General features: G+C 45.7%; 4 protein-coding genes across 6 annotated transcripts in view; 3 read left to right on the forward strand and 1 right to left on the reverse strand.

Annotated features, from left to right (window-relative positions):
- Positions 1-14,184, forward strand: part of polr3b (polymerase (RNA) III (DNA directed) polypeptide B) — a 31,574-nt gene extending 17,390 nt beyond the window's left edge. The window contains exons 20-28 of the mRNA XM_060061481.1: positions 3,041-3,250; positions 3,722-3,880; positions 5,107-5,224; positions 5,783-5,925; positions 7,747-7,850; positions 10,402-10,568; positions 10,701-10,814; positions 13,162-13,335; positions 13,583-14,184. Coding sequence (XP_059917464.1) covers positions 3,041-3,250; positions 3,722-3,880; positions 5,107-5,224; positions 5,783-5,925; positions 7,747-7,850; positions 10,402-10,568; positions 10,701-10,814; positions 13,162-13,335; positions 13,583-13,712 — 1,319 coding nt within the window. The 3' untranslated portion in view covers positions 13,713-14,184. The remainder of the gene's footprint in view (positions 1-3,040; positions 3,251-3,721; positions 3,881-5,106; positions 5,225-5,782; positions 5,926-7,746; positions 7,851-10,401; positions 10,569-10,700; positions 10,815-13,161; positions 13,336-13,582) is intronic.
- Positions 14,185-16,624: 2,440 nt separating this feature from the next.
- Positions 16,625-35,371, forward strand: rfx4 (regulatory factor X, 4). Its single transcript, XM_060061482.1, has 18 exons — positions 16,625-16,882; positions 19,568-19,654; positions 19,926-19,986; positions 20,680-20,803; positions 22,094-22,155; positions 22,478-22,691; positions 23,323-23,400; positions 23,561-23,724; positions 24,289-24,389; positions 24,687-24,745; positions 26,118-26,262; positions 27,494-27,588; positions 28,104-28,221; positions 29,171-29,290; positions 29,726-29,884; positions 30,275-30,446; positions 32,619-32,757; positions 33,963-35,371. The coding sequence occupies exons 1-18, from the start codon at positions 16,840-16,842 to the stop codon at positions 34,233-34,235; spliced, it is 2,214 nt and encodes a 737-aa protein (XP_059917465.1). The 5' UTR covers positions 16,625-16,839; the 3' UTR covers positions 34,236-35,371.
- A 1,579-nt stretch (positions 35,372-36,950) lies between these two features.
- ric8b (RIC8 guanine nucleotide exchange factor B) lies at positions 36,951-47,900 on the forward strand. Of its 2 annotated transcripts, none has more exons than XM_060061483.1 (10): positions 36,951-37,171; positions 37,586-37,633; positions 37,727-38,353; positions 40,671-40,765; positions 41,223-41,373; positions 42,892-42,990; positions 43,572-43,716; positions 44,524-44,668; positions 44,781-44,900; positions 46,604-47,900. In XM_060061483.1, exons 1-10 carry the CDS (start codon positions 37,088-37,090, stop codon positions 46,710-46,712), a joined length of 1,623 nt encoding a protein of 540 aa, XP_059917466.1. In that variant the 5' UTR covers positions 36,951-37,087; the 3' UTR covers positions 46,713-47,900. The 2 variants fall into 2 exon arrangements, with proteins under 2 accessions (XP_059917466.1, XP_059917467.1); XM_060061484.1 differs by having other exon boundaries at positions 42,895-42,990.
- Positions 47,901-48,046: 146 nt separating this feature from the next.
- Positions 48,047-56,936, reverse strand: si:dkey-103i16.6 (uncharacterized protein LOC557125 homolog). Of its 2 annotated transcripts, none has more exons than XM_060061486.1 (7): positions 56,813-56,936; positions 51,053-51,278; positions 50,667-50,894; positions 50,329-50,561; positions 49,354-49,454; positions 49,117-49,278; positions 48,047-48,767 (listed from the first exon to the last, which is right to left on the reverse strand). In XM_060061486.1, exons 2-7 carry the CDS (start codon positions 51,265-51,267, stop codon positions 48,507-48,509), a joined length of 1,200 nt encoding a protein of 399 aa, XP_059917469.1. In that variant the 5' UTR covers positions 51,268-51,278; positions 56,813-56,936; the 3' UTR covers positions 48,047-48,506. The 2 variants fall into 2 exon arrangements, with proteins under 2 accessions (XP_059917469.1, XP_059917468.1); XM_060061485.1 differs by lacking the exon at positions 56,813-56,936 and adding an exon at positions 56,269-56,686.
- Positions 56,937-70,554: the final 13,618 nt, after the last annotated feature.

Genomic DNA, 70,554 nt, shown 5'->3' on the forward strand with positions numbered 1-70,554 from the left:
ACTGCGCGCTTGGTTGCCATTGGCCTGCTTGCACTGTTAATGGTGTATGGTGGCATAACTATGTGAGACTCAAGTTGTTTCAGGGTGTTTTGGTGAACTACAAAATAGCAGGGAGGGATAATTATGTGAATTGATACAAATCCACTAATGGCAGCATTTTACTTTGAAAGCTGGTGGGCAGCATGTCTTGGAATACAAGGACGGAAGGAAAGGATGCAAAGCCAATTAGTCAAATCAGGCCTACTCTTGACTTGTAAAACTAAATAATAAAATCTGGGCTATCATTGGGCCTATTTTACCCCTCAATGACTGAAGCTATTGGTTGTAATTTGGCTATGGTTATTTTCAGATACAATTGTTTTAAGAAAAATGAAGACACAAGAGCAAAAGTGATGCCATGTAAAATGCATCATGCTTTCATTCACTGACATCCTTTCCACAATATCAAACAGAACGGTCAGAGTAACAATCAATTAAAAGAGCAACAAGAACATTATTTCACAACTATTTACATGGGTTGTAAGCCTAACATTGTTTGAGGCAAATGTGGCTGTTAATAGGTATTTCAGAATGTTGGTCATGGTGTTAAGAGCCAATTAAGATTGAGGGACTTCATTTAGAGATCAAGTCAATCCTCCTTGCAGGCAGCCCTGCCCGGCCGCGGCCTCCGCAGCCCGGCCGCAGGCAACCGAAACGTTGTTGCGTTCGTCAATATAAGCGAACAGAGTCGCACTGTACCGCAATGACCAGTAGCGCACCGCTCGGTGGAAACCCGCATCCTCTCACTCACTCAACAGACGCTGCACTCACTAACTGTCAACCCGACTGAGCGGGTTCGTTGGTTGTCGTAGCCTAGACTTGAGGGGATAACCCCTCCCTCCGGGCTGCTCCACAGCCAGGGCTCCTGCTTATTGGTTCATAGCGCAGCCAGGGTTCAAGCCTATTCGTGAACAGACGTAGGTGGGATCCAGATTCCTGAGCTAGTCACACCCACTCAGAGGAGGTCTTTCCTCCTCTATCCCATTGAGCCCCATGTTATTCACCGGCCGCCAACACTTTAGGGGAAATGAATGGGAGTCAATGGAGGCTGATGGAGGAACGTCCTCCCTGAAGTAATTGTCAATAGGCGATAGGTGCTAATGTCCCTCTACCCAGGGAAACGAACATTACATAAACAAAGGCATTAAAGTAGTCATATTTAAGGGCATTAATTCATAACAGTGGTCTGGACAATCTACATTTTTTATTCTCAACAATGTTAAGGAGGATCTTCCTCACTGGAGTATCTTCCACAGAGATATATTTAAGCAATAGATCATGCCAGGCTGTGGTATGTGCTCATTATACCACTGTTAAGGGGCGTTGTCCGGCCCCGACGCGCAGCGGAGGGCCGGCGACCCCCTTCACAGTGGTATAATGAGCACATGCCACTGACTGAAGTGATCTATTGCTTTTATACAACGGTTACTGTTATGGCGAAACGAAAGTCATAGACACACTACATTTAAAAAGAAACCAAGGAAGTCAAAGTAGCCGTTTTATTAAAGACTACCAAAAAGTAGTCCCTCCTGGCTGCCGCTATGCATCGACGGTCGCTATGCAACACACTTTAGCGTCCCTCCGAGAGAAGGCTCCGATAGAGCGGTTCGCCGGCAATTTATCCTATGGAGCAGTTCACTCGCCGATTTTCGACTTCAGTGAACTGTGCTATTGCTTTTATACAACTGTTAAAATTATGGCAAAATGACTTCACACACACACACTAGTAAAAATACGGTTGTATTCTTTGACACTTTCCACTTCAAGGCGCGGAGTGATACTTTCACAAAATGATTGGGCGTCATGGCAGTTATGTATACGCTCATTATACAACAGTTAGGAACCAATCAGATTGCTGGATTCAGGCCCCCCGTTGTATAAATATATATATATATATATATATATATATATATATATATATATATATATATATATATATATATATATATATATATATATATATATATATATATGTGTGTGTGTGTGTGTGTGTGTGTGTGTGTAGTTTTTTTTTTACAAACAATGGAATACACTGACGAATGCCAATTATACAAAGTCTTTACCCCTCGCCCCCCTATACACACACACACACACACACACACACACACACACACACACACACACACACACACACACACACACACACACACACACACACACACACACACACACACACACACACACACACAAACCTCTCCCCCCATGTCTATGTTTATACACAGACCAATACACACCAGTGTGTGTGTGTGGGCCCTTTGCCTGCCAGTCACCCAGAGTGTCATTAGTGATTCATTGGTGAGCCGTCCTCTGCATGCGGGGTCAGTATGCTCAGCTGCAAAAGACCCCAGAGTACGCACCCTCGGCGCCGTGGCAACCAGAACCCCCTTAAATGGCCCGGCTAACATTTGTAATAGTAACCCCCCCCTGCCCCGCTTTACAAACACGCAGACTGGAACTATATTTGGCCCAATATCCTCTGGCTCTGAGGTCTTGTGTGGACAGCCCTATACATGTGCAAATGGAGCTGTGTGGTCGGAGCCCATTACCACAAACTCTGTGCTTGTAGCCCGATTGTCGACTAATGGCGGCGGACAAAAGCTCCTCCTTCCAGAGGGGGGCGGCCGTGTTAATCTCTGACGGACGTTGATAACTCCCCCTGATCTCTCAGTAGCCCGACCCTGACCCGGACTGACCCCAGCTCATACCTGGGGTCCATATGGGAAGCCTTCATTAGCTGACCTTTGACCCTCCGGAGGGGAGAGGAAATGAGCATCCATCAGGGAATGTCTGACTCTATATGTGGAATGAAAGTCACTTTGATTCCCCTTTTCACTTTAAAGGCTTTAACACAACCGTGTCACTGGCTGGACTCTCCGCTTCGGGACACGTTTATAAAATCATTATATGCCTGCAATATCGTTGGCTGTTAAGAATATTTTCTGTTTAGAGTTAATTCTCCCTGAATGCACAACCTGTGGTTCATGTCACCGTCTCCCTCCAGGCACCATCGGCTACAACCAGCGGAACCGCATCGACACGCTGATGTATCTGCTGGCCTACCCCCAGAAGCCCATGGTGAAGACCAAGACCATCGAGCTCATCAACTTCGAGAAGCTCCCTGCTGGCCAGAACGCCACTGTGGCGGTGATGAGCTACAGCGGCTATGACATTGAGGACGCCCTGATCCTCAACAAGGCCTCGCTGGACAGAGGTAGAGCAGGCCCTGAGGAGAGAGTTACCATGGGAAAGCTATTCCTGCTTTATGACCCTTTATCGTGTGTGTGTGTGTGTGTGTGTGTGTGTGTGTGTGTGATGCAAATAATGAACTTTTCTAGCATCGAGAATAAAGGGCTAAAGGATTCAAGGTTTTATTAACGATTATTATATAAGAATAGAATAGAATAACCTTTCATACTAAATTTTTTTGTAGCAATGGCTATTTGTGCAGCCACTCACACAAATTGAATCATGTTTGTTGGCCAAGGTGATTAAGAAGAGACCCTCAAACCTACCGTCTTAACTAGTACAGAAACTGATGCTAATCAAAGACCGGGATTTATTGGGAAACATGTCAATGGCTAATGACATGGCGTGAAAAATGCATCCTGAGGATTAATCAAAGCTGTAGTTCCTTTGTTGTTGAGCAGACTGAAGCCTATGAACACGGTCCTGTCCCTCTTAGGGTTCGGAAGGTGCCTTGTGTATAAGAACGCTAAGTGCACCTTGAGGCGCTATACCAACCAGACGTTTGACAAGGTGATGGGCCCCATGCTGGATGCAGCCACGCGCAAGCCCATCTGGAGGCACAACATCTTGGACGCCGACGGCATCTGCTCCCCTGGTGAGGAACACCTCACTTCTCCCAGCATGCTCTCTGGGTTCAGCCATGTTGCGGATGTTAAAGGTCCCATGACATGCTATTTTATGTATTCTTTAATATAGGTATTAGTGGGCAACTAACACAGTATTCAAAGACGTTCCCTAAATTCAGCCGTGGTGCAGAGTTACAGCCACTCCGAGCCAGTCGCACATTGAGCTTCCCCCAAATGCGCTGTTTCGGTGGGCGTGTCAAGGAGGAGGGTGGGGGTGTGGCCCTGAGCAGCTTGCAGCCACCATGCGCTCTGTTTACAGTGGATGTATCGCAATGGCGAGCCGCACACAGCCTTTAGCCGTGTTCTGTAAATATTCTAGAACACACGGGAGTCCTGGAGCTCTATATCTAAATATTATCATATAGCCTACACATATCTATATCATATAATATATATTATCACGGCCAAAAGCTGTGTGAGCCGATATTATGAATCTCAAACGACCGCGTTGGGTTCTCCGACGTTCCTGGTTCTTCAACGTCCACATCAATGTGAATACACACACTGTAACGTGGCGCTCACACTGAGCGCCACTCGACCGTGCGAGCGCCACATGTGTGTATTCACACACACACATGTGGCGCTCGCACGGTCGAGTCTCATTGGCGGGCCAACGTCTCTGGGCGGGCCAGGCAGAGTAAGGGGAGGAGCTGAGATTCCTCATGACGTCATGAGCACAGATTTCCAAATCAGCGCGCTTGAGCCTCCGTTTTTTCAAAGGCGAGCAGAACAGCTAGTGCTCGTTTTACACCAAACGCAAGTTTTAGCCACTGGGGGACCATAGGCAGGCTAGGGGAACTCATATTTATGTTAGAAAACCTCATAAATTGAGATTTTCATGTCATGGGACCTTTAAGGCTGGCTTGTTGTTGGTTATTTCTAATGGAACCAAACAACTTTTAGGTTCACAGTGATCAAGTTAATCAAGTCGATTCAACTTTATTGTAAATGCAAAGTCAACAAGTATAGGCTTAGGGTTAGGCTTAACAATCTGTATTGATAATGATTGAGCAGATTTATAACGACATACAAACGATGATCTATCTTTTCATCTATGTATAAAAAATTCCTTTCCTCACCCCTACAGGTTCAAATCCAGCATAAGGCCGTTCTGATGCGTATTTCTTCAGGCGTGTTATGGCTTTAAACAGTATGTCATTCCCCCACTGTCTGTTCTCTGTGCCCGGTGGTGCAGGGGAGAAAGTGGAGAACAAGCAGGTGTTGGTGAACAAGGCCATGCCGACCGTGACCCAGACGCCACTGGAGGGCAGCACCCAGCCAGGCCAGCCCCAGTACAGGGACGTGCCCATCGGGTGAGCCCACCGCCAGAACACCGCCCACATCCACCTCACCTCCCAGAGCCCCGTCCACATCCACCTCACCTCCCAGAGCCCCGCCCACATCCACCTCACCTCCCAGAGTCCCGCCCACCCCACCTCCCAGAGCCCCGCCCACATCCACCTCACCACTCTGAGCCCCGCCCACATCCACCTCACCACCCAGAGCCCCGCCCACATCCACCTCACCACCCAGAGCCCCACCCACATCCACCTCACCACCCAGAGCCCCGCCCACATCCACCTCACCACTCAGAGCCCCGCCCACATCCACCTCACCACTCAGAGCCCCGCCCACCCCCCTTACCCCCACCATACCCCCACATCCACCTCACCCCCACATCCATCTCACCTCACCCCCACATCCACCTCACCCCACTTCCCCCTCACCGCCCAATCAGCCCCCCCAGTATGTCCTGGGAGGAGGGGGTTGTGTGGCAGTGCCCTCCCTCTCCCTCTGGGGGTGCAGTAGTTAGTATTAGAGACTGTTGAGTTGAAGAGTATAACGCGAGGGTTCTCCCGCTCCTTCTCCAGCTACAAGGGCTCCACCGACTCCTACATCGAAAAGGTGATGATCTCATCCAACGCCGAAGACGCCTTCCTCATCAAGATCCTCCTCAGGCAGACCAGGAGACCCGAGATCGGAGACAAGTTCAGCAGTCGGCACGGGCAGAAAGGTTCAGATCCCAAACATATCCTCTGTGTTCAGTCCCACAACTCAGTGGGCGGTCTGCAGCCCCACCGGGCTGGGGGAGAGGGTCTGCAGCCCCACCGGGCTGGGGGAGAGGGTCTGCAGCCCCACCGGGCTGGGGGAGAGGGTCTGCAGGGCAGTATCTGCAGCAGGGCCTCGTCTCTGCACATTTGTTGAGTCAATTCCCAGTGCCAGTCTTTTTCTCTCTCTCTCTCTCTCTCTCCCTCTCCCTCTCCCTCTCCCTCTCCCTCTCTCTCTGTGTGTGTGTGTCGGTGTCTCCCTTTTTTTCTCGAGGGGTTCCTTTGCCATTAATTGGCTCTTTGTCCCGCCCCAGACTATGTAAATGTATTACAGCCCAGCAGTATTCTGCCGCTCCTGGGAAAAGTGTTTACAACCTCCATTGTTTGGCTGCACCCCCCCTATAGTGGACCAGTATGATGTTTTAATCAGAAAGCTATCTGGCGCCACGCATAATTCACCCAGTTCATTAAGAGCGCCTGGGGACCGGTCAGCGCAGGACGCACTGCGCCAGGGGGGTCACTGGGGGGTCACCCGGCCCGGGGCCCGTCCGTCCACCACTGGTGGGGGGGGGGCCCAGCGGCTGTTATCAAGCAGATCACCAATCAATGCATGACGTATAAATATGTTTCGTTATATTAAATCGATAATATAAAGCGTAGCTAAATACGTTTAGTTGTTTTTGCATGTTGGCAGCACTAACGTGTTCTCGCCTTCAGCTCCCCAGTTAATTATTTACCGGACACGCACACACACACACACACACACACACACACACAGCTGGGGTGGCGGTGAGGGGGGGGGCGCTCATTGTGCGAGCCGCCAGCGTGGGGCTGTAAGGGGCGGGGTGGAGGGCCGGGCACCCTGGCTGTTGTCCTGCCTTTCTCTGCTGATTTCACGCCTCTTTTATCATTCACTTTCACACAAAACAAACAACACCAAGCATGTCTACGCTGGAACCTAGTCTCTCTCTCTGTCTCTGTCTCTGTCTCTCTCTGTCTCTCTGCACCTCACTCCCCTCTGCATCTCAAACCCTCTGCGTCCTGTGAGCGGCCAACCCTCTGACTGGTCTGCTCACTGCTAGTGCATTTTCCCCAGTTAGACGGGTTCAATTTCTCCTCTTGAGCTGACCCTCTCCCTCCCCCCTCCCCCCCTCCTCGTGCCACTTCCTGGGACTCACACTGAAAGTCATGGCTGTGTAATCCTGGTCTCACTGTCAAGCTAAGCACCTTTCTTTCTTTCTCTTTCTCTGCCTCTGTTCTCTCGCTCTCTGTTTCCTCTCTCTCTCTCTCTGTCTCTCTCTCTTGTTCTCTCTCTCTCTTGTTCTCTCTCTCTCTTGTTCTTTCTCTTTCTTTCTTTCGTTCCTTTTTCATTTGCAAATGGGCCTACGATGTGTTTACCCTGCCCCGGGGAAGAGTGCCTCGGCCTTTTAGCAAACATTTGCGCTCACACTTAAGACTCCTAGCGGCTGGGCCCCCGGCCCCCCACACCTCGTGTGAATCACAAGAGGCCCCTGTGTCCCCACTCTCCTGACTGCCCCGGTTTACTGCTGCTGGTCCCCATGTCGGCAGTACGAGGAGACGGTCCCGCCATGAGGAGGGCATTTAGCACATTTAGTACTAAATGCATCCATTCCAATTTGCCGCATCTATAACTAGTCAACTGTGTGTGTGTGTGTGTGTGTGTGTGTGTGTGTGTGTGTGTGTGTGTGTGTGTGTGTGTGTGTGTGTGTGTGTGTGTGTGTGTGTGTGTGTGTGTGTGTGTGTGTGTGTGTGTGTGTGTCTGTCAGGTGTGTGTGGCCTCATCGTTCAGCAGGAGGACATGCCGTTCTGTGACACGGGGATCTGTCCGGACATCATCATGAACCCCCACGGCTACCCGTCCAGAATGACGGTAGGTACGCTCCCAGAGCTGGTGTCTCCTCCCTGGTGTCTCCTCCCTGGTGTCTCCTCCCCCCTGGTGTCTCCTCCCCCCTGGTGTCTCCTCCCCCCTGGTGTCTCCTCCCCCCTGGTGTCTCCCCCCTGGTGTCTCCTCACCCCTGGTGTCTCCTCCTCCCTGGTGTCTCCTCCTCCCTGGTGTCTCCTCCCCCCTGGTGTCTCCTCCCCCCTGGTGTCTCCTCCCCCCTGGTGTCTCCCCCCTGGTGTCTCCCCCCTGGTGTCTCCTCCCTGGTGTCTCCTCCCTGGTGTCTCCTCCCTGGTGTCTCCCCCCTGGTGTCTCCTCCCCCCTGGTGTCTCCCCCCTGGTGTCTCCTCCTCCCTGGTGTCTCCTCCTCCCTGGTGTCTCTTCCTCCCTGGTGTCTCCTCCTCCCTGGTGTCTCCTCCCTGGTGTCTCCTCCCCCCTGGTGTCTTCTCCCTGGTGCCTCCTCCTCCCTGGTGTCTCCTCCCTGGTTCCTCCTCCCTGGTGTCCTCCCCCCTGGTATCTCCTCCCTGGTGTCCTCCCCCCTGGTATCTCCTCCCTGGTATCTCCTCCCTGGTGTCCTCCTCCCTGGTGTCCTCCTCCCTGGTGTCCTCCTCCCTGGTGTCCTCCCCCCTGGTGTCCTCCCCCCTGGTATCTCCCCCCTGGTATCTCCCCCCTGGTATCTCCCCCCTGGTATCTCCTCCCTGGTGTCTCCTCCCTGGTGTCTCCCCCATAGTGTCTCCTCCCTGGTGTCTCCCCCATAGTGTCTCCCCCCTGGTGTCTCCCCCCTGGTGTCTCCTCCCTGGTTCCTCCTCCCTGGTGTCCTCCCCCCTGGTGTCTCCTCCCTGTAGTCTCCCCCTGGTGGATGGTGATGCTTAGTGCAGGCCCTGAAGGAGTTAGCTTATAGGCGAGCTTATAGGTGACCTTCAAATGGTAAAGCTGTGTATTTGTGATCACTCCCCAATGGGATGATCAAAAGCAAACTTGTTTCCATCTTTCCATCTTCCATCAAGTATTGTTCGCCATTTCAAAATCAGTGAATGCTCTCCGAAGTTCCTGGGTCCAGAAAAGATTCAGAAATATAACGTCAGCATTCCATGGCTTCATCTTGAACGTCGGCGATAGGCACAACATACTAAAGCGCCTCATGCTAAATCCACTCTCTACTGGTCCTGGAGTCCTCCTGAGATGAAGCCCGAGGGACTGTTGAAGTTCTCGAGCTCAACTGGACCTTGACAAGAGGAGGACTGTACTCACCGGGATGTACTTCTGCAACCAAGCCTCCATTAGCTTCATCCATGGAGCACACAACCACCAACACTACTTCCTGAAACACAGGGTTGTTGCCGAGGCAACCGCTACAAGCTCTAGCAGACTGATACAGACTAAAGCTATATCACAATTGTTCATTAGATTCGAGCGAAGGTAAACAGCCCTTCCTGGTAGGACCCCCGACGCCCCCCTCCTACACTGTAAACTGGAGTGGTCTATAGTGGTAAAGCTGTTTGTCTCTGTCTTTACTCTGGACGGTTGTCGTGGACAACACCAAGATATGTTTGGTCTGGGAGGGACGGCTCTCTGCTCCTCGGAGTGAAATGAGAGTAGGTGTTTCCTTTTATGTGTTGGGGTTGGAGGTCACCTGGCTGTGACCTTTAGCGGTATTGTTTAGATTTGTCCTCTCCAGTCCGGCAGAGTCGGGGGATTAGTCAGTGTTTCAATTGTTCCAGTGCTTGTAACATATCTGTTTATAGAAATGTATAATATAATGTGTCTGTTGGAGCTTGGAGCTTTGCTCAGTAACAGGGAAATTCTGTGATTGGTTGAGAGTTCCAGTAGTGGGTCCATGCGGATTAAAGTGGTCCCAGCTCAAACTTGGGGGCCAGCAACTCCCAGCATAGCGTAGCAGCTGCATGTGTACTTCACCGGATGTCCCTGTTTTCATTCTATGTTAGGTTCAGTGGAGTCTGATCTAGTTGTTCTTCTATGTTAGGTTCAGTAGAGTCTGATCTAGTTGCACTTCTGGGTTAGGTTCAGTAGAGTCTGAACTAGTTGTTCGTCTATGTTAGGTTCAGTAGAGTCTGATCTAGTTGTTCTTCTATGTTAGGTTCAGTAGAGTCTGATCTAGTTGCACTTCTGGGTTAGGTTCAGTAGAGTCTGATCTAGTTGTTCTTCTATGTTAGGTTCAGTAGAGTCTGATCTAGTTGTTCTTCTATGTTAGGTTCAGTAGAGTCTGATCTAGTTGTTCTTCTATGTTAGGTTAAGTAGAGTCTGATCTAGTTGTTCTTCTATGTTAGGTTCAATAGAGTCTGATCTAGTTGTTCTTCTATGTTAGATTCAGTAGAGTCTGATCTAGTTGTTCTTCTATGTTAGGTTCAGTAGAGTCTGATCTAGTTTTACTTCTATGCTAGCTTCAGTAGAGTCTGATCTAGTTGTACTTCTATGCTAGGTTCAGTAGAGTCTGATCTAGGTGTACTTCTATGTTAGGTTCAGTAGAGTCTGATCTAGGTGTACTTCTATGTTAGGTTCAGTAGAGTCTGATGTGCTTCCAGGTTGGGAAGCTGATCGAGCTGCTGGCCGGTAAGGCTGGGGTTCTGGACGGCCGGTTCCACTACGGCACGGCATTCGGGGGAAGTAAGGTGAAAGACGTGTGTGAGGATCTGATCCGGTTCGGATACAACTACCAGGGCAAGGACTACGTGACCTCCGGCATCACCGGGTAACTGCTCCACCAACACCCTCATCACCTCATTATAATATATCAGACAGAACCATTTAAAAACGACAAATGTAAAAACAAGTTTGTGTGGTTTGGTTGGGTCTTTATTCCGGCTCCGCTCCTCGTCCCCAGAGAGTCCCTGGAGGCCTACATCTACTTTGGACCGGTCTACTACCAGAAGCTGAAGCACATGGTCCTGGATAAGATGCACGCCCGGGCGAGAGGGCCGCGCGCCGTCCTCACCAGGTACCGCCCTGCACACACACCGCTCTCTCTCCCTCCTGCTGCAGCAGGGGTGTTCGGTGGTCGCCCCGAGCCGGACTGAGTAGACCCTGGGGGGGACAGGGCGAGGCTGCACCCCCCGGTGCATCGGCCAATCAATGCACTCAGGTTAAACCGGACATCACCACACACACTCTGACAGGCCGTTACTGAACACCTGCTCTGTTACAATTCTATCAGTTCTACAATAAACGGGTTTAAAGAGTAGAAGGGAGCAATATTTTGAAACTAAACAACCAAAATAAGTCCTCTCGTCCTCCCTACACCCCAAACGCAATATTTCACAGAGCATTTCACTTAATTAGACGAATATCTCAAATAATAGCACTTTAACCTTACCTAGAGCCCCTTTAACATACAATGCTAGATCCCTCATTTGAGGTTCTTCCTAAAGCCCTCAACACACACATCCTATACCATAATACACAGTCAGTGCGTTTATATGGGACAGCTAGATCGGATTAAGCCTTATACCGATTTTGCTACTCGAACGGACCTTGTCAATTATCCGAACGTGCATGGCCTTTAAGAGATGCAGTAGGAAGGACGGTCCTGCAGTAGGAAGGACCAGTGTTAGGGTTACCCCCCCCAGAGGAGAGCTGCTGTCCCGCTCAGTGTCCTGCAGTAGGAAGGACCAGTGTTAGGGTTAACCCCCAGAGGAGACCTGCTGTCCCACTCAGTGTCCTGCAGTAGGAAGGACCAGTGTTAGGGTTAACCCCCAGAGGAGACCTGCTGTCCCACTCAGTGTCCTGCAGTAGGAAGGACCAGTGTTAGGGTTAACCCCCAGAGGAGACCTGCTGTCCCACTCAGTGTCCTGCAGTAGGAAGGACCAGTGTTAGGGTTAACCCCCAGAGGAGACATGCTGTCCCACTCAGTGTCCTGCAGTAGGAAGGACCAGTGTTAGGGTTAACCCCCAGAGGAGAGCTGCTGTCCCGCTCAGTGTCCTGCAGTAGGAAGGACCAGTGTTAGGGTTAACCCCCAGAGGAGACCTGCTGTCCCACTCAGTGTCCTGCAGTAGGAAGGACCAGTGTTAGGGTTAACCCCCAGAGGAGACCTGCTGTCCCACTCAGTGTCCTGCAGTAGGAAGGACCAGTGTTACGGTTAACCCCCAGAGGAGACCTGCTGTCCCGCTCAGTGTCCTGCAGTAGGAAGGACCAGTGTTAGGGTTAACCCCCAGAGGAGACCTGCTGTCCCACTCAGTGTCCTGCAGTAGGAAGGACCAGTGTTACGGTTACCCCACCAGCTTCGGGGGGTCAGCGGCGTCATTAGAAAGCCCTGCCTCTGTATTCATACCTACATCATTACACGGTGTGTAGCCTACATTCTAAATTCTTCTGAAATTTTATAAAATGCCTATGCCAGGTAGCTTATTCTGAAGAAAGACTTAATCAAGAAAGGATTATGGGAGCATTTTCGCGATTGCTCATTAACGTGACCTGCAGATTGGGGTGGCGGCGCGCTGAATGCGGGCAGCAGGCTAACTGATGTGACTGACAACAAGTGAACACTGAACCAACCCCACTGACATTACAATATCAATACATCATGGGCCTACTTCGGACCAACACCAACAGTGACCATCAAGGCTATATTACAGGGACGGACGATTGCAGAACATAGCGCTATGTTACACATGGTCATAATGCCCATCCTGACTTTGAAATCAATTTGCCTACTCCCCTAACTGAAATAAAGGACGTACATTATGTCACTTAATCTAATAACTATAAGGCAATATATTGTTTTCAACATCTTTTGGCATCGCTGCCGGTGTTTTATATCGGAGCAATAGTCGAGTGATGTCAAGTAAACAAAAGTCAAAAGATGCTGAAGGCTTAGAAATGGTACAGTCCATTGAAGGGGTGTTTGAAATCGTAAGACATTAGATTATTCCTTGCATGAGCACAGATTTAGAAATACTACATAACCAAACACTTGGAATTTTAATAATATCAAGTATTTCAGTACCCCCCAAACTGTCGTTTTAGTCCCTTTTTGGGGGGCTCCCAATCCCATTCGAGGGCGTCTGACCCCCGCAAACCCCTCCGTAATTCGAACCCTGGGAAGGACCCCCCCTGTAGGAGATCTGAGCTCTGGTTGTGTGTTGAATGGATGGGTGGTGCTGAGTGGCTACCGAGGGTGGAGTTGTGCTGGATGTCGTAGCGCTACGACCGAACCTGGTCCCTGGTCAACGAATGCTTCCGATGCCTCAAACATCGTGTGTTGGGGGATGGCACATCCAGTGTCGTCGTCGTCGTCCCCCCCCCTCTCAACCTTTCTCAACATCCGTCTGCCCACCCTCCTCCACCAGGCAGCCCACTGAGGGCCGATCCCGTGACGGCGGTCTGCGTCTGGGGGAGATGGAGCGGGACTGTCTGATTGGCTACGGCGCCAGCATGCTACTGCTGGAGCGGCTCATGATCTCCAGCGACGCCTTCGAGGTGGACGTCTGCGGCCAGTGTGGGCTGCTGGGCTACTCGGGCTGGTGAGTGGGCTCCTGGGCTAGCTGGCTAGATTCATCATGCGCTGAGGCTAGGCTGAGGCTAGGCTGAGGCTAGGCTAAAGCTAGGCTCAAAGGAGGCTGAAGCTGACCTTCTGGGAAGCCTTCTCCTAAGACCCTTCATGTTTCAACACTATGTCAACGTCCTTCATCTTTCCCATTTCGACATCCTTCGACATTGTATTCACACGCTAATCCTGCTGCCTCTTCTGTGCTGTTCTTTGGGTGACAGGTGCCATTACTGCAAGTCGTCGTGCTTCGTGTCCACCCTGAGGATCCCCTATGCCTGCAAGCTGCTGTTCCAGGAGCTGCAGTCAATGAACATCATCCCTCGCCTCAAGCTAGCCCGCTACAACGAGTGAGCGTCCTGTCCACTGCAGTGAGACGGTGTTCAGTACCTCACCACTGCAGTGAGACGGTGTTCAGTACCTCACCACTGCAGTGAGACGGTGTTCAGTACCTCACCACTGCAGTGAGACGGTGTTCAGTACCTCACCACTGCAGTGAGACGGTGTTCAGTACCTCACCACTGCAGTGAGACGGTGTTCAGTACCTCACCACTGCAGTGAGACGGTGTTCAGTACCTCACCACTGCAGTGAGACGGTGTTCAGTACCTCACCACTGCAGTGAGACGGTGTTCAGTACCTCACCACTGCAGTGAGATGGTGTTCAGTACCTCACCAGAGCAGTGAGGGGGCTTGGGGCTGGATTGTTACTCGGCCCGCTGTTAGGAGTCTCATTAATATGGGATGTATTGTGTCGTTTTTTGTTCTTCATGATACATTATTTTGTTTGTGTTTGCACATAATAAAGCCTTGTTTCACAATTTGCAATTTTGTTGTTTGAGCTATTCATTTAATTAGCCAATTTTAAGGTAGGGTGTTGAATTTGAGGCCAGTATACGAGACATTTCACACTGGGGTTCCAGTTCAATGAATCAGAGAATTAAACGCATACTTCCAAGGAAAAATAAATGATTGGTGGTTTCAGGTGATCTTTGAAGCTTGTCTATTATTGTTGGTTCTTTGTAGCTTACCGTAGATAACTACCTTTATTTACATATATACACTACCGTTCAAAAGTTTGGGGTCACTTAGAAATGTCCCTATATTTTTAAGAAAAGCACAGTTCTTTTTCAATGAAGATCACATTCAATTCATCTGAAATACAGTCCAGACATTTTTTATGTGGTAAAGGACTATTCTATCTGAAAAAGGCTGGTTTTTAATGGAACATCTACATAGGTGTACAGAGGCCCATTTCCAGAAACCATCACTCCTGTGATCTAATGGTACATTGTTTAGCTTATCGTGTTTAAAGGCTAATTGAGGATTAGGAAACCTTTGTGCAATTATGTTATCACAGCTGAAAACAGTTGAATAAAAGTGAGTTTTCATGGAAAACATGAAATTGACTGGGTGACCCCAAACTTTTGAAAGGTAGGGTCCACCAACCGTCCTCCTTGCTGTCCTGCAGTAACATCTAAAGGACATCTAGTAACATGCCCCTCACCTCAAGATGGGCCCTGCTACTGAAACCTTGAGCAGCTGGATGCTGGAGAAGCACCAGGCTTCAGTCGACCGCTGAGAGGCTTCCACAATATAAACAATCCTTAGAACGGTGACGTTTCCTCCTTAAAGAGGTACCTTTCTGTACCTTTCAGATATAACCCCTATGCAAGGGGCGCCTGTCCCACCTCAAACGTACACGGCTTTATTCAGAGCCATTTAAGGTGACAAAGGCGCCACGCATCTCGGCCCCATGAGGGGTCTTTGGGTGCGTGCACCTGTCGTCTTTAATGAGAGCCTAATGAGTGCTTAACGGGAACATCCCCAAGACATGTCTGAGAGGGAGATACAGGCCCCACCTTCTCTTTCACACACAAATGAATGAGTTCCTCATCTGGGGGCCCGGCGTTTAATGAGGGGCCGCTGTGTTTTATTTTTGTCTTTTAAAAGGTTTGTGCAGCGTAACTCTGAGCTACGAATAGTGCATCCTTTCTGATTTCCCCTCCAAAACATAAACACAATTGGAAGCTTCCCTCGTTCCACGAGATGGTTAACCCTTAAGGTTTCCAGGAGTCCCCAGAGGACTGGAGGACATGGGCTCCTCTCTAGGAGGAGTGGAGCCCGGTCTACCAGCAGCACGTCTGGGTTTTGATTTCGTCCACCCGGTTGTGTGTGTCCCTAGCAGTGTGCGCTGTGTGGTGGCGTGTTCTGGTGAGCAGACAGAGGGGCCGTGGTGGTGCCCACACTTGGTGTTCGGAGAAAAAAAAAACCTCTTTCTGCTGTTCATGGTGGTGGGTGAGTAATTCAGCCATAATCCGCCTTTCTCCTCTCCTCTCCCCTCCTCTCCTCTCCCCCCTGCTCTCCTCCCCCTCCCCCCCTCTCCTCTCTCCTGTGGTTCCATTCATATTCTAATCACAGCTTTCCCTTCTCCAGCTCCCAGGCACTCCATCAGAGCACCTCCCCCCCCCCCCCCCAGCTCCAGGCTTTGCACTTTTACTTCCCTCTCTTTGTGAGCGTTCCCTCCTCTCAGAGCCTCACCAAAACACGACGAGCTGCGACCAAACACTGGAGAGAGAGAGAGACGGGGGAAAAGTACAAGAGAAAGGGAAAAAGTTGATTTAGTCACCAATCAATTCGATTTGTCCAGCTTCTAAAATCTCCCAAATTTCAAAGAGGAACTTTTATACATGCGAGCGACCGGGGGTGGGATGAGAAAGAAGATGTAAAGTGTTGAAAGTGTCCGTCCAGTTTGAGAGCGTCATCTCACACTGGAGGGAACTGCTGAAGCTGAGGGTAGTGTCGGCATGTGTACGTATGTGTGTTTGGAGCAAGGGCGTGCATAAAAATGCATTAAATGCTTTAATGGAGGACGGGAGGCCGCAGTGGTAGGGTTGCGTAGATCTAAGCCTCTTTTTCTGGGGGGTGGGGGTGGGGGTGGGAGGGAGCTTTTCTTATTCAAAACAGCCCCACAAAAGACTTCCAGTGAGCCTTGCCACATCCCCATCTGACTTGGAGCCATTCATCAGCGTCCCGAGCCTATCAATGACATGTCCCCGTCGCTGCTCCTATAAACCAGCCCCTTTCCCATGAAACATCAGCAAACATTTTGACGGCTCTGGCTTCCCCCCGCTGCATTTCTGGAGACTGCGACTCCCCGCCTGCCCCCTGCCGACCCACCCACCACCACCAGCCCCACCACCACCAACCCCACTATCACCCCCAGCACCCCCACCCTCACACCAACCCCTCTCCTTTCCACCCTTGTACCACCTCCCCCTCTCCTCCACCACCACCTCCTCCTCCTCCTCCTCTTCCAACACCATCTCTCTGCTGGCGGACCGTCAGACCCTCAGCATCTACTGTGACGGTGGCAGTGGTCAGGGAGACGCAGAGCCAGGCGAGGGGATACCTATTGAGCAAGGGGGGAATCGTGCACTAAACCATTTTCTTGGAAGAGCCCGTGTCTTTGATGGGAAGAGGATGCATTGTGAGCCACTGGAGGAGCCTGATATGGATTCCACAGGTTAGTCCTTCTCTCTCTACCTCTCTCTCTCTGTGACTCTCCCTCTCTCTCTGTGACTCTCCCTCTCTCTCTGTGACTCTCTCACTCTCCTTCTATGACTCTCTCTTTCTAGGATTCTCTCTATCTCTGTGACTCATTCTCTTTGTGACTCTGTGACTCTCTCCCTCTCACTTTCTTTGACTCTCTCTCTCTGTGACTTTCTCTCTCTCTCTCTTTCTGTGACACTCTCTCTCTCTCTATGACTCTCTCTATCTCTCTCTTTCTGTGACTCTCGCTCACCACTTTGAGTTGCGTTGCCTGGATGGGAGGGAAAACTTCCGTAAAAGTGAATATTTAACTCAAATATCTGCTGCTGGACCCTTCAGGGGATGTCAAACTGTGTAGATATTGCCTAGGGTAATTATATTTAAATTTTATGCAAAATGGGTGTTAGTGGATTTTTTTGACTTGGCACGCTAAGCTCGCTGGAACTGAACTGTTTTCATTAAGTTAGTTTGTCACATATGCTGATCTGACGCCTGCTTAGGTCTCTCATTCTCATCTCTTAGATAATTCACAGACACAAAAAAACATATATCCTCCAAAGCGGATTCAAATGATGACAATCCTTAAACAGTAATACACCTGCTGTTTAACATGCTCTGGTAATCAGATGATCAGACAAACCACACAACCATTTATCAGATCAATGCAATCAAGCGTAAAGCTTTAAACAATGTGACAATGGTAGTTGTCTCATTGTATAGTAGTTTAACAATTAAATCTCCAAAATGGGATTAAGAGCAGGTTATTGTAGATGTAGCATTTATGTTTAGGAATGGTTAAAGGTATAATTTATTACATTAATAATGTGCAACTGGAGTCATCAGTTTTTTTTTTTTTTTTTATAACTTGACAAGCTTATGTGTTGGGCTAGTGCAGAGTGTAGACAGCTTGTCCTTTCACTGGTTGATTGGATTTCATCTAATTATTTAGATCCCTGGTGCCTCTGTGAGGCCAGATTAGGCCCAGGAGTAAAATCACAGGCTCTTCGGAGACGCATTGGTGGAATTAACTGATACACGTTTCTCAAAAACATTTCAGCACTAAATTATCTACTTTAATCATGAGATCTAGCACTGATCTTATAATAATATAAAGGAAACTAAAATGATAAAGAGTATATAGTAAAATATATCCACATATCTCGATAACCTAAAGTAGTTTTGCTGATAAAATAATTTCATACAAACATTTAAAACAAACCGGCTTGGCTTCGAAGTTACTATAAAAACAGATAATAAGCAGAAGAGATTATTTTGAAGAATAAGAATGCTTATTTATTTGCTTTTACCTCTTGGAAATTCTCTGAAGAAAATACATGGAGGCATGTAAAAACAATAACAGAAATACCTTTATTCCAAATGTCTGTTGATAAGAGGTCTGCCATAAGTTATTTTAATTACATTTCCTATTGACAAGCTTTTTAGAATTGTTCTAAATAAATTATGGAAATGTAATGCATCCGTAAAAGAAAAAAATGGCCAAGTCAACTGTAAAATGTGATGCTGATTCAGAGTAGAGCACGGGTGTTTCTGTGTTCGCCTAAAGTTACACGGAGCATCTTTAAGGCTTTTTCTACGCACACGTGCTTCAAATCAAGGTATATATTTTTTATCTTGAGTCAGGAGTCTCTTAAACGTTCCTATTTCTATGAGCTTCTCTGTAAATCCCACTCTGACCAGTCTAAACAGCTCACTCTGCCAGATCTCCTGGCAACGGCTTCCATGGCGATGTCGTCTGTTAGGTTGTAGAAAAGAAGGATTTACTTGACTTCTAAATATGATGAGATCTTTCCCCGTCTCTGGGCGTGGGGGTGACGCTGCTTAAGTGCTTTTAGCTACTGAGTCCTTCAATGCGATTACAGACATCATAGGCTTACCTGTCGCTTAGCTGTTCTTTAAAAGGAATTTGAGTGTCGATCCATATTCCCATCAGCATTTCATTTGAACTTTGACTCCAACAAAAAAGAAAATCTGAAACTTGAAATTCAAAGCCTCATCATCATCATTATGGAAATCATCCATGTTTTAAAACGTGTAGCTTTATTTTGACGTATTAAACCTAAGTATAAAGAACATAGGTTTAAGCTAAGGTAGAAACCAGTTAGATTTTCTTTAAATTGGCAGGGCACCTGTCTGATAATTGGACACCAGTTGAGCTTTCTGAGTAGATATTAAAACAGGACAATGGGTTCTATTCCGCCAGACTGGTCCAGCAATGCGTGCACTTTCTTTTGGACTCTATAAGTTTGTTCGGTTGTAGTCTCCCCCCCCCCCCTCCCCCCCCCGACTCCCTCCTCCCCCGAGCAACAATCCAGGATTCCTGTGGTTTTAGTGAAAACATGTTAAATAGACCCACAGCTGCTGTTGTCCCCATACAAGTGATTGTTGTCATGCAGGCCTGTCCAATCAGGGACTATTAAAGAATCCACAGTAATTTACACTGTGTGACCTTCTTTCTATTGAGAGTAATATATTAAACATTATTTTTAGAAGCAACCCCTGTTCTCTTTAGAGGAACCTGATGTATACACAGAACTATATGTAAAACAAGGTCATCATCGACTCGCCACCCTTCATTTTAAAGCCATGAATTGTTTACCTCTGCGTGTTACTTAAGCGGTAATTTTCCATGTGTTTGTAGAGAGTTGGATTGAAAGATGTCTCAATGAAAGTGAGAGTAAACGCTATTCCAGTCCCACGTCCCTGGGGAACATGTCCACAGATGAACGTAAGGATCTCCTCACAGCATGACTGGTTAATGATTTGGTGGCCTGGGGCCTTCAGGGAATTGATGCAAAATTGAATTCAGTTGATTTGAATTGAATGCATGTTCCTCTTTTTTTTTTTTTTCGTGTATATTTAAGAACCTCAGCTATTTCTGGTAGAGATAATATTTCTTAAAGCCACTTGTAAATCATGACTGAGCTGTCATTTTGTAATTCACTTTTCTGTGACAGATTGGCACCGATCAATAAAATATACATGCTTTTATTTTACAGATGAAGAAAAAGAAAATAACAGAGCTTCAAAACCCCATTCGACACCGGCTACACTGCAGTGGTTAGAATCTTTTTTCCTCAGAGATTTATCTAATAATAAATAAAGGGTTAGGGTTAGGGTAATGAATGTATTGAGATGTCATGTATCATCAGCGTATGTGGCACACATAGTTAGTAGTTATTCAAATGTATTTATTTATTAACATTTCTTAATTCTTGACTTATTGTCATCTTGTGTTTTTCAATGGGGACCCAGCAGAGGGTCACCAGAATAAGATTACACTAAGAAAACACTTGCTTGTAACTACAATTATATATATAATATCAATAATATAAATGACTTAGTAAAAATACTTGCACGCATTTATAATGCATTTATAATACAACACTAAAATTAGATATTTACTTATATATCACGTTCTACTATTGTTGTATTTTAAATATTATAATGAATAAAATAATGAATGAAATACAAACTTCATAAGATATAAATGAAGCCCAGCTCTGATCAACCACTGCAAAATAAGAGAACATTTAAATTATTCAATACTGTGATATCATATCATATGTTAATGCCTAGTCTGGCTTGCATGTTTTATTTGTTATATAGTTATTCAATATTTATACAATGTTTATGCAATTTTCAGTTGAACAATCATGCACATTTGTCTTAATTATTTGCAGTTTAAAAACTAAGAGAAGAGGGATCATTTTATATAGTGATAAAAAAAATGTATCCAATCTTTATTTGCAGGCTGGAGGAGAACTATGAGATAGCTGAAGGAGTGTGTATTCCCCGGAGCGCTCTGTATATGCACTACCTCGACTTCTCGGAGAAGCAGGACACGCAGCCGGTCAACGCCGCGAGCTTCGGAAAGGTAGAATTCCACGTTACCCTTTGCTGCATTGTGCTTTGAAAACATAAAGATGTTTTTAAAGTTGTGCTTTCACAATTCTTCACAAGAGGCCAAATTTTGTTTTTGGACGTCTGGGATTATTATTTTTTTTTAATTTAGTGTAAATTCAGAGACGGTCAAGGTTCTGTTCAAAAGCAAAATGGCGCCCGGAAATCTTTACAATCTTTACACAGAATTACAGCCAGCAAAGTATAATGTAATGAAACGTAACAACACAGTTTCAAACAGAAAAACAATAGTTTGGGAAATTTAAGTGGAATTTATTAAAGATGTTATGTTTTTATTTTTTTTACGTTTTTAACTCACATCAAGCTTCGCAAACTTCAGGAATATTCCACAATGACTTCCTCTTGGAACCACCGAATCTACGCTCTATAGCTAAAACCCTTTCCCACAACCCGGAGCAGTTTCTCAATCTACCTTCCCCCTGCCCCCAGCCCCCTGCCCTAACCCCCCGACTCAACCCACCCCCTTCACAGCTCCTGTCGGAAGATATTGAAAAAGAGAAGGGGCCTGGATTAATGTGTAATTAAAGGAAATTTGGAAGGGTGAGATGTTGCGGAATGTTAGATCAGTGGCGGGAGCAGTGTGGGGCGTCCTTTAGGAAGGCTTCATTGATTCAGGACAAAACAAGGCGAGAGGGCCGAGCTGCCTCCCTGTCTGCTCATTTATCAAGCGGGCCCTGACAGAAACTTCACAGCTTGGCCTCTTTTTTCATCCCACACAATGGAGAGCTACACTGTTTGCTAAAGTTTCTGCACCAGGAGTTGGACCAAGGAGCCAATCTCTTTAGACAAAAAAAGAGAGAATAATGGAAGAAGAAGGGAGTGGTAGAGAGAGAGAGAGAGAGAGAGAGATGAGAGAGAGAGAGAGAGAGAGAGAGAGAGAGAGAGAGAGAGAGAGAGAGAGAGAGAGAGAGAGAGAGAGAGAGAGAGAGAGAGAGAGAGAGAGTATTTTTCACAAAAAATATTTTTGTGAAATGGATAATAAAAATAAATGTCTCAACTACATTAAATATAAATGGTCTATAAATACACAAACGCACGCAAAACAATGTTTGCATTTATATGCATGTATGCATAGTTCGATACATCCACAAAGGACCAAAAATAACAAATGTTAAACAAACAACAAATATATATTCTAAAGACAAAATCAAATCAAGACGTTGTTTCGCCAGATAATTAATAAAATAATCGTGCCCATCTAATGTTTTCAAAACACTGAATATATCTCTCCTTCTTTGAACAGATTATAAGACAACAGTTTCCCCAACTGACTACCAGAAGACTGGGAACACGAGGCCAGTCAAAGTAAGATCCTACTCCTGTTCTCTGGTCACTGAGAGGTAGAAGGAAACACTAAGAATGCCCTTCATCAGTTAAATGACCCCAAACTTGGGGAAATTTGTCTTCATTTGAAATGAAGACATCCACATTCGTTGATGGAGTTTCCATGTAGTTAATTTCTTATAAAAGAAAATGGCATTGAGGGCTGCCATGTGAGTGTTGTTACTGGTCTTCTCCGTGAACACTTTCAGACCACAGATATATCCCAGTTTAAGAAAAGAAGTCAGAGGAACTCCCTGCTCAACTTTGGACAGTCTTAAATGTGTTTTCTGATTTCCATTATTAGGTATCATTATTACGGTATTGCGGTGAAGGAAAGCTCCCAGTACTATGACGTGATGTACTCTAAGAAGGGTGCGGCGTGGGTGAACGAAACAGGGAAGAAAGAGGTCACCAAGCAGACGGTGGCCTACTCCCCCCGCTCCAAGCTGGGGACCCTCCTTCCAGACTTTCCAAATGTCAAAGACTTAAATTTGCCAACTAGCCTGCCAGAGGACAAGGTAACTAGGACTTTTAAAAGTCCATCCTCATAGCCCTCCTCCTCATCCTTCTCCAGCTCCTCCTGCTCTTCCTCCTCCTCCTGCTCCTCCTCCTCCTCCTCCTGCTCCTCCTCCTCTTCCTCCTCCTCCTGCTCTTCCTCCTCCTCCTCCTCCTGCTCCTCCTCCCCCTCCTGCTCCTCCTCCTCTTCCTCCTCCTCCTGCTCCTCTTCCTCCTCTACCATCTCTCCACCCCCCCTAGCTCTTGTCTTTTATCTCTCCCAGAGTCCTCCTAGTTGGATTTAGAGAAGGCCTGTGAAGATTTATATGCTGGCTCCTCAGTAACTCTTAATCTTTGGGCCAGATAATAAGATCCAGCAGTGGACAAAGGGCATGAGCTAGCTGTCCAGCCTTAAAGCGGCGGGTGGGCGGGGGGGGGGGGGGGGGGGGGGGGGGGGGGGGTTAGTTTCTAAATGGTTTGTGTGTTGTTGATCCACAAAGTTTGCTTTATATACCCTAGACTTGCACCAGGTATTTATGAGTTCAATGCTTTTGTTGGAAGATTTATTACCTTGTTTTCGTATGGTGTTTTCGCATGTCCCAGATAGAGCGATGATGTAACGACGTTGCATTAAACTGGTGTTCACTCCCGAAGGTGTCCACCTTCATCATGATGTACAGAACGCATTGCCAGAGGATACTGGACACCGTCATCCGCGCCAATTTTGATGAGGCAAGGTTCACTGTGTTCAATGGCTTTTAACTCATGCCTCAACTCATCATGTTTATTAAAAAGAGGAATGCGCAGACAAAATGAATAGGTTTAATAAGCAGGTGAACCTGTGGTGGTTATAACCCAACTAGAGGACTGACTGCAGTGCTCCTTCCTTCAGGTCCAGAGCTTCCTGCTGCACTTCTGGCAGGGCATGCCCCCCCACATGCTGCCCGTCCTGGGGTCCGCCACCGTAGTCAACATCGTGGGGGTCTGCGACTCCATCCTCTACAAGGCCATCTCTGGGGTCCTCATGCCCACCGTCCTCCAGGCCCTGCCCGACAGGTGAGCAGACCTGCTGAATAAGCCTATACTTGTTAGTATAGAATCGTTAGCCTAGACTCGTTAGCCTAGACTCAGTGGTTGAGCCTATACCCATTAGCCTATACACATTAGCCTATATTCAGTAGTTGGGCCTATACACATTAGACTATTCTCATTACGCTCTTCTCATTAGCCTATACTCATAAGCCTATACTCATTAGCAAATACACAGTAGTTTAGCCTGTAATCATTAGCCTGTATCCAGTAGTTTAGCCTATACTCATTAGCCTATATGAATTAGCCTATACTCATTAGCCTATCCTCATTAGCCTATACTCAGTCATTTTTCTTTCTGAAATTATGAACATTTCCCTTATATTCTACATTTACCCTACATTTACTGACATATTTTATAAATATTGACAGTAGATCAGATTCATCTGTTTTAGACAAATATTGAGATTTTATTTAAAATCAGATCAAACTCTACTCTGTATTGGTGGGATCAAAGGTCTGGGACTTTAATCAGGCTTCTGCGGCCTTCCTTGGTCAATGCCTTAACACTATGTACCGTGATGTGCTCAGTTTGACTCAGGTCATTAGAAAATTTGCCAAACAGTTGGACGAGTGGCTGAAAGTAGCACTTCACAACCTCCCAGAGAACCTGAGGAACATCAAGTTTGACCGTAAGTCTCTCGCTGTCGGGAGACGCGGGTAATCTTTAATGAAAAGTATTATTCCATAGTACTGAAACATCGCTATTCTAATGAGGTACAATATTAATATTATCAGTATTCTAATGATGTACAATATTAACATTATCAATATTCTTATGATGTACAATATTAATATTATCATTATTCTAAGGTGTACAATATTTATATTATCATTATTTTCATGATGTACAATATAAATATAACCCCTATTCTAATGATGTACAATATTAATATTTTCACTATTCTATTGTGTACCTTTGTTTCCAGTATCTAGAAGATTCTCACAGATTCTCAAGCGACAAACGTCATTAAATCATCTCTGTCAGGTAATTACTATTATTATTATATTATTAATGTTACCCAAGTAATGTGTTGAATAATATATATAAGTTATATTCAAAAGTAGTGTATTGTAGTTCTATATAGAAGTAATGTATGGAAGTAATAGATAGAAGTAGTGCATTTAAAGGAGACTATGGTGTTATTATGATGGTGTTTTCCCAACAAGTAAACATAGTAGCCTATTTGAGTGCCAGAAAACATATTTTTGAAGCTGTTTTCTAAAATAATATAATAATAATAATAATATTATCTATGGGTATTTATATAATATAATATCTAATATCACGGCCAAAAGCAATGTGCGCCTGGGATGATATTATTAATCATAAAGACTGCGTTTGACGTCTATGGTACTTCCACAACAAGTAAAGACTCGTAGTGGGGGATATCTCAGCCATGGTTGAGAAGAATTGGGGGAAAGGAGCTTTGGCCTTGACTCTCTGAAGTCCATGAACCGCGACATGGAGGCGAAAGGGATTGTACTCCGGGAGCTGAGCTGTCGGACTGCCGCCTAGCTCCCCGCGTCTGAGCTGCCGGACTACCACCGCAGCAAAATCTTAGCTATGCTCTGATTGGAGGGGAGTAGGGTAGTGAGAGGTAATATTCAACTGTGCCCCCTTCCTACGTAGGAGGGGGCGCCGAAACTGACTCGCTCGTTTGGTAACTGTTGGCGGGGGACTTTCAAAAAATCTGGTACAGACTTTCTTCAAAGTTTGTATGCGTGTGGGAACACCAGAAACCCAAACAACACCCCAAATCCCAGGAAAAGTGTTGTTTTCATAATATGTCCCCTTTAATTTACAGAAAAATTATATAGAAGTAACCTATCATAGTATTATATATGAGTAACCTTCAGAAGTAATTTATAGGAGTAAGCGATAAAAGTAATTTATAGAGTAACCTATAGAGGTAATGTATAGGAGTAACCTATAGGAGTAACCTATATAAGTAATTTCTAGAGTAACCTATAGAGGGCATGTTTAGGAGTAACCTATAGAAATAACCTACAGAGGTAATGTATAGAGTAACCTATAGAGGTAATGTCTATTATTAACTTATAGGAGTAACCTATAGAGGTAATGTATAGAGTAACCTATAGAGGTAATGTACAGAGTAATCTTTAGAGGTAATGTATTGGAGTAACCAATAGTAGTAACCTATAGAGGTAATGTCTATTATTAACCTATAGGAGTAACCTTTAGAGGTTATGTATAGAGTAACCAATAGAGGTTATGTATAGAGTAACCTATAGAGGTAACATATAGGAGTAACCTATAGAATAAATGTATAGGAGTAACCTGTACTGTAGAGGTAATGTATAGTAGTAACCTATAGAGATCATGTTGATGTGCCCAGGCGTCGCGGACGGTGATCCACAGCGCTGACATCACCTTCCAGATGCTGGAGGACTGGAGGAACGTGGACCTTAACAGCATCACCAAGCAAACACTTTATACCATGGAGGACTCCAAAGAGGACCAGAGGCGGCTCATTATTCACTGTAAGCGTGTGTGTGTCTCTGCGTATGTATGTGTGTGTGTGTGTGTGTGTGTGTGTGTGTGTGTGTGTGTGTGTGTGTGTGTGTGTGTGTGTGTGTGTGTGTGTGTGTGTGTGTGTGTGTGTGTGTGTCTCTGTCTCTGCGTATGTATGTATGTATGTGTGTGTGTGTGTGTGTGTGTGTGTGTGTGTGTGTGTGTGTGTGTGTGTCTCTGTCTCTGCGTATGTATGAGTGTGTGTGTGTGTGTGTGTGTGTGTGTGTGTGTGTGTGTGTGTGTGTGTGTGTGTGTGTGTGTGTGTGTGTGTGTGTGTGTGTGTGTGTGTGTGTGTGTGTGTGTGTGTGTGTGTGTGCGTGTGTGTGTGTGTGTGTGTGTATGATGGTCAGTTTGGTTCAACACCAATGCAGTGGTCTTTACCTGCTCCACTGGGGCAGGTGGCCCCCACTGATACGAGGCCCCTTGTATCCAGAGTGATTCAAGGCCTGAGAGGAGGCGGGTTTATCTGTCGGTCCGCGGCGTGTCGTCTGAGTCTAACCCTAACCCTAAACCTGCGGACGGAAGAGGCATCATTCCCACGGCCGGCAGAGTCAACCATTAGTGATAGAGATCAAAGAGGTTAAATACGTTCACACTTCCCCCGACCCCCGGGGCTCCTCCCTTTCACTCCAGCCTCCCCCAGCATGCCAGGCCCATGGGGTTAGAAGTCAGCCATAAGTGAGAGTTGTTGCTGGCAAATGACACTAGAACATGTTTAGGTCAGTTCTAATAGCATAAATCACATGATCATTACCTTCTAAAGTGGTGATCGTCTCCCGGGGACCGAGAGGCCAGAAAGAGCTTAGGAGAACATGGATCTATGTTGATGATGTTAAGGAAGGCTCTCATCAACCTCCTCTCTCTCTCTCTCTCTCTCTCTCTCTCTCTCTCTCTCTCTCTCTCTCTCTCTCTTTCTTTCTCTGTCTCTGTCTCTGTCTCTGTCTGTCTCTGTCTCTGTCTCTGTCTCTCTCTCTCTCTCTCTCTCTCTCTCTCTCTCTCGCTCTCTTTCTCTCTCTCTCTCTCTTTCTCTCTTTCCCTCTTTCCCTCTCTGTCTCTGTCTGTCTCTCTCTCTCTCTCTCTCTCTCTCTCTCTCTCTCTCTCTCTGTCTCGCTGTCTCTGTCTCTCTCTCTCTCTTTCTCTCTTTCTCTCTTTCCCTCTCTCTCTCTCTCTCTCTCTCTCTCTCTCTCTGTCTCTCTGCAGTGTATCAGGAGTTTGACCGTCTGCTGGAGGAGCAGACTCCCATTGAGGCGTACATCGAGTGGCTGGACTCCATGGTGGACCGCTGCGTCGTACAGGTCAGGACTTACCTCTTACTGGTTTTACCTAACTCTGGAGGATGTGGGTGATGATGGGTGAGCATGCGTGTGTGTGTGTGTGTGTGTGAGTGTGTGTGTGTATGTGAAATTAACCTATAATTTTTTACCATACTCGCAGCCAGAAAGTTACCTTTCCATTTTTAAGGTCTGACTTTGTACCTAAACATTAATTTGTTTAAAAAACACAACAATTTCAGTCATGACACATTTGCCTCTTCCTGCGTTCCTGACAGACACTCCTTCCCCTGCGACCCGTCCCTTAATGATGTCTTAAAGCTTCCCATTGGTTTCCATTATCTGCCAGATACGGGCTTGTAAAATCTGGTTGCCGTGGCAACTTCTGGGCCCGGCCAGACAATGGTTCAATGGGAAGCTGAGTCTCCAGTGGCAAATTAAAGAGTTGACTTGTTGACATGTTTTTATACCTTGGGGTTAATACTACCCTGTTGTCCTAACCCCTCCCCCCTCTTTCTCATGGAAATGGCTCCTCTTAGGTGGCAGGCAAGAGGCCAGGGTGCCTGAAGAAGGTGGCCCAGCAGTTCCTGCTGATGTGGTCGTGCTTTGGGACCAGAGTCATCCGGGACATGACCCTTCACAGTGCACCCAGTTTTGGTGAGTGACCAACAGCTCCAGAGTGCTTCAACTTACAGGGGACAGGGCAGATCAATGCGTACAAATCAGTGAAGCAACGTGTAAAAAGTCTCATTCTAGTGCCGTTTCCATTCCTCAAAGATGTGTATTGAGGAACACTATCCTGGTGCTCCAGTCCGTCCCAGTGCATCGCCAAGGTTTAAGAAAAGGTTAGGGGCCGTAAACAAACCAGAAAACAAACCAAATCAAATGGCTTCCTTTCCCCCTTGCCCTTTTCACCCTGTCTGTGAATATGAAAGACACAGCTGGTCTCAGTGTTTTGATAACCTGCATTCTCCGTGAAAAACAGCAAATTAACTAAGGCCAGCCTCCCCTCATCAAGCATTGAGGTCTTTTTACGAGCCGGAACTCGAACCTCCATTCTCCTAACAGCCACCACTGTTGTTATGCGCTGGAAGAGCTGAATGAAGTTACAGTGTAGGGGGGATGCTTCCTATCCATGCAACAATGTCCTCCTCTCTGAGTGACCTGGGGGTCAACTGTCATATCTTTGATTGATTTCATACCAGAAATTGAGGTCTTTTTTTTTACCAGAAAGCAATCCCATTGGCCTCTTTTGACAACTGTGTACTGTATATCAAGTAGTGTTACATGAAATTATATCATCAACAAGATCTTTCTTTTTTGCATTCATTCGAGATTCTTAAAAGGGACTCAGGAGGGATTGGGCCATGGTGTGATGGGCTGACACTCAAAATGAAGGAGTGGATGTTTTAACCACAGGCCCAATGCTTTGCTCAAAAAGTAACTAGTTGTATTTCCATTCTCATTTAGTCGGTACTACATCTAACTTCTCCGACAACATCGCTCCTCCAACAAAAACCTAATCATAATTTTTTCCATCTTGTGTGTGTGTGTGTGTGTGTGTGTGTGTGTGTGTGTGTGTGTGTGTGTGTGTGTGTGTGTGCAGGGTCCTTCCACCTGATCCATCTCATGTTCGATGACTACGTGCTCTACCTCCTGGAGTCCCTGCACTGTCAGGAGAGAGCCAGTGAGCTGGTCAGGGCTATGAAGGCTGAGGGCAGTACAGGTGAGACTCCCTGCCTTACTCCGTTCCCTCTTCTGCAGTTTCAGTTTTGAAACAAATCAACTGTTGCCAGTGATCTCTTACCATTGGGCTGTACTATTCGGCTTACGATGTTCAACTAACATATTGTTCCACTAGCTAGTATCTGAAGATACTTTGTCCTTTCCTTTTTAGATGAGACAGTACCTTTCTTATAATTAATTAATTACACCAGAAAACCAGACAACAACCTGTATGGTACTGAAGGAAGGGGGAGCGTTCACTGGTGAACATGAAACGATCCATCTCTTGCCCAATGCATGCATAACCTGCACAGAAACACGAACCGCCCGTGACGATGGGCCCCCTGTTCCCACTCCAGGGCAGGGCTTACTCAGGGCCTGCTCCAGTACCCCCTGTATTCACTGACGGTTCTCCCCATCATGTCTTCTTCATCAGCAGACGTGGAGGAAGTCATGATCACAGAGACTACGCCCCCTCCCATATCCCCCGTGCCCTACTCACCCACCCGCTCTGTCCCCTCGGAGGACGCCCCCCCTACCTGCTCCCCGACAGAACCCCCGTCCCCCGAGTACACCACTGTCCCGGCAACCACAGGTAAGACCAAACCCAAAGCCCTACATGTGGGGTTCAAAGCCCATTACTCCAGCTCCACTTGCTGAGACAGTCCTATAGCCATCCTATTACTACAACATGGCTATTGCATATGATGTTTAGCTCCGATTGTTATTTTTAATACATATACATTTATTCATGAAAGTCATTGGATGTATTGGACATTTTTAAAGAGTTCCAATGTATTGGAGGTTTAATACTTAATGCTGAATACCTTACCTTACCGTTTATCACTCCGGAGGGAGTCTTGCAACCTTTACTGTGATTTATTCAAAATGCTGATACTGGTGACACCACACGTGGGTTTGCTTTTGCCAATCCTTCTGTCTGTGTGTGTGTGTGTGTGTGTGTGTGTGTATATATGTCTAGCAGGCGCTGTTCAGTCATATACCTGGTCCCTTACATACACAGTGACAACGTCAGGCGGCTCCCCCCCCCACGGCGACTCACAGCCTCCCTGCGTGCGCAGCGGAGCCCCCGTGCCCCCCACCACCTCCACCACCCAGCGGACCCCCCCCATCTACACACACAGAGAGGAGCACGGGTGAGCAGGGTGTACACCACGACATGAGACACAACACAACGACATGAGACACAACACAACGCCAAGAGACACAACACAACGCCATGAGAACAACACAACGCCATGAGAACAACACAACGACATGAGACACAACACCACGACATCAGACACAACGACATGATGATGAGACACAACACAACGACATGAGACACAACACAACGACATGAGACACAACACAACGCCATGAGAACAACACAACGCCATGAGAACAACACAACGACATGAGACACAACACCACGACATCAGACACAACGACATGACACACAACACAACGACATGAGACACAACACAACAACATGAGACACAACACCACGCCATGAGACACAACGCCATGAGAACAACACAACGACATCAGACACAACGACATGAGACACAACACAACAACATGAGACACAACACCTGGCCATGAGACACAACGACATGAGACACAACACAACGACATGAGACACAACACAACGCCATGAGACACAACACAATGCCATGAGACCCAACACAACGACATTAGACACAACACCACGACATGAGACACAACGACATGAGACACAATACAAGGACATGAGACACAACTCAAGGACATGAGACACAACACAACAACATGAGACACAACAACATGAGACACAACACAACGACATGAGACACAAAACAACGCCATGAGACACAACACAACGACATGAGACACAACACCACAACATGAGAAACAACGACATGAGACACAACACAACGACATGAGACACAACACCACAACATGAGAAACAACGACATGAGACACAACACAACGCTGTGAGTCTCAACACAATGCCATGAGACACAACACAACGACATGAGACACAACACAAGGACATGAGACACAAAACAACGACATGAGACACAATGTCATGAGACACAACACAACAACATGAGACACAACACAAGGACATGAGACACAACTCAAGGACATGAGACACAACACAGTGACATGAGACGCAACACAACAACATGAGACACAACGACATGAGACACAACACAACGAAATGAAACACAACACAACGACATGAGGCACAACACAACGACATGAGACAAAACACAACGACTTGAGACACAACACAACGACATGAGACACATACAACGACATGAGACACAACACAACGACATGAGACAAAACACAATGACTTGAGACACAACACATGACATGAGACACAACACAACGACATGAGACACAACCACCACGTCTGGACATGAGACACAATGACGAGTCGCCCTGCCCAGAGACATTTCTGATCTATGGTTCCACAAATTAGCATGGTATAGAGTGAGTGTGGGGTCATCCCTATGTTCCCCAGGTCCTATGCTCCCCGGGTGCAAAGGGTTAGGGTCAGGGTTAGGGTTAGCATAAGGGTTAGGGTGAGGGTTGACCCTAAACCTCACCCTAACCATAACCAATTGGAGGACAGCCATTCTAACCAATCACAGGCGAATCAGAGACGAAAAAGGCGGTACTTGGCCCTACCATCCTACGAAAAAAAGGGTCCTATGTTCCCCGGTCACATACAAAGCGGGGAACATAGGACCCGGGGAACATAGGTACGCTCCCGTGAGTGTGTGTTAGCATGGTATAGAGTGAGTGTGTGTTAGCATGGTATATAGAGTGAGTGTGTGTTTAGCATGGTATAGAGTGAATGTGTGTTAGCATGGTATAGAGTGACTGTGTGTTTAGCATGGTATAGAGTGAATATGTGTTAGCATGGTATAGAGTGAGTGTGTGTTAGCATGGTATAGAGTGAGTGTGTGTTAGCATGGTATAGAGTGAATGTGTGTTAGCATGGTATAGAGTGAGTGTGTGTTAGCATGGTATAGATTGAGTGTGTGTTATCATGGTATAGAGTGAGTGTGTGTTAGCATGGTATAGAGTGAGTGTGTGTTAGCATGGTATAGAGTGAGTGTGTGTTAGCATGGTATAGAGTGACTGTGTGTTAGCATGGTACAGAGCGAGTGTGGGTTAGCATGGTATAGAGTGAGTGTGTGTTAGCATGGTATGAGTGTGTGTTAGCATGGTATAGTGTGAGTTTGTGTTAGCATGGTTTCGTATGAGTGTGTATAAGCATCTACTTTGTCTTTTGGGTCTGCAGATGTCTCATATGTGTGTGTTTTTTGTAGGTACACTGGAAGCTACAATTACGGAAGCTACGCCAATCAACATCCTCACTCCATCCAGAGTCAATACCCTAGTCTAACCCACGAGCCAGGCATCCCAGCCCCGCTGCACTACTCTCCCTACACACGCTCACCTGCACAGGTCAGTGGTACCCACAGGATAATTTGTCAGCTGCTCCCTCCATTTATTGCCTCTTCGTGACATAAGGTCCCCAAGGGTTCACATTTAGAGGCTGCAGGGGATGGCTTTTCCTGCTGGTGAAATTGGAATAAACAGAATCCTGACCAATTTCTCTTTCTCTGGGGATCATTTCCTGTCAAGAGTTCGCAAGCCCCCCTGGCCCTCCTAGTGGGGGGGCGGGCTCCTCAATGGTCTTCTCTTCTGTCTAAGCCTAGTGGCACACCGACTGGGGCCATCCTGATTAAAACATTGTTATTCAATGGTCTCTTTTCTGCGTGTGAAGCAGACGTTCTGCTCTATGACCTGGGGTGATGGTCTTTTTCCATGTCGCCATTCCTCATAATGGTCTCGACTGTTTCCTATTTATATTTAGAAAGGGTTCCACTTCCATGTTTCTCTGCAGTCGGAGCTGAAGTCCGGCTCAATGGTTTTGCTTTGTGGTGGCGTCGCCTCTGAAGAGTGAGGCGACGCGGGCTAAAACGGACAAGGTCACCCAACTTTCTAAAACGTTGAGTGGAAAAGCAGATTCAGCGTGCATGATGTTGGTGAACCGTCATCACGGCAACACAAAGCACATGGGAAACTAGACCGCCTTGCTCTTCCCTTGCTCCCATAAATACCCTGCAGAGGATGAGGCGTCCGGTGTTCTATTTGAGTCACTGTGCCACATATTGTGCAATGATCACTCTTAGATTATGATGGAAATCATCCCCACAAGGCTCTATTCAGGACTCACTAAAGACTAATTCATGAACACTAAGAATGAATATATTTATATGTGGGGATTTATATAGGTTTACCATTATAGAATGATTAATGTGTCAGTATGTGGTTGTACTGGCTACAGGTGATAACAGGGTCCTATATAGGTGGGGGAATTTTTTAAGTAATCATTGAAAAGCTAACTATGGATATACGTAAATGTAATAGTCAAAAGTAGACTTTCTGAGAACTGGTGATACTTAACTTTGTTAATAGTACGGCCCTGATGGTGTCTGTGTGTTCATCTAGTCAGTCCTGATAGTGTGTGTGTTCTGATAGTACGGTCCTGATGGTCTCTGTGTGTTCTGATAGTACGGTCCTGATGGTGTGTGTGTTCTGATAGTACGTTCCTGATGGTGTGTGTGTTCTGATGGTACGGTCCTGATGGTGTCTGTGTTCTCCAGTACCCTCTCAACAGCCCTATGTCTCGGATGGAGTCCTGCCTGATGAGCAGCTCTCCCCGGCTGCACCCGGCACCCGGCGCCCCCCGCTGGCCGGAGGTCTCCCCGGCCAACAGCTGCTACAGCAGCCCTCCTATGCACTCTGCGCGCTACGCCTCGCCCGGCGACATCTACACCCCGCTGGGCCCACGGAGGAACTCCGAGTACGAACACTCCCAGCATTTCCCTGGATTTGCTTACATCAACGGAGAGGCCACCACCGGATGGGCCAAGTAGCCAACCAGCACACAGGAACTATTCCGGACAGCCAATCATACGCTGACAAGTATGAACGCAGCCCTCCCCGATTCTCCCTGAAGGCACCCAATCAATTGAATGATGGAGCGGAGGAACTGGCCTCCCATTCGCTGACGTATCACATCAATCAACCAAATGACTGTGATGTAGTTTATATTGTAGTTTGTACGAAGAAAAAAATATTATATATAGTTTAAAACATATATATCGTGAGAACTGGCACCGGAATCATTCAACAAGTGCAATGCTTCTGCCAAGCTGTGCCTTTATGTTCTGTTAGGAATGTACAGCTCTGATGGTGTTTCCTGGTACCTGTCTGAACTTCACCACGCCCACACGCATTTATCCTCTTCTCTGTCCTCTCCTTCCTGGTGTCTGTGCTAGCACCCTCATGGGTCCCAGGTTGTTAACATGATGCTGGTCTCACAGACACATGTTGCAGAAGAGATAGCGTTAAGCAACTGAAAACATCAGACTGCAGTTGATCCCACTGGCAGACAACCACTCTCTCTCTGTATGTATGTATATATATGTATATATATATATATATATAGATATATATATATATATAAACATTTATATCCAAGCAGAATGTGTGCTTTAACCTCATGAAGGATGATGATCACAGTGGCCTTTTGCCTTCCCTTAGGTATTTTTTTTATATAATATATAACTGGAGGCTGTGACTGTGGTGTAGCCTGCCTTGTGGCTTCAGTGACATCACTTGTTCTGTACAGTACTTCAGTAACTTTGTAACATGGCGTACCCTTAATGTTACCCGTTGCCTTTTGTTTCAACGTTCAGTATGTTCAATAAATGAACCCGTTAACTTAGGTTTGTGTGTTTTATAATACACTTGAAGCCACTGAGGACCTATTACCCTGTGGGTATTTATAAGGAGGAGGGATACCAAGGTGTATAGGAGGGAACACACACATGCACGCACGCAGGCACATGTAAACAGACATACATGCATGCACAAACACAAACGCACGCAAGCACACACACACACACACACACACACACACACACACACACACACACACACACACACACACACACACACACACACACACACACACACACACACACACACTCACACACACACACACACACACACACACACACACACACACACATATTAGTCACTTTTCCCTGTATATAAAAGCAATGGACATATTGGTTGCTGACTGATAAATTGTTGCAGTTTAAACCGATGTGTCTGTGTGTGTGCGTGTTCGTGTGTGTGTGTGTGTGTGTGTGTGTGTGTGTGTGTGTGTGTGTGTGTGTGTGTGTGTGTGTGTGTGTGTGTGTTTTTGGGGACATGTGTTGCTACATAAATCATTTTAAAACAGAAATAAAAATGTTGTCTTCTCATTTTTCTTAACTGTCTTGTCTCTGTAGTTATTTAAAACATGAAAAAGAAATAAATATATTGTTACAGATTGTTATGTAGTTTCTTATTTGAGGTCAGATTTTGACAACACTGTATAACACACATATAACAGTACAGTATCAACTATGGGGATTATACAGCAAGAGCATCATTCATTGTTACTCAACATTTTGACACTAGTCCTTACAAATGAATAGCATTCATTGTTTGTAATTTGAGTAATCATTAAATCTGAGCCTCTTTTAAATTCCCATTCCTCATTATGAAAAAATCCTCTGGTCCAATGAGGTTCAACTACAAGCAGGAACCTAAAGAGGGTTTGACGAGAAGTAGAAGACACCAAAGAGAAGTGAACCTGAGGGAGTAAAGCTGGACTGTACCTCCAGCATGTCCCCAGCCCCGGCATTCGATTAGATTAGATAACTTTATTTATACTCAGAGGGAGATTTGGTGTACAGTTAAGTGAGCTGGCTTTCTCCACACATGACAGACAAGACATTTAAGACACAGTAAATAATACAAAATCACAGCAGTAGTGAAAGGGAGAGTGAAAGTAATGCATCCTATTGAATGACAGGGATAATAGGAGGGGTATGATGATAAAAGTATAAAATAATAATAATAATAATGATAATAAGGGGGGAGTTGTAGCTGTCATTAATTTAGTTTAGGCCTTAAGGAGGGGTTTTCATTCATGTTTTCTTCATTCAAACATAATTCTGTGGGCCAACCGATAATACACTTACTGCATCTGACGATGCATTCTTCCAGTTTTAACACTGCAAGTGAAGTTGATTGGCAGCCCCTTATCAGTTGTGACGGTTAGGTCAAAGACCTTTGATCGACTGATTCATTCTGGTGAAAGACATTGGAGTGAGCTACAGGGACCAATTTAGAATTATTAGTGGAAATAATGGGACATTAATTCTTATCAAGTAGCCTATGTAAAAGCAAAGACTTCAAGGCATTTTATTGATAGCTTAGGGATAAGAGTATATACCAATTGTATCTAAAATAAAAATATATATAATACAATTTGTTTGTGTATTTATGCATGATATGATATGTTATGATATGTTAGCTTACGGTACATCCCATTATGATATTCTACTATATTGTTTTATTCATTATATATTATACTATATAATAATCATTATATACTAAAAAAATATTTATAATTAGATATAATGCTGTATTATATCATTATATATTATATCATTATATATTATTCAATATTATATATTATACTATATCATATTACATTATGCGAGAAAGGGGCGTTTCCCCGTATCTCGCGGCCACCGTACCTACGGAAGGCAAACAAACCTGTTCTAGCTGCTAGCTAAGATAACTAGTGGGCATCGTCAACTCTCACGTTGTGACATTTTAACTAACTATTATACCTGTATATGTACTACATCATTCCGTTTTGATCATGGACTTGAAGGAGATCCTGTCACGACTTGAAATCGGCAACGAAGTGGAGATCGTGAAGGTTCTGCTCCAGTATAATCAAGAGGTGGGTCTGATCTGAACCAAAACAAACCACCAGGCTAGCGTTAGCATGCTAGCATTAGCATGATAGCTCTGTGCAGCAGGCAGCAGATAACCAGATCAATGCTGCTACTATAGTACTACTATACCACTACTACGATAGGCGGATCTGTAAGTGTAGTAGTATATTATCTGTACATGTTCGCCCTCCGGTCAGTGCTTTCCTTTATGACACGAGTCACAATCACAACCATCACAGTTATCATATGACAGCTGCTGAGATCTCTTCTTTGGATGCTGAATCCATGATATGCATTCAGCAGTATCTCTCATTAAAACGTACCTGATGTATCCGGATCTACATACCCCCAGAAACTGTATTTCACACGCGTTTGACGTTTTAGTCAGTATTTAATCTGTATTTCCTTATTGGTTTCAGAATAGTCAAACTTTTACATTTGACAAAAATGAAGAAAACCTTCAAATTGTAAGTACTGATTCCCACTTTCAATCCGCTGACGATGTGCATTTATAAGATAGTGTGATAATACGTTTCCTCTCCTTTCCTGTCTGATGTTAGAAGGTGTGTCGGAGTCTGTTGACGGCACTAGGAACCCAAGAGGGGCCGTGCTGCCAGAGGGCCTCCTTGGAGACCCTCCGCATCCTGTCCAGGGACAAGCGGGCTCTGGATCCCGTGGCCTCCAGGGAGGGCCTGCTGGTCTTGGCCGGTCTGGCCCAGCTGCCCTCCGCCCAGGACGGCGCTGACCCAGCCGACAGTCTTCAGGAAGACACCCTGACGCCGGAGCAGGAGAGTGTGGTGGTTGAGGCGCTCAAGTGCCTGTGTAACGTGGTGTACAACAGCCCCGCGGCGCAGCAGGTCTGCGCCGACCTGAAGCTGGCACACAGTTTGTGCACGCACCTGCGCAGCCGCTGTGGCCGGCATGCGGTCGGCCTGTTCTCGCTGCGCCTCCTCTTCCTGCTGACGGCGCTGCGGCCTGACGTGAGGGCCAGCCTGCAGAGCCAGCTGCCCGCCGTGCGGCTGCTCCGGGAGGTCCTCGAGCGCACGCTACAGGTGCGCTGGGTCGGGCCGTACGAGGCCGGGGCCCCGGAGCCAGAGGCCACACCCCTTCCCACTGAGGACAATGAGCGAGCCATGGAGGCCCTGAAGGCCATGTTCAACCTCACCTTGACGGACCCCGCTGAAGAGGTGGGTGTTGGACCCTTTACTCTTTCTGCAATGGTGGAGCTCCTCGTATGTTATTTGTGTTGTAAGGCCTAATCAACCTAATCAAACATAGGAGATAATGGGCAGACATCATTATGTCATCATACTTTCAACCAATGAAAAAAAAAAACTATCATCTGCCTCAGAAATGTGATTTCAAGTTATAGAAACGACATCACGTGGCAAGAAATAAAATCCTTCTAAAGGATGTCAAGTATAGGATGGAATAAATGAATGCAGTAGTGTAGACCAATAGACCAGCCTTATAGTCTGTATCTGTCTGTTTGTTAAGACCCCAGGCTTATGGTTGATATTGTCTATGCCCAACTGTAAATCAGCCAAGATTTGTGTTCAACTCACCTCCTCTCACGCTATATAGACGTGTTCCGAATTTGAGTAATTTTATTCCAAACGAGTGTTTAGTATCTCCCATAACCATCTTTTGTCCAACCCAGGTATGCTCATACAAACTGCCCTGGCTAAGTAGCTTTCTCCAATAGTGCCCCCAAACTAAGAAACCCACAAGTTTGGATTCTGTGATTACTCTCTCCTTCTCACTCACAGAGACTGAGGCACCCAGTTAGGACTCTGTGTGCGTCAAAGGCAGTTCATACGCCACTGCTCATGCTCGCCACCTTAGAGTCTACAAGGAGAGCAGTGAGAATGATTGAATGTTAACTATCCTGATGATGCGCACAATGGTGAATTTTTGTATCGGACACTGTCACCATGGGGTCTTACCGAACACATCCTCAGTAGTTTGTTAACTTGATGGAGGCCAATTTAAATGTATATATGCATTTGCTGTTGCTAAATGTGTCTTGTCAAACTTAGCCTTCAATAATGTCATCAATAAGGTCAAATCCTGTAACATCCAATATATATTTATTCACAAGAATCGACCAGCATTGTCAGATGTTAAGGAGACATATTATGGTGTTTTCCCAACAAGTAAACATAGTATATGAGTTCCAGAAAACATGTTTTTGAAGCTATTTGCTGAAAATTGCTTTTAGGAAAGAAAATCTCGCCTACCGCTATTCCCCTCTGTTTCAGTCTCTTCAGAATGCTGGTTCTGGTGTCTTTAGCTTTAATGCAAATGAGCTGCTGCCCATTGCATACAAATGAGATGTCAGACTGAACCACAGCATGGAGGAGAAGTGATTGTTGCCGCTTGTGGACTCTTGGTGCTCTATATCGATATAATATTATTCAATATAATATATAGGTATCTATATATTAGATACCTATATATTACAGACTTGTACTGGGGGTTATCTCGGCCTTGGTTGAGAAGGAAATTTGGCTTTGACTCTTTGAAGTCCAGATTGAACCGAGTCATGGAGGAGAAAGGGATTGTACTCGCTGCCGGACTGCCGCCGAGCTCCCCCCGCCGGAGCTGCGTATCTATACTCTGAGTGGAGGGGGGTGGGGAAGTGGGAGGTAATATTAAAATGTGCCTGCTTCCTACATAGGAGTCTGCACTGAAACAGACTCGCTCGTTTGGTAACTGTTGGCGGGGTACTTTCAGAAATGAACAAATATATATCATGTACGGACTTATTTCAAAGTTTGTATGTGGCAGCACCAGAGACCCAAAATAACCCCCCAAATCCCAGGAAAAGTGTTGTTTTCAAAATATGTCCCCTTTAAAGCATCATACCAGAGCCGTACATTATCGTATTTTGAGGAAACCCATTGTATTCTCTACAGTAACACTGCGGTAAGTTACGGTAACTAGACTAATGGGAGAACATTGTTTGAGTCAGGCCTTGAGCGAGGAGGCTGCAGCCCTAGCCTGGGAAAACAGGGAGCTCCGTCATGAGGTCCTCTGAAGGGGATCACCCTAAGGATTACCTTGCAGCCTGTTTAACGTATTATGGCTGACACACGCTTGGTCCCTTGTTGGTTGTAACGTAATAATGTGGTTGATTGGCAGACTTCAGAACCTAGCAGTGATCTCTTGGCTGGGGATGTGAGAGGGAGTAGTTTAGGGTGAGTGGGAGGGGTTTAGGGGGAGGGGTTTAGGGGGAGTGGGAGGGGTTTAGCAGGGTCTATACGATTCTTGTAAACAGAGAGAGGTGGGGGCTTTCCAGCATTATTTTTTGTCAAAAAAGATCAGTTATGAATTGTAATTGTATTGATAACATTATGAAAATCACTATGGATCATCATTAACTAAGGATTTGTAAAGGTGATTTTAAATTACAAACTAGTGGGAACTTAACATGTTGCAACTTTAAAGCTAACTCCCACTACCACCAATGAAATGTCTTCCTTTTGGTCTCCTGCTCTTCAGGATGGGCAGCACCAGGTCCGCCTGATCATCGGCGTCATGAGGCACCTCCTGCTGCTGAGGACAGAGACGGAGGAGAAGACGGAGGAGGCTCACAGGTTAAACCCTTCCTATAGTACCATGTTATTGGAGACGTGTCCTTCAAGAACCTCAATCAACGCTTGACTGTTCCTATCAATGTTCAAACCCAGTTCGAACCGTCATAAAGAGCATCCCTCTGGAGAATGCCAGGAATGTTCTGGATCCAGGGAGAATGTGGTGGCTTGTAAAAGTGATGGACGACATCGCCCTTTTAACCTGCGTGGCCACTGGCTGAACAGGGCTGTTCAGCTCCATCTATTGTGGAGATCTTTGTCTTGTTTGGCCTTTGTCTTCGCTTTCTTCTATCTTCTGGGGGGAGAAAGGAGAATAAACTTCTAGTGTTTCGAAATGGAGGGGAGGGTGCTTCTCGTTCTTCATACTTCTTAGTGATTCAGGCCAATGATCGATCCATGTCATTTATTTCCAGTATCTGATCCATCAGATAAGTGATTATTTAGTTGTTCTACTTTGCAGCCATGCAGTGAATCTTCTGAGCAACCTGCCCGCCAGCTGTCTGGACGTGCTGATCGATGTTCCCGTTCAGGGAGGCCACGAGCAGTTCGGTGGAAACAACATGGCCGCCGTCCAAGTACTCCTGGATTTCTTGGAGAAGCGGATCGACAAGGTAAACACCGTCATCACCGAGTCATGATGACCGGTTCCCTGCTCCTGTGTGCGAGGTTTGATTAGTCGGGCTGGCGTTCCTCCAACTCAGCCATGTGCAGTGTGTCCTGGTTTAGGCCTCTTCCACACATATACAGATATGTTTGAGAGCAATTTCTATGTTTACATTCAGTAACGTGTGTGGGTTCACCATGTCACGTAGTGCGATGACATTGCTGTCAGATGGTAGTATTGCTAGTATTACTACGAGTATTAATGCAGTTCAACACTGAAAATGTTGAATTGCCATCTGTGTGTTTTAATGAAGGCCACTAGGTTATAGGTTGTAAGTTTAATATAACCTCTTCTCCAGATCATGGCACACAGTTGATATTGGCATTGATGAGATAACAGTGTGATCTCCCAACTGCGTGTGTTGCTGAACTTTTTAATCCTAAAACACACTGTATCAGGGGTCTGAATCAAGAGGTCATAAGATACAACATCTCTCACGTACAACATGTGAGAGAGCAGTCATGGGACACACCCCTAGAACCATTACAATCTAACTTTGTCTAACATTACGTAAGTGAAACACAATCCAAGAGTAAAGAATTTCATAACGATGCACATGAATAGATCAGTTTACTTTCATGTTACCTACACAAACTGTACATATATGAAAGCTGAGAGCACAAACCTTTCACCATGACCACAACTCGCTGAACTAGCTAGCGAATGACAATATCAATTTATTTGGTTGTCATCAAAGTTGTGTTTGATTGTGTTAAACCACCGTTGACACATAACCGAGTGTTCGGATACCATTTTGAATCCTGACACCGTGTTAACAATAATTTTTAGTGGCCTAGAGAGGGTTTCACTGGAAGTAGGACAAGGCCTCCGCTCAGAACACACAAGATTGATCACCTTCCGGTGGTTGTATGTTGCAATTGTGATGGTTTAGCCTGGTGCCATTCAAATCCACTCAACATGACCTTTCAATATAGGGGTTGAATGTAAGGACTGGTTCTCGATATTCATCGAAATTGACTATTTTGGTTTGGCTTGCATGGATTTATTGTTTTTATTTGGAGCCTAAACCTAGCTCTACTAATAGCATCTTTACTTTGATTGGCATCACATATTGACGGGGTGCTCATTAGAGGTTGACCCTAAAGTACTACAGGGCTACCACCTGATAACGCACTCTGTGGTATTCACTCTACTCGACATTAAACCTAACCATAACCCTTTGTCATGCATTTATAGATATTCTTATATATATTTGTTATATATATATACACAACCATGCAAGGTGTTGTCCAAAAGCTCAGTTTTTATTGATGGAAGGCCAAAACCTTGTGGAAATGCTGCAATTTAAAAAATATCTGTCTCCATGTGGACTTGGTTGTGAGGGGTCTTCTTTGATAATTAATCTGTTCATTCTTTCAACGTACCTTTCATCAAGTGTTGGGCCCGGTCAAAGCAGTCCCATTGTGGGTAGTATATGTGTTGGTGTGCTGTGTCCGGTCATAAGCAGGGGTCCAACTATAAGGAGGGCCTGACGCCGGTTCTCAGCCTGCTGACCGAGGGCTCCCGGCGCCACAGACACATCCGCAGGTTCATTAAGGCCCAGGTAACATTCCAAATGTGTAACTTATGTCAAAGGTGTGCTATCACCATTAATGAATACTTCTTGTCTAACAAGAATACCCAAGAGCTCATATATGCAGTGCCACTGATATGCATTGAGTCCTCAGATCACACTTAGGCCCAATCCCATTTCTACCCCTTACCCCTCCCCCTTGTTTTTAAGGGGTAAGGGGAAGGCGTAAGGGGTAGAAATGGGGGAGGGGTAAGGGGTAGAAATGGGATTGGGCCTTACACCATGCAGCGAGTCCTCAGATCACACTTACACTATGCAGTGAGTCCTCTTAGGCCATGTCCACAAGGCTACGATTTTTGTGTACAAACGCGGAAGCCTCGCACGTTTGGCCCGACCGTCCAGAAGGACCTGGAGTTTTCAGTGCCTGCAAACGCTTTAGGATTCATGAGAACCACAGACACGCAAATCATGATGTCATCACCCCACCTCTCGTCCCTCCGACTGTATGTCGGAGGGACGACATACAGTTCTGTAGCAGAAACAGCACCACATATAGCCTGAAATATGTACTACAGCGTTTCTACAGCTAGATGTACTGTGGGTCCCCTCAGGTGCTCCCCCCGCTGAAGGAGGCCAAGGTGCGGCCGGAGATCGGCACCACGATCCGGAACAAGCTGGTGCGCCTGATGACCCACGTGGACATGGGCGTGAAGCAGGGGGCCGCCGAGTTCCTCTTCGTCCTCTGCAAGGAGAGCGGTGAGAGGGGGTCTGGAGCAGGGCTCCTGATGCACCACACTACAGAGGGAGAACTGATTCTAGAAGGCACCCTCTGCTTCGTCTGTTTGATCCATGGTCACTCCAAACTAGGGATCGACCAGTATGGATGTTTTAGGGGCGATGCCGATGCCGATTCCATCAGCCTTAGCCGATGACCGATAAGGGCTGCCAATTTTCTTGAGCCGATATTTGGAGCCTATACTGCTTTTGCTCCCTCAATCTACATAATAAAATTGACACAGTGATGATAAAAATGTTACAAGTCTCAATTTAAAAAAGAGCATTTATTGAACTGATTGTCTCTAAATCATGCCGGGGATTTCTTTTTATAATCGGCAACGTGTATCTGCCGATAAAAATAAATAAATGCAAATATCGGCCCGATATATCGGTCGATCGCTACTCCAAACAGGGTGCTGTGTGCTCTGCTTTTAAACAACTGTAGATAAAACCCACAAAACAACACAAGAAGGTGATTTAAAAAGTTAGTGTTGTAGTGTATCAACAAAGTATGAGCGGAGCGCGTTACTCATAAGGTCACGGGCGAGTACGCTTGGCTAGTTCTCCAATCTGGTACGATGTAGTGATGTGTGTTTGTTCCCGTCAGCGTCTGACCCTCTGCGTGTCTTTAACCACGGCTCACACGCTGTGCAGGGCACATAGGGCTAATTAGTGCCACAAAAACACCAATACTTCTCCTGGAATTGGCCTGGAGACCAGAACGGCCGATGCTTCTGGATGAAGTGAGTATGATGTTTGGGTCCATGTGTGTCTGTGTTGCTGCAGTGGACAACCTGTTAAAGTACACCGGCTACGGCAACGCGGCCGGACACCTGGTGGCCAAAGGCCTGCTGGCCGGGGGGCGTGGAGAGACCAAGTACTCTGACGACGAGGACAGCGACACAGAGGAGTACAAAAGTGTTAAACCCTTGTGAGTAGGCCACCTGAGGTGATGTGCTGCTCATACCGTTTGTCTAGATCAGGGGTGATGCACCTCTGGGAATACCTGATCGGTGATGAGCTCATTCCTGTGTTTCCTCCAGAATCAACCCCATCACCGGACATGTGGAGGAGCCCATGCCTAACCCCATGGAGGAGATGACGGAGGAGCAGAAGGAGTACGAGGCCCAGAAGATGGTCATCATGTTGGACGAGCTGATCAGGTGAACACAGCCAGCCAATCAAGCAGATCTCTCTCTTGCCAAACTCAACGAGTTGCGTGTTTCCTTATTTCTGTTGTGTATATCTGACATATTGTCTCCCCGACATATTGCCTTTTTATTCTCACATTTCTTTGTCGTTGACCTTTCCTGAGCGCACAAAAGCGAACCCTAGTGGAACACACAAAGGTAAGGGAGAGGCGGCTCCCTGCCAACCAGTTCATTAGCTGAAGAATCCGCTCGTTCGCACCGGTGTCAATTAGCCTGTAACCCGCAGCAGCATTCAGCCGCAGTCAATGGGAGCTACAGCAGTAACATTAATTATCACCTAATTGACAAATACACCCACAAATGCACACACAAATGCACACACACGTGCACGCAGACAGACACACATTCACATTGCGTTGGCCCTCGATGCTCCTTACATTCAGCTTTTCAATAACATGTGTCCCCCTCTCCATTTTATTCTGCTCATTTTGATGATCCAGTTGTTACACCAGACAGGGTGAGGGGGGGGGGGGGGGGGGGTATTGTGGTAGCCAGAGACGGGGGTGAGTAGTAATGAGCCACGCGACACAGACGGCAGATTCCTTTCTCCCTCCCCCCCATGTGCTGAGCGAGCCCAGCCCGGTGATGTGTCCCTGAGGGGGAGAGGTGTGTAGTGCGTGGAGCAGCCCGCTCTCAGGAGATCACTCAAAGACCTGCAAGAATGTGCTCCCAAAACTGCTTAACTGGCCCTCCAATTAGCACATACCCTCAGCCCCAGCGCGCCCCCGGCCCCCGCCCCCCGTCCCCCGCCCCGGTGTCAAGGAGGAAGACATGGACTTCTCCTTCTAATTGGGGGGAGGGAGTACAATACGAGGGTGACAGGAGGACGAACGGGCCGCGGCTTTGTTTGTTTGTTTGATGGGTCGTCGGCAGCCGTCCTTTACCGCACGGCTCCAGGACCCTTGATGTGTGACATGGACAGGTGGTCACGCACACGCACGAGCACGAGCACACCCCCGTACAAGCAAGCGCACCTACAGCTCTGAATCTCTTCCTAAGAACACCTGTTGCATTGGATTCCTAAATGAACCAACTGAAAGTCAAATCCGTTGTGTCGTGTGTGTGTGTAAGAATCTCACATTAATGCAAATGCGTGTTTTAATCTTTTGATTGCGTGATTCATTGATAAATGGGCCGGTGAGTGATTTGGGGACACGGTGCACATATAATTGGATTAGTTTGGAGGGGCACCCCGGGCTTTGAGGAGCTTAGACGGGGCACTGATCCTGTAATTAAACAGGCTTTAGAAAGGAGGCCGGACAGGGGGGGAAGAGGGACAAACAGCGCAGAGGAGGGAGGGGCTTCTGAGGGTCATTGAAACCTAGAGATAAAAGGCAAAGTAAAGATGTACAACAGCAGGTCTCATTGTAGACGAGGCATTAAGCAACGGGGGTCAGCTTCAAATCATCAAACAGTTCAACAGTCCAATTATTAATATTATATATTTGTATTTGTTTGGAAGCCTAAATAAGTAATGAGAGATATGACTTCAGAATTACATGCATTTCTTTATGATGAATGGCCTCGTACGGAGATACGAGGCTTTGTGGATGCGTCACTGTGTCCTGTACAGTGTGGGCCTTTATCCTCCCACACCCAATCACAGAATGGGATCAGTGTGTGGGTTTGACTGGACCTGCCTCTCCCGTCCACAGGAAGGGGGTGATCCAGCCCATGGGGGTCAGGAAGGACTGCACCGTGGCCCCCCTGGAGGAGACCCTGCGCCAGCACACCCACGAGAGCTCCGGCTCTGACACAGACTAGCCACCCCCCGTTTCCTAGGATACTTCAATTAGACCGCTGACGTAGGCCCCTGACGAAGGACTTCCTTTCTGCTGGAGCTCTATTGGCGTCTCTGAAGGTGATGCCCGACAAACTGCCACCACATCCCGTCGAAGGAGCCCTGAGCCAACGGCCCACTGCTCCAGCTGACCTCTGTGCACTGCCTTTTACTAATATAGTCTTTGTATCCTTTAATGGCATAGAAACCTGTTGCTATAGTAACAGCCGCAATTCTGTTGATCTTGTCGTACGACTGCACACACCGGCCCAGAACGAGGGTGTCTCCGGCCTGCTGAGGGGGTTTGTCGGGCGGTGGGAGCTCCCAGAGCCGTAAGCAGAGGGAGGGATGCAGCGTGGCACTTCATGTTCAGGGTCTTCACGTTTAGTTGGTTCCCTCAGTGTGCACCTTTCCCATGTAAACATTGTTTAAAGATGTAGGTAGAACCCCCATCCTGGTTGCTGCTTTATGTAGAGCCCGCTGTGGCCGCCAGGAACATGGCGAAAACTGTTTTGTGAAAATATAAATTGCGAAGATAAAACTCCAAATTATGTAGCATTTGTCAATGATAGTAAATCAGAACTTGCCATATTTATTAACTTAATGAGTAACATTGGATTGTTTTTGCCTTATCTTGATTGCTTGCTTATTTAATCATTGTTTTCTTTTGCCGCAATGAGTGTATATTCTTTGTTCTATATTTGGGAGACGAATACCTTACTATTGCTGCAATATTGTTGGTTGAACAGAGCTCAAGGTCGCATGGTCGCCCATAGCGATATGATGTGGGAGTGTGTTCGCTGAGCATCCATAAAGTTAGACAATGAATGGAGGATTCTCTTAACTTATAAGTAATGGATGTGTCACTTGTTGATCTTTTGGTTGCCTACCTAACACTGTCTGAGTGCATTTGTAGAGTACACTGCCTTGTTTTGTTACACATAAATGGTATTTTATATCGCGTGGATGATTCCACTTGTTTTTTTCACCTCTGCATACCTGAAGTGGATGCTTAATAAACGTCAAGGTTTCACCCATTAGAAAGCAAACAATTGGAAGAGTCCTAATGCTTCTGATGCACATGTTGCAGACTAACCACTTTTTCACCGCTTCTCTTGCAATGTTATTAAAGCTAGAAAGAAGGAATCGATTGTCATTAAAGTTAACCAGCAGATTGTGTCGTTGGTCAAATATGTCTGGTAAAGTCCACCTGCCACTTGTTCTCTAACCTTGGAAGAGAAAGGTTCTTCATGTTGTTTATAGGACTCCTGACTGTATGGTTAGACGTAAAGATTACATGAACAGGAGAGGCGAGACCAATGCTGTAAAATTCTTTATTAGTTCAACTTATTCTGTAAGTTGTAAGTGCTTAAAATTCAATATTCATACACGTGAACTGTACATGGAAATATTGCAAACATAAACCATCTTTACAAAGACCACCCACGCCCTTTGCCATGCAAACCACTGGAAAGAAACTGATATGATATGAACACATTGAGTAGACAATGCATCAGATAGTTATCTCTGCATGCTAAAAAGAACCCTGTTGCCATTCCAGTGTATTATGGGCTGGGCAGTGATGTGTTCTGTGTCTTCGCTGCCTTTAGGAAGCAGAGCTCAGTCAGGCTCAGAGCCGTTCTCATGTTTTACCGACGGACTCGCGCTGCAGACGGGAGTATGACGCACCACAAGACAACGGTGTAACGTGCTCACAAGTCAAATGGCGGAGCTGACAGAAGCCCTGAAGATGAAGTGACACACTTTCAAGCCCGGGCTTAATCCACACGACTGACGATGGCTCTTGACTGGGTGGGGGGCCCCACCCAGTCTCCCTGGCTCCTCATGAGCTCCTCGATCTCCGCGCTCCACCCCAGTAAGTGGGCCATGCGCTGCACCGAGTCCAGCAGGTCTCCCAGCTCCAAGTGGTCCGCCCTGCGGAGCGGCGTCTTCAGGAAGGGCCCGACGGCGTGGCGGTTCAGCAGCAGACGGGGGACCGAGGCCCGGACTGTGTTCACCAGGCTGGCGAAGGGCTCGATCTGGGGCACAGAAAACAGGTGAGACCTGGGGCCGGCAGCGGTCCCCCTACATGTATGGAGAGCACAGCTGCAGAGGCCCTTCAGCCTGCTGTGAGTTCCTAACGCTCTTCAGGCTGGAGGAGGAGCCAGATCATTAGTCAATGATTACCTTTAATGTACTCCATACCTTTTTCAAAACATTTACATTACAGAGGAATGAGATTGACATAATAGATCAATAATAATTCTTCCTTGGCGTTCATAGGTTGGTTCTACATTGCATGCAGACACTATCTGTAAAGCCTTCTCTGAAACGGGGAACACATGAGGGACGGATTGTCCAACTTGAACAGAAGAGTTTTTGTTTTACCTGTAACGATGTTCCCATAATGATCAGGAGATCTGCTTTGGGGAAGTCTTCAGAATGCAGGAAGTACTTCTGTGGAAGGTCTTCTCCGAAGAAAACCACGTCTGGCTTCACCGTTCCGGCACAGAAGGAACACGTGGGCACGTCGCCACTCATGATGGCCACCTGTGGAGGCAGAGTGCAGCTTTAACCCCTAGCCAGGAAGGGCTGGGTGGTTCTTAGAGCATGGCGACCTCTGACCTTGGCGTCTTCAGCGGGGTAGGGTGTGTAACACAGGTGACACGAAGCGGTGGTGAAGTTACCGTGGGCTTCCACCAGCTTATCCTCAGGAATGCCGCACACTTTGGACCCCAAGGAAAATGGTTGCAAACGTATCAAACAGACGTTTTGACAGTTTTCAGAGAATTCTGAATAACAGTGATTAATATTGAAGCACTACACACTCGCGCCTAGGGGTGTGACGATACACTCAGCTCACGAGACGAGACGAGACACGATATTGGGTTCACGAGAACGAGACGAGACGAGATTTTAAGAAAACTACAATGACAAAATATATGACTGGACCAACAGACTTTTATTTAACCAAGTCGCGCATCCATTTTGAAATGTTTTATTATAACTCTTTACATGCATGAAATTGAAACTAAAACTACAATTTATAAAAGTTAAAGTAAAATAAATTCAATTAAATAATTCTCTTTTTTTAAGTGCAAACAATATTATGTGCAAAACCGTTTTCGCGGTTATTCAGCCTCTTCTTCTCCTCCGGAAAAACACGGCCGCATTGCATTGTGGTATACGGGAGTAACATGTAGGATACATCGTATGTACACTCAAATTTTGGGTATTTTAAGTGCATTATATAGTGCATGAAATTAACCACTGAGAATTCGAACACCACTACAAAATGGCGAGCACCCTATATAGTACACTATATCCGTGATAGGGAACGATTTCGAACACAGCTTATGGCTGCTTTCGATGCTTCCCCTCCTTCTCCTCCTCTTCTTTTCCTTTTCCTTCTTTAGGTTCTGGCAGGCTAGTTGTAGCAAAGGCGCATTAATGCCTCCACAGGCGACAAATAGAAGTTTGGATAAATCACAAATCTCGCGAGACAGATTTTTAACGCGACGGGTAATATCGTCGAGGTTAATCTCGCGAGATCTCGTGGCACGAGATCTCGTCACACCCCTACTCGCGCCACACACTCACTCTTCTCCAGGCCATCGATGTTCTGGGTGTAGACGCGCAGCAGCAGCCCCCTAAGGTGCAGCGAGCGGATGAAGTAGTGGATGTAGTTGGGCCGGTGGTGGCCGGGGTACAGCTCCCTGGCCAGCGAGAAGAAGGCTTGCGGGCATTCCGAGAAGTAGTCGATGTTGAACACCGCTTCGGGGTAAGGAAGGTCGTAGCGCTCCAGGTTGGAGTACAGGCCTGTCCCCGGCGTTCTGCAAGGGGCACACAGGCTGCTGAGTGTTGACTCTGTGTGTGTGTGTGTGTGTGTGTGTGTGTGTGTGTGTGTGTGTGTGTGTGTGTGTGTGTGTGTGTGTCACCTGAAGTCAGGGATCCCGCTGGCCGTGCTGATGCCCGCCCCTGCCACCACCACGATGTTCTTACAGCGGCCCAGTTTCAGCAGGCGGGCCACTGAGGCCAGCCCGCCCCGGGAGGAGGACTTGACCCTGGCTCGGGGGCCCTCCTTGACAGGCAGCGATGGAGCAGGCTGATCATTCTGCGTAGAACTCCTGGACGCGTGGCGCATGTTGACACCATCCAAGGCGTGGCTGAAAGACCCTTCAATATTATTAATCCCCCCCACTTCTCAGAGGCCTGGCCACCCAATCAGAGGCGTCAGGATCCATGATATTGAGAACCATAATGGTGATGAAGGGCGACTGTGGAAGCCTTAATGGTGATGAAGAGGTAGCCGAGGGAGCCTTACCCCAGAGGAGACTCCTGCCCACTGACCCTCATCTGGCTGAGGTCCTGGGCCAGGGCTGAGTCTGTATGCTTCCTGCGCTGCTTCCCGTACGGGCCGGGCGCCAGTTCCTTGGGCGGTCCGGGGCCGCCCAGCCGGGCCTGGGAGGCAGCGCTGCGGGTCAGCCTGGGGGCCGCAGGGTGGGGGGACTGCTCCACTGCGGGCCGCAGTCTGCTCATTTCAGAACCGCCTGAGACAGAGAGAAACACAACAACAGCCTTAACAAAGCTCAGCTTTGACTCTTTGCATCAACCAATATTTAGTCATAATATTGTTCAAAGTTATTGGGTTAATATATTTGATTTGTATTCTTATAGATCTTAATACGTAATTGTGTTGGGACGTATCTTCATATATTCACTTATTTCCCCTTCAATAAACATGTAATTCTTGCTCCTCCCGCCCCTTCTTTACTCACTGCGCGGAGCCATATTTAAAAACCGGTTAAGCTGAAATCACTGCAGAGCTCCTTTTGTTTACCCCCCCTTCGCTCTGAGAAAAGAAACACGTTTTAAAACAGCCTGCTTCCCAACAAAAGGTAATGGCTGTAATATATTTAGGGCTGCCACCACCCCCACCTCAACCTCACAATCTATGCTAATACAGTCCACAGCTGTGGCAGCTTTACTGGTCAGGGAAAGTCCAGGGTTCTTCTCTTGTTGGCAAGGGAAGGGGTAAGAATAGGATGTCAACAGTGAAAGAGAAGCCTAGATTGACTGTGTGTCAACAAACCCAGCCGAGAGAAAAAGAGTATGGAGGCCCCCGTCCAGAACGGAGAAGGTATAAAGATAAATGATGCGGAGACAGGATTCAAAAAGAGTGAGAGACTCTCCAAGCTCTTCCAATCTACGGAATGAGGTGAGTTCCAGACATGATGAATAAATAACACATATGATCATATCACACTGACGAGTGCTGCAGATTACTCTACTGTTTAATATAATATTAACAGGCCACATTTTTATTCTCTTCAGGCATTGCTGAAGGCCTCTGCAGGCTACGCGGACCCCATAAATCACCAGCCCACTTATTAGGGTCCGGCCCAGATGGTCTCCCCCCCCCCACAACGTTCCTTAGCAGCTCTGCAGGCTGAGCAGGCCAACAGGGGCAGGGAGGGCACAATAGACACTAGGGTCACAGTAGGGACATAATGCAGGATTGAAACAGTTGGTCTGCGTTCAATTAGTGTAATCCGGTGCAGAAGAGGGTTAACTACACTTTTATTCACATTGGTCAAGACTGTAGGATAATGTGGAGCAAGAACCCAAAAATAACACCCAGAATGTTTGATCAGTAAGAAGATTCTCCTTTAGACTTTTGATCCTATGTTGTCTACACGTCTTTCATTATCAGGGTCAGGCATCCATCCAATAAAGTATTGTTTTAGATCCTGTATAAGGCAGAGAAAGCCAAGCTAGCACAACACCAGGAAAACCCTCTTTTTAAATTCCATGCTCCTATCCAGCGGGATTAGAAATGTAAGGCCACACGCCCGCTGTATGGGGAAGGCCAAGAGGGTTTTGACGCATGGGGAGACGGTTCACATGGGAGGGTTTGGACGCATGGGGAGACGGTTAACCAGGCAGCTGAAGAGGGGGGACGGGCTGGTGGAGCCAGCAGGGTGATGGCGCTTTGGCGAGCTGGATCAGGAGGAGGTTAGCAACAGGTTGCTCTGCTGTGGAATGAGATGACGGACTGATTGACTGACGCAGGAGAAATTGGCAAATAGTCTCCGATGTTGACCGTGCCCCATGAGCACACGGTAAAGAAGACGGTTTTCAACATTATTGTAACATTAAGTTATTAACCTTTATTTTTATTTGGTACCTCAACATTTTCAGGAATCGCTTGTAAAGTTAAAACCATTCATACAATGACACATAAATACATCTATCATTCTGTTTGCCTAATAGGCATTTCAATGGACTTAACGTGGTAGTTGCAGACCTAGGGCTTTGCTCCCAGATGCTGCTCTGTTCCAACTATTATTCCTAAATGACAAATAAATCCCTGGAGGAATGACAAAGGCTTTAAGGAACCAGGAGCCGGCCCCTCTGCCTTTCAGAGTCTGACTCTCCCACTCTGGCCCCGGCCTCAATGCCCTGCCCAATGGGGTCTGAAGGGCCCTGGACCACCAGGGGTGGAGCCCCTCATACAGGGGTACAGTAATCTAATTAGGCCTGTCCCACAACACTGCTCACCACTTCCGAACTCACCAACCACCCCAAAAGCCTGCCTTCCCGGGATAATCCCTCTTAAACGCTTGACGTTTGTTCTCTGACATTTGTTCTGCTTTATTCCAGAGCTGGAAGGTGCCCAGTCTGATTAAAGGATTCCTGTATTTCATCACACAATAAAATTTATAACATCTATGCACTTCACTTTGACCCCCCTCAGATGAACATATTAACCTTGTTTCACAAACCTTTATCACACAGTCATATTTTGCTGAATTGCCTTAACGCCTAAAAAATATTTGTCCTGTTTCACAAACACCTAAAAGTAAGAAGACCCACACTTTGACCCCTACTGCCCCCCGCTGGCAAGTTGGTTGCCACGGAGACCTCTCCAATACTCTGAGAGGCAGAAGCCTTGTTCTCTGTCCCCAAGCGTTCACTAATGACATATCACTTTGTGTTGCATCTTTGTTGGACTCTCACTACATACATTCAAAGCAATGGGGCCTAATTTGTGTTGTATATTGTTTGCTCCAACAGTAGGGAAGGTGGAATGGAGAGGGGTAGATGGAGAGGGGCAGGGGGGGATAGATGGAGAAGCTAGGCCACTAATTGATTTATAACCGTGATTGTTGTGTAAGCACGCCACTAAAACTGTGGTTACGCTGCCATCGTCTGGACATTAACAATATTGCCGATATCAGGCCTATTGAACACATCTAGAAGTTAGACATTTGATTTCGTACCGTTTCTCACAATATGTTGGGTCGAGGTCAGACTCAAACCGGCATCCCACTGGTCATGTAGATAGATGTATACATTTATGTCGCCGTGGGAGCAGTATTCCATAGACGGCTGTATAGTGAGCTTGGTAGGTATGGTAAAATTACATTGGTATGTCATAAAAACTGGTTTACTGGAATGAACATATCAAAAATATTCTTCAACCATGTTTCTATTATATAGTGTTAGAATCCTATGTCAAAACGGATTGCAGAGAAAAGATGCGTGTGGCCCTTTAAGGCCCCGCCTGCCATGGCGAGGGGCCTCAGTCGGAAGTGGTACTGATACTGGTCCTATGTGGCCATAGTATGGAAGCTCCTCTTTTAGCCATCTCAGACAGATGAGAATAGGTATTTTTCAAACTTATAAGTGTTTATACGTGTTGTGAAGCCTAAAAAAAATTCCCATATTTTTTGGCCGTCTTTGGCCTTATTGTTGTGGATGTTACTCCGTACAGTCCCACGTTCACATGTTACATGCGAGCCAGGTTTGCAGCTTTTACCACCAGATCAGTTTGTTGGTCACTGCATTAAATCCAAATGGTCTAACCATTTTGGTTTCAGTTGAAAGGTGTGCATCATTCAGCATGTGTACAACGTTTCATGATTAAAGAGGAAATGGCAGCCTGTTGAAATGTTTAACTTCAGGCACCACCTATGGGTTATTTGGGCCTGTCCTCTGTCCTGCATCCCTAACTCATTTTACAAGCTCTGCAACCCTGTCAATTTATACACTGCCGAAATTGTCAGAAATAACTATTTAAAGAATACTAACTAATATAATAGAGTTCCTACAGATTTTGTAGGACCCCTTCAAAGAATATGCAGAATGAGTAGCCGATGTAAACATGATACGAGGCAGCAGTTATTGATACTAGTATAAGCTATTGAAACTAAACATTATGGACTAGTATATGTAAACATATGGTGTACCCGACGTGTCTGAATTTACAGGGTACTGTGAATTCAATGAGTAGAAGAAGTATTCTGTGGTGGGCTATCTAGAGACCCAGAAGGTTGCAGGTACAAGTCTTTGAGCACGACATCAAACAAAATGGTCCCCACTAGATGGTTGATCCATGGATGTGAGATAAAGTCCCAAACTGTGATAAATTATCTCATATCACTGAGTGACAGGCCTGTGATAAATGATATAGCACTGTGTCAGGCCTGTGATAAATTATATCATATCACTGTGTGAGAGGCTGTGATACATGTTATATCACTGAGTGACAGGCCTGTGATACATGATATCATATCACTGAGTGACAGGCTGTGAGAAATGCACACCATCTTCCTTTCTTCTTCTTACCTTGCGAAAAGGATGGATTCAAGGAACACAACAGAAAACCATCTATTCCACACTCAAAGCTATTGTCTTGAGCAGCCTCTTGTTCATGCATGATGAATAAAAAAAAGAGGAAATTTTCTGAATTGCATTTCCCAGCATGCACGGCAACCCTAACATTTGAACGCTGCTACCAGGCTCATCACAAAGGAATACCTGGTGTTGTCCAAGAACACACCTTGTGACTAGTGGACAATGAATGCTTCAGAAATATCTTGATTGTTGTTCAAAGCCAATGCATTTGTGTTCCCTCTTCAAGTAAACATTCAGAGAATGATGAGGACTTGACAGCTCCTCGGGTGCCCACTACAGAATCTAAAGTCTGTCGGACGGACTGGACAGGATGGGGCCCTCCAATAAGCCCATCAGGGACCAGCTCAGGCTAGGACCCCTGCAGAACCCCGTCCCTATCAGGGTCCAGCTCAGCCTAGGACCCCTGCAGAACCCCGTCCCGGTGCAGGGTTCAGCTCAGGTTAGGAGCCCTGCAGAACCCCGTCCCTATCAGGGTCCAGCTCAGCCTAGGACCCCTGCAGAACCCCGTCCCTATAAGGGTCCAGCTCAGCCTAGGACCCCTGCAGAACCCCGTCCCTATCAGGGTCCAGCTCAGCCTAGGACCCCTGCAGAACCCCGTCCCTATCAGGGTCCAGCTCAGCCTAGGACCCCTGCAGAACCCCGTCCCGGTGCAGGGTTCAGCTCAGTGCCGCTCTGCCACAGGGCGGCACTTTTGAAACCTGATCAGACGACGGAACAAAACGCAGAAGGAGAAACACGCCGCGGAGGGCTGATCCGACGACAGCTCAAATACGAAGAACCGGGCTCGACTAAAAACATGAACCTAACACCACGGTCGATAAATAGTGACGGTTGGCCTACTTGTTTAGATGCTTCTTCTTCCTGAAACAACACATGAAGATTGGGTCTGAGGATGTGCGTGTGCGTCACTTCCACTGTGACCGATCCAATCAGGGTCCAATCCCGCCAAAATATACCAATAGAGCGCAGCAGTGTGGTTCTGGAAGTAAAAATCCCATCCATTTTCATCATAGAGATTTTCATTAAAAGCCTTAATGTCGTAAGTAACCATTACAATAATATGTACCACACGCCGTTATATTGTAACGGCGTGCTCCTGTAGAAGCCACAAGTTAAACGGGGCAACAACCAGTTATTTAGAAAAACACGTTTGATTGGCGATGTCATTGAAACCACTACACTACCCATAAATCCTGATGTGTGATAAGCGTTTTTGATTGGTGGAGCTCCCCGCTAACAGGAAACGTTTACTGCACTCGCGAAAGTGAATGGGCCCAACCAAGCCCACAGGAACAATGCATACTTCTATGATATGTCCATGAATGGCCTCCTCTACAAATGGTCAAATCTCCTAGGGCCTCTACGAATAGTCAAATCTCCCAACCTTTATGCCTCCTTTCCTTAACCTATGTGGAAAACGTCATCGGGTCAAGGAGAGGTGAAAAGGTGCTTCCTTTCGAACATAGGAAAAGACAGCACTGTTTAAAATGAAATCGACTTTCCTAACCGACGTCATTTCGCGACGGCGGGTATTGTCGACCTCTAGCGTCTCTAGTTTGAAACTACAAATTTCCGAAGATTGACAACATAATGCTCTGATAATGCCTGGCTGCGGCATTATATGTCCATGGTCAGTACACCTCCACTGTCAGGACAGGAAATGCACGGCATACATTTCAAAATAAAATCGCGAATGCCTTTATACTTTTACTCAACTACATTTCGTAGGGAAAATCATACTTTTTACTCCACTACATTCCAAAAACCTGTCGTTCCTTTACGACATGTAGGCGTGAACATGCGTGAAGACACAGCTAACCAATGCGGACGTCGCAGAGCCTAAACAACGTTAATATTAACCTAGAAAAACCATGTCAAGCCTAAACGGTTACGTTATATGTTCAAATTAATAATCGTTTGGAAATATGATTGTTAGGCCTATATATCGGGCGTTTGTCTGTGGGGACCCCGTTTATATGGCTAGAGGCTAGGTGCTTTCTACATATCCAGGTGTGCTCCCGGTACAAGCTAAATGCTAAAAACAATGCTTGCCTGTCCAATAGTAATTGTAATGTTCTTATTCATCTATAAATAAAACATCATGAATCGAACTTGTGCTAGCTTCAGCTAGCTGTTTTTAATATTGAACTCTCGCAGTCTACTTTCACTCTGCGGTACAGCATACAGTCAATCCAGCATCTGTTGATGTTAGAGCTCCACCTATTGTCAGCTCCTTTGTTAGCACTTATCATTACATCCCCCTTCCAAACAGATGAGTATGACATTAAACACAACTCTTAAATAACTGTCAGTCTGAGTAACATTCAACATGTCAAAATTAGTGCAACAAACTACATTCCTTAGCACTTAGCTTTTCTCTGTAACCAAATGTCCTAACACAGTGCAAATAAAATAAATTTCCCTGAGCATCAAATACATTATAGCTCTTTGCTTTTTTATTTTTTTTACAACTCAGTCAATAACACATTATAACAGTATGAATAAGTAAGTATGAATTTTTTTTTTTTTAAACAGTGCCATTGTTAACAACTTTCTGTCACAGCTTCTTAGTCGAACAGTTCATCCTTGTTCTATGAGCCTCTCAGGAGGTTTTCTTGATCTGGTAGACCTTCCAAGTGTCTCAGTCATTGGGATGGGTGAAGGATGCTCACTGTGCTGAACATCTGATGTACCACCGTCCTAACTTGTTGTTCAGATCCAGTCTCCTCGGCTTGATGTTCAATGCCCCGAGCCTTTAACAGACTCCTCCTGTTACTCCTTAACACTTGTCCATTCTTTGTCTTAACAACAAACGACCTGGGTCCTACTTCACTGAGAACTATTGCTTTCCTGTCCCAGCAGTCAGGGCCTTCAATCTTCACAACATCCCTTGCCTGAAGAGGTTCCAGATGCCTTGCCGTTTTTTCATAGTTCATTTTCTGTCTGTGCTTGAGTCTCATCCTTTTGTCAACCAGCTTGTTGTTGTGTTTGTTATCTTTGTTGTTTGGAATGTGTGGGAGTGTGGTGCGCAGCTTGCGACGCATGAGTAGCTCAGCAGGGGATGCTCCACACTCCAGATTTGAAGCCCTGTAGCTTACTAAAGCAAGGTAAGGATCAGTCTTACCGTCTCTTGCCTTTTTCAACAGTCTCTTTACAATTTGTAATTTTTTCTGATAGAGATGAGCGGTTTGTGGTCAGTCTCTGCCGTAAAGGTTGGTAATCCATACACATAACTGTGAAACTTTCCGCAGCAAAACACTAGACCCAAAGTCTCTTTTTCTATCTGAGCATAGCGTTGCTCGCTCTCTGTCATTGATCTAGACGCATATGCTACAGGTTGCCATTTGTCTCAGTTTGGAGCAGCGCAGCTCCCAAGCCATCTTTTGAGGCGTTGGTGGAGATTTTTGTTGGTTTTTTGTTGTGTCAAAGAATGTGAGGACTGGCTCTGTAGTTACAGTGGCCCTCATTTATCAAACGAGCGTACGACAGAAAACGTGCGTAAAATGGACGTACGCTCATTTCAACGTTGAGCTTGGCATTTATCAATTTGAACGTGAGCGCAGGCTGCGATGAAATCTCACGTCAGGTCTGAGCTCGTGTACGCAAGTTTTTTTGGTGCAACATACAGGTATTTCAATGATGAATAGTGCAGCACAAGTAGCCCATGTTCAACATCTGTATTAATTACTAAATAAATTGGAATTAGCCCAGCCGTTCAAACAATTACAATCAAGTCAGGCCTAATTAAAAACAGTATTGCTATGAAAATAATTAGAATGTGACAGGTGAAATGTTTATTCAGCTGTCTATATTAACAGGAGCTTTGCCAAATAGGTGGTCGTGTCTCAGCGATGGCAGATCTGGCTCTGTTAAGGACCTCAACGCACAGACGAGAGAGTTTTTCGAGACTGCGCCGATTTTTTTTAAGGAGGGCGATGAATGGCTCTTGAGTCGTTTTCGTCTCCCAAGGCATCTCCTGATGGAGCTATGCAATGCTTTGGAGCCACAGTTAAGGCGAGAAACTAGGCGATCAAACGCAATACCTGTGCAGGTTTGCTCTACCTTGGGATTTTTGGCCACCGGGATCTTGCAGCGGGAGATCGGGGACAGGTCTGCTATTTCCCAGCCAAGTATTAGCATGCCAGCAGTTTTGGCAGCTATAATGTCCCTCTCCGAACGTTATATTAAATTCCCATATAATAACGATCAGCAAACTGGAATCAAACGGGATTTTTATGCTATTGCTAGGTTTCCAAATGTGATTGGTGCGGTTGATTGTACCCATGTGCGTATGAACCATCTATTAATGATTACGCGTACATCAATTCAGTTAATGTTCCGATTATTTGCGATGCCAGAATGTCAATCCTGAACATGGTAGCCCGATGGCCTGGGGGCACGCACGATTATTTTATTTTCCAAAATAGCAACGTTGGGCATCGTCTACATCAGGGCGCACTACATGGTCAGAGTCATCTCGGTGAGTTACGCTGCAGTCGCACTGCACCGGCCTCCTCCCGTTTCTTGCTTGGCCGGCTTCACAGCCGCAACACGTTTTTTGGTGCTGAGCTTCATGTCGGACCATTTTTTCTTCACCTTATTCGGAATTAAATAACTTTAACGGAATGCAAACAATAGCATATATGTGAAATGTTTTAAGCTGGATAACAGAAGTTGTACATTTAATTTATTATTTAATTAATTTAATTAACAAACCTCTTCCGTAGCCCGACGAACATTGGAAACACTATTCACTGCAACAGTTATTTCCTTCCATATAGCATTCTTTTGCTGGCCTTTAATGGCAGCTATAGGCTACCAAATAAAACCAGACGGTTCGCATCCACCAGTGACCCCAGCGTCTCCATTTGGGTCTCGGAAAAATTCCTCTATTTTACCGTTGGACGTTTCTCCATGTCGTAAAAGTTAGGGGCGAGACTTCTGAAGACGTGCTTTTATATGGGCGTGTTACGTTAATTACGATCGATCTCAGCCGCCGTATTTATCAACACCAAGATCCTTCGTACGCTGGGATTGGTGTGATACGAAGGTTTCGTAAATCTCACGTGGGTCCTATCGTAAGATGAATCATGCGTTCAGATTTGCGCTCATTTCTACGTTCGTTTGATAAATGAGGGCCAGTGTCCTTTAATTGTTTCCACTCTTTCTCATGTCGAGCAGTCCATTTAACCACTCTGTTGTGCTGTAGCAATTCCCTAAGCCATTCCCATGGCTCTGAAGACACCTTTTTGTCAGTGGGGGCAGGCATGTCTAATATGGCTTACACTTTTGACTGGTCAGGTTCCACCCCTTCACTTGTGACCTTGTCTCACAAGAAGGTCATCTCTGTGACTCCAAAGAGGCACTTGTCTCTATTCAGTTTTAGTCCACTCTTTTTGACTCTCTGTAAGAGTTTCTCCAGTCTTTCATCATGCTGTTGTCTTGTCTTTCCCCAGACAACCAGGTCATCTATATAGACTCTGGTGCCTTCCAGACCCTCTATTATGGACGCCATAGCTCTGTGGAAGATCTCTGGCGCTGATTTAATGCCAACCGGGAGCCTCAAGAAACAGTAACGCCCAAATGGTGTGATAAAGGTAGTGTACTTGCTGCTTTCTGGGTCCAGCCTCAGCTGCCAAAACCCATGTGAAGCATCTAGTTTGCTAAATGGTGCTAACTTGGCACCAGCCATTTCACTCAATATCTCTTCTCTTTTTGGAATCAGATAATGCACTCTTCTAATATTTTCATTTAGATCTATGGAATAAAGGCGGACTCTTAGAGCACCTGTGTTATTTTTCTTGACACAAGTGATGGAGTTCACCCAATCTGTGAGCTCTTCCACTCGCTCAATGACACCCATTTGAGTCATTCTCTCAAGTTATTTTTTCAAGCCAGCCCTGAGTGGTGCAGGCACTCTCCTTGGGGCATGCACTACAGGCACGGCATCATCCTTGAGCTGAACTTTGTAAGTGTAAGGTAATGGCCCATGCCCTTTGAAGACCGAAGAGAATTCATTGACCATGTTTGAACTTCCCTCACACTGTTGGTGTTCCAGTTCTTTGACCACTGTCAGGCTGTCAGTATTTATCTGATAGATCCTCTTTACTAGTCCTAGGTCCTCAGATGCTTTGTCTCCTAAGAGTGACTCGTGTCCATCAGGGACAACGATGAGCAGAATGTTATGCCGTTTGCCTTCCACAGTAACTTTAAGTCTGCATGGACCTTTTGTTTGTATCGGCTGGTTATTATAAGCCTTCAGAGGCGTGACTTTCTCTGTGAATCTTTTAGGCTTTTCAGTCAGTGTGTTGAAATCCTTCTCGCTGATCAAGTTAGCTTTGGACCATGTGTCAATTTTAAATGTTACAATTGTCCCATTGACTAACATTGGAGCAGTCCATTTATCATATGTGACTGTACTTACAGTTTGACCCGTATTGTTTATTCCTGCGGACTGAAAAGTGACATCATGTGACACCATTTTAATGAAAAATGTGTCACTTAAATCATCGCTGTCATCTGTGTCTTCCTGCACTGTGTGTACACCCTGTCTTTTCTTCTTAGAGAGACACATCCTTGCATAATGATTTTGTCCTTTACATTTTGCACATGTTTTTCCATTGGCTGGACATTGTCTCGGTCTATGTTTCTCGCCACATTTCTTGCAGGTGAACATTTAATTTTCACTGGTTTTAACCCTGTTATCATTGTTTTTACGTTTGCTCCATGGCTTTCCTTTTGTTGCCACGGCGTTCACTGCTACGTCTTCTTCGCGCACTGCTCCATGAGCAGGCTCTCTGAAAGTCAGCACATGTTGTTGTGCTAGCTCACTGGCTTGACATGTTTTTATAGCACTGTCCAACGTGAGTTCTGTTTCTCTAAAGAGTTTCTCCCGGAGTCTCTTCTAACCAGTTCCAAACACTGTTTGGTCTCTTATCATGGAGTCTCTGAGATCACCAAAATTCCAGGACTGAGCTTTAATCTTGAGGTCGGTAAGAAACGTATCAAAAGACTCACCCTGGTGCTGTAGGCATGAGCGAAAAACGTCCCTCTAGTACCTTTCATTTTTCTTTGATATACAGTGCTCATCAAATTTCTTCAAGACTTCATCATACTTGACTTTGTCCTCAGGTTGCATACACAAAAATGTTGAAGACCTCTATTGCTTCTGTGCCGGCGACAATGAGCAGCATTGCTCACTGTCTTCCCTCCAACTTCAGCTTCAGCGGACTTGGCGTTTTCATTGCATCCATCATGTTGTGTCGCTTCTTATACTTGACCCTACTCCTGGTACCATGTAATGTTCTTATTCATCTATAAATAAAACATCATGAATCGAACTTGTGCTAGCTTCAGCTAACTGTTTTTAATATTGAACTCTCTCAGTCTACTTTCACTCTGCGGTACAACATACAGTCAATCCAGCATCTGTTGATGTTAAAGCTCCACCTATTGTCAGCTCCTTTGTTATCACTTATCATTACAGTAATTAGGGGCGAGGGAGGGCCATCCGATCTGTCACTCAAACTGTTTAAAAATGGGCGTTTAAAAGTCTGCGTCCAGACCATGGACATAAAAAGAAAGGACCACGGACAGAAAAATGGCCGCCCATTCTTTCCTATGGAAACTGCTCAGTGGCGCAGGGGAACATCAAGGAGAGATTTTCTTCCGCATCAGGGGCGCCTAGACACGCCCTAGTCCGTGACGTACCAGATGCAGAAATATTCAAATTTTCTAGCATTGTTAGCATTGTAGCATCACGAACGAGTACACTCGCATTGTTTACCGACCATGGAAGTATAAGTTACTAACCCCCCCGATCATTCTATATATGTGATCTTTAAATTACACTCCTCCTGCCATCTGGGCAACAATTATTATTTAACACTAATTAAAATTGTATATAATTTATGTTATTTTAGATTAGTTTGTCAATTTTCGACCTTATAAAGATAAACACCTTGTATATACATTTTCATTTTTGTATTTTAAAACAAAAATCTTAACTCGGTTTTTTATATATTTTTCTGTTTCTGAAAACGAGAATCAATTGACCAAATATATACACGGACCAATCAGATCGGAAATGCAACAGAAATACAATTGTGAGAATCTTTTTTGTTCAATATTCAGAGGAAATCAGGCCTACTTTATGTAAATAAGATTAAAGATAGGAAGTATAACTGATGACTGTAAATGGCAGGTGTACATTGCTTTTGATGGAGTCATAATGTAATTTAATTGTAACACTTTTGGTTCAAATCCTATTTCTTATATGACATTCGATGATAGTGTCATGGTCTGTCGTGTTTTGGTGTGTTTCCCTCCTGTGTTGATTACTGCTCCCTCCCCTAATGTGTCTCAGCTGTTCCTCGTTGCGTTTGTTACTTAAGCCCTTGTCTTTCCTTTGTTCCTCGTGCTGTCATTGTGGTTGTTCGTCCTGCGTGTTCCCTGTTCCCTGTTGTCACCTGAGTTCCCTGGTTCCTTGCCTTAGCCTTTAGGCGAAAATAAAGTGCCGTTCTCCCTAAACCGTCTGCGTCTGGGTCCTACCTGCCTGCCTGCACCCTCAACCTTATCAGATAGCTGATAACCAAGGTACGCACTGTAATGCTATAAACAAGAGGACATACAGGCAGTTCAAATAAAAAGAGATAGAACTTTATTGTGAACATAAATATGTTATATTGCTCCATATAACATAGAACACCAACAACGTAGAAAATGTATGTAGGCCTAGAAAAATACAGTTCAATGTTATTGCTTAATGAACTGATTCCTTCCAAACTAACTATTTATGAAAAATGCAATCAGCAATTTATATAAAAGTAAATGGTTGTATATCGACCAGCAACAAAGTTGGAGTAGCCTACCCAAATAATGATTTGTAATACACCAACATTGTTAACTGTCATACATAGCTAAACAAGAAAATGAAATACCTACGCAACTGAAATGTTAATATTAGACTATTAACAATATTATGAGAATTACGTAGGTCTCCCATAATCAGGTAATCAATACGTCCGTGCCTGTTCCAGCTATTTCCAAAAATCTTTGTGTATTGTGTATCTGTGTTCAACGCCATTCATGTTTAAAGTTAAAGGTCCCATGACATGAAAATCTCACTTTATGAGGTTTTCTAACATAAATATGAGTTCCCCTAGCCTGCCTATGGTCCCCCAATGGCTAAAACTTGCGTTTGGTGTAAAACGAGCACGAGCTGTTCTGCTCGCCTTTGAAAAAACGGAGGCTCAAGTGCGCTGATTTGGAATGTCTGTATTCATGACGTCATCAGGAATCTCAGCTCCTCCCCTTACTCTGCCTGGCCCGCCCAGAGACGTTGGCCCGCCAATGAGACTCGACCGTGCGAGCGCCACGTGTGTGTGTGTGTGTGTGTGTGTGTGTGTGTGTGTGTGTGTGTGTGTGTGTGTGTGTGTGTGTGTGTGTGTGTGTGTGTGTGTGTGTGAATACACACACTGTAACGCAAGTGTTTCTTGTCGGTTCTTTGACGTGTCTTGTATTTCCACAACGAGACTGTTGTGGGGGTTATCTGAGTCATGGTTGAGAAGGAATTGGGGGAAAGGAACTTTGGCTTTGACTGGCTGAAGTACATCAACTGCGACATGCCGCCGGTTGCCGCGAGGCACCATCGCCCGGCAGCGGGCAGCCGGCAGCAGGCAGCGCCCGGTTCAGTCGACTTCAGTTTGATGTGAAAGTGGAAGAACCAGAGACGTCGCAGAACCCGACAAAGTCGTTTGTGATTCATAATATCGTCTGGAGGCGCACACAGCTTTTGGCCGTGATAATATGTATTAAATTATATAGATTTCTATGTATTATATGATATTATTTAGATATAGAGCTCCAGGACTGTAACGCAAGTGTTGTACACTTCCTTATTATTTGGTTAACCGTTCTGCTTTTGGCGTTATGGCGCATAACACGTCGGACTCTCGTCTCTAGTATTTCTACAACGAGACTCGTATTGGGGGTTATCTCAGCCAAGGTTGAGAATGAATTGGGGGGAAGGAACTTTGGCTTTGACTCCCTCAAGAACATGAACCACGACATGGAGGAGAAAGGGATTGTTGGCGGTGAATGTCTCCAGCTTGAGACCCGCTGAGGGACCACCGCCGGAGGCGGAGGTGCCTAAGCGCTGCCCGGCAACGATCCCTTTCTCCTCCTTGTCGCGGTTCAGTCTACTTCACATTGATGAGGACGTTGAAGAACCAGGAACGTCGGAGAACCCAACGCGGTCGTTTGAGATTCATAATATCGGCTCACACAGCTTTTGGCCGTTATAATATATATTATATGATATAGATATCTATGTAGGCTATATGATAATATTTAGATATAGAGCTCCAGGACTCCCGTGTGTTCTAGAATATTTACAGAACACGGCTAAAGGCTGTGTGCACCTCGCCATTGCGATACATCCACTGTAAACAGAGCGCATGGTACCGTGGCTGCAAGCTGCTCACGGCCACACCCCCACCCTCCTCCTTGACCCGCCTCGCTCCTCCTCATTTGCATTATAGCTACAGACACCTTTTTTGCGGGGACACATTTCTGTTCCCCACTTGTATTGGAGTGAACGGCGATATCTACTTTTGGGACTCCATGAATTGACGTCCAGAGCCCGCTGAAACGTGTGCGATACCAGGCTTTCCCGCTGAGCACTGGTGGATTGCGGAAGTATGCACTGTTCCTGGGGGCTTGGTCCTGACAGTGGAGGTGTACTGACCAGTGGAGCCTGCACCGGAAGCGACCTCACAGTGGAGGTCTGCAGTCAGGTGCCTCTCAGTTTGACTACAACAAGCACTCTTTGATCCATGCGTTCTTGTCGTATTGATTTCAATCTGGTTATCGCAAACAGTGAGAATGACTTAGTACGGACTTGGCCAATGGGAATATTTTAGGCCACTTGAAGTCCAATTCACATGTGAAAAAAAGAGGCTAAACTTATGTTGATGTTGAAATTAACTGCCCCCAGTAGTCTTTCTTGAATGTGAAGTTGGCATTTTCTTTTCTTATGGTATGTATTTGATATGCTTACTAACCAGCAATAAAGGAATTCATTTATATTCAAATAATTATGTTTCTGGAATTGGTATCCATTATTATCGTTGTATTTTCTTCTCTTCTATTCTTCTGCTTTACCACGTCTCATGCGTCTTCGCGTAGAGTCTGTAAACTTCGTCGGTGGTATGTTAAATATTGCCGCCGTAAAGGATTATGGGATACAACTATCTCCTTTCCTTTCTCAAAGGTTGCTCATGAATTCTCTTTTTTGCATAGGAAATGTCCTTTCCTAACGAGATGACCCAGAAGCGCTTGGAGAAAAGGTGGTTAGAATTCTAAAGATTCTTAGGAAAGGAGCCTCGATGCTTCCTTTAACCCTCCTTTAGCATTACTCCCATTGTTACTCCTGAGCAACCTTTGCGAAAGCAAAGGAGATAGCGGTATCCCAAAATCCTTTACGGCAGCAATATTTAAAGCAACATGCCACCGACAAAGTTTACCGACTCTACGCAAAGACGCATGAGAGACGCGGTAAAGCAGATAAGAGAAGAGAAGAAAATAAAATTGATAATAATGGCTACCAATTCCAGAAACATTAATTATTGTTATTGAATTAATTATTATTAATTCATTCATGTATTGCTGGTCATTAAGCACACAATATACATCGTAAGGAAATAAAATGCAGACTTCACATTAAAGAAAGACTACTGGGGGCAGTTAATTTCAACATCAACATAAGTTTAACCTCTATTTTTTCACATGTGAATTGGAATTCAAGTGACCTAAAATATTTCCATTGGCCAAGTCCGACCTAAGTGATTATCACTGTTGGCAATAACCTGATTGAAATCAATACGAGAATAACGAATGGATCAAACAGCGCTTGTTGTATCGTCTGGAGGCGCACACAGCTTTTGGCTGTGATAATACATAAATTTAGCACAAAAAGTAAGGAAATTTGTGTTTGGTCATTTATTTCTCTGTGGTAACGATGCTTTTTGTCAATAAATCTTATACCGTTGGAAAGCCTGTTTATTTCCCTTTCAAATGTTGCCTCATTTGTAAGGAACATGCATTTGTGGGATGAGCAGCAGCACTGATTATGTGGATTGCGCCCATGAAGAATTTGCCAAAGCTTTTCTGCCATTGTCAAACAGGTTGTTTTGCTGTTGCTATTGACACTTGTTTTGAGCTTCTGGTACCCCCAGGTGCTGCCAATAAGGTGCCTGATTGGTACCTGATTGGCAGCACCTGTGAGCATGGGCCCTACTACTGTAACTACAGCTACAGTCAGTAAGTGTGCTCCAAGAATCGGCATGCCGCGTTTGACTGATCTGGATAAGGCCCTTGCGATAGGGCAACTTCAAGCTGGTGTTCCGCAAAACCAAGTTGCGGCATTATTTGGAGTGAGCCCTATTACCCTCTCCAAACTGAAGGCCAAGTTCCATATAACGGGGGATGTCAAAGACAGGTCGCGAAGTGGGCGACCCAAGAAGAGGACACCCCAAGAAGACCATTTTATCACCCTGTCAGCACTTAGGTGCCGTAGGCTGTCTTCTACAGATTTGCAGTCAAGGTTTGCTGGACGATATGGCCGACGGCTCTCTGCCCAAACAATCTGGAACAGACTACATGCAGCCAATCTCCGGTCTCATGGGGCTGCCAGGAGTCCTGCCATGACTGCCCTTCAACGTCAGTCCCGTTTGCGCTGGTGTCGGCACACGTGAACTGGAACCTGAACATGTTGAGGAACGTTATGTTCAGTGATGGGTCCAGATTCTGCCTACAGCAGTTGGATTGTAGGGTCAAAGTGTGGAGAAGACGCGGAGAACGCTATGCTGATTGCTGCACTGATAGAATAACATATTTTGGTGGAGGCAGTGTGATGTGTGGGGCGACATCTCCCTCACTGGAAAAACAAGGCTTGTCATCATTGGAGGCAATATCAATGCAGAGAGATATAGAGATGAGATTCTGCAACCAGTGGCAATCCCATATCTCCACAGTCTGGAACCAAACTCTATCCTCCAAGATGCCAACGCTCGCCCCCACAGGGCGGGGTTTATCAGAGATTACCTCCAGAATGTGGGAGTGGAGAGGATGGAATGGCCTGCTGGCAGTTCTGACTTCAACACCATTGAACACTTGTGGGATCAGCTTGGGCGTGCTGTTCGTGCAAGAGTGACCAACACAACCACGTTGGCTGACTTGCGACCAATGCTGGTTGAAGAATGGGATGCCATCCCAAAGCAGTGTGTGACCAGGCTGGTGACCAGCATGAGGAAGAGGAGCCAGGCTTTTGTGGCTGTGTATGGTTCTTCCACATGTGGTACACTCAAAACCAGACCACTATTTCAAGTTGTAATTTTGAAAGAGTTTATATGTAAAACCGGTGATCATTAATTAATTTGAGTACTTATTTATCGCTAATTATTACGGTCTAATATTGTTGTGGGGACCGGAAGTAAATATTTGTTGTGAGACATAGCGTTAGTACTGGGAAACGGAAGGGTGGAACCAAAGTGTGTTGCAGTCCGGAATTCTATGGTTGAGGGGCACTTCCGGTTCCTCGCCAGACGGATTTCGGAAAATGAGAACAAAGCTTCGTTGCTTCATTCCTGTATTGACATGTACCTGCTTTTCAGGTTTGTACACGGTGAAAATCACACATATTACTATCTTCATAAATCGGAACATATTATAAACAGGTTGATAAACTTTGGGTACAGTTTTATGTCTCTAATGTCGAGTTATGAACTTTTGAAAAGTCCTTTGTTTGTTTCGCGCCAAACTGCTTTCGTGTAAAATGGCAGTTGGTCGTTCGCGGAGAATATTATTGTGGCAACACACACATCGTAGAGCATCATCAAGTTTACTTTGGCCCTGAACACCTGACATAAATGTTTAAGAATATATTTCATGTGATGAAGAGGTTGATGACGTTATGATAGGGTATTTTAGGAGTATAAGAAAAGTGTTTATATGATGTGTTATAGCTACTGTATATGCTTAGCCTGTCAGTTAGGCAGCCCTATCAACCATTGTAGTTCAGGCAGTGGTTTATTTTCTTTTAGGAGTATAAGAAAAGTGTTTATATGATGTGTTATAGCTACTGTATATGCTTAGCCTGTCAGTTAGGCAGCCGTATCAACCATTGTAGTTCAGGCAGTGGTTTATTGTAAATTCCCTAAGTGTTGTCTATTGTCGTAGAACAGTCTTTTAAATGACAAGTGTTATTTCGGTGTAAAGCCAAAGTATATTTAGGTTTGACATTTTATTTATTATATAGGAACAAAACTGTACTAAATTGCACTATGTGAGATAGGTTTAAAAATAACCAGCCAATAAGCTGAAAACAGGCACTATAACTTTAGCTTAGGCGAATTTTGACAAAAGGAGTGTGTATTTTGATATGAATTGTAATAAGAGTTGTGTATTTATTGTAAAGTAAATTAAGAGTAGAAAGGAAGGAGATATGTGCACTTTAACCAGGGAATAGTTTATATTTATATGTGATACATGTGATATTTGGGATAATTGTTAATTAAAGAGACGGATTTCGGAAAATGAGAACAAAGCTTTGTTGCTTCATTCCTGTACTGACATCTACCTGCTTTTCAGGGAGTGAAGGAAAATCCGCTCTCAACTATCTATTTGAAACTTCCGTCCTGGCCACTTGGGGCCGGTAACCCCACACGCTACTGAGGCTCCTGTTTGTGAAATGAATAAATTGTTAAATTGCCAATATGTCTTGTTTCTTCAAACTTCAATCATCCAATCGACCAAACACCAATGGCAGAATAAGCTGTTTGGCATTGGCAGAGAAGATTTGGCTAATTTTTCATGGGCGCAACACACGTACTCAGCTCTGCTGCTCATCCCACAAGTGCATGTTACTTACAAATGGGGCACCATTTGAAGGGGAACTATACAGGCTTTCCAACGGTATAAGATTTATTGTCAAAAAGCATTGTTACCACAGAGAAATAATCGACCAAACACAAATTTCCTTACTTTTTGTGCTAAGTTTATTGAATTATATAGATATCTATGTATCATATGATATTATTTAGATAAGGGGTTTTCAAAGTGTGAGAG

The sequence above is a fragment of the Gadus macrocephalus genome, chromosome 9 (genome assembly GCF_031168955.1).
Source record: "Gadus macrocephalus chromosome 9, ASM3116895v1".
Classification (NCBI taxonomy): Eukaryota; Metazoa; Chordata; class Actinopteri; order Gadiformes; family Gadidae; genus Gadus; species Gadus macrocephalus.

What these genes read in the sequence shown, in the direction of transcription:
- si:dkey-103i16.6 (XM_060061486.1), bottom strand. Translation starts at nt 51,267, where the DNA reads ATGAGCAGACTGCGGCCCGCAGTGGAGCAGTCCCCCCACCCTGCGGCC. An exon ending in GGGCAGGAGTCTCCTCTGGG is followed by an intron (nt 50,895 to 51,052) that starts GTAAGGCTCCCT and finishes AGGGTCTTTCAG; the next exon opens with CCACGCCTTGGATGGTGTCA. An exon ending in CATCGATGGCCTGGAGAAGA is followed by an intron (nt 49,455 to 50,328) that starts GTGAGTGTGTGG and finishes TGGGGTCCAAAG; the next exon opens with TGTGCGGCATTCCTGAGGAT.
- rfx4 (XM_060061482.1), top strand. Translation starts at nt 16,840, where the DNA reads ATGCATTGTGAGCCACTGGAGGAGCCTGATATGGATTCCACAG. An exon ending in CATTAAATCATCTCTGTCAG is followed by an intron (nt 24,746 to 26,117) that starts GTAATTACTATT and finishes TGATGTGCCCAG; the next exon opens with GCGTCGCGGACGGTGATCCA. An exon ending in ACACACGCTCACCTGCACAG is followed by an intron (nt 32,758 to 33,962) that starts GTCAGTGGTACC and finishes TGTGTTCTCCAG; the next exon opens with TACCCTCTCAACAGCCCTAT.
- ric8b (XM_060061483.1), top strand. Translation starts at nt 37,088, where the DNA reads ATGGACTTGAAGGAGATCCTGTCACGACTTGAAATCGGCAACGAAGTG. An exon ending in TGCTCCAGTATAATCAAGAG is followed by an intron (nt 37,172 to 37,585) that starts GTGGGTCTGATC and finishes TATTGGTTTCAG; the next exon opens with AATAGTCAAACTTTTACATT. An exon ending in ATGAAGAAAACCTTCAAATT is followed by an intron (nt 37,634 to 37,726) that starts GTAAGTACTGAT and finishes GTCTGATGTTAG; the next exon opens with AAGGTGTGTCGGAGTCTGTT.